The 69,462-nt window shown below is 57.4% G+C and overlaps 4 protein-coding genes and 1 long non-coding RNA gene across 8 annotated transcripts in view; 4 read left to right on the top strand and 1 right to left on the bottom strand.

Moving 5' to 3' along the window:
• Positions 1 to 1,996, top strand: part of LOC144727508 (uncharacterized) — a 21,741-nt gene extending 19,745 nt beyond the window's left edge. The window contains 1 exon segment of the mRNA XM_078606383.1: positions 1 to 1,996. This exon segment is cut by the window's left edge and continues 647 nt beyond it. The gene's annotated coding sequence lies outside the window, so the exon portion shown is untranslated.
• Positions 1,997 to 12,166: 10,170 nt separating this feature from the next.
• On the top strand, positions 12,167 to 16,787 carry NUDT14 (nudix hydrolase 14). Its single transcript, XM_078606062.1, has 5 exons — positions 12,167 to 12,372; positions 13,524 to 13,567; positions 14,328 to 14,392; positions 14,938 to 15,214; positions 15,598 to 16,787. Exons 1-5 carry the CDS (start codon positions 12,292 to 12,294, stop codon positions 15,878 to 15,880), a joined length of 750 nt encoding a protein of 249 aa, XP_078462188.1. The 5' UTR covers positions 12,167 to 12,291; the 3' UTR covers positions 15,881 to 16,787.
• Positions 16,788 to 17,070: 283 nt separating this feature from the next.
• Positions 17,071 to 47,274, top strand: LOC144727321 (protein jagged-1-like). Its single transcript, XM_078606061.1, has 26 exons — positions 17,071 to 18,172; positions 23,191 to 23,535; positions 26,000 to 26,054; positions 26,536 to 26,790; positions 28,260 to 28,320; positions 30,354 to 30,484; positions 31,015 to 31,134; positions 32,057 to 32,170; positions 33,163 to 33,276; positions 34,633 to 34,746; positions 35,466 to 35,512; positions 35,871 to 36,110; positions 36,645 to 36,813; positions 37,088 to 37,252; positions 39,325 to 39,438; positions 39,822 to 39,935; positions 40,710 to 40,823; positions 41,282 to 41,404; positions 42,069 to 42,096; positions 42,300 to 42,385; positions 42,766 to 42,879; positions 43,100 to 43,212; positions 43,570 to 43,803; positions 44,250 to 44,381; positions 44,776 to 44,956; positions 45,277 to 47,274. The coding sequence occupies exons 1-26, from the start codon at positions 18,086 to 18,088 to the stop codon at positions 45,972 to 45,974; spliced, it is 4,068 nt and encodes a 1,355-aa protein (XP_078462187.1). The 5' UTR covers positions 17,071 to 18,085; the 3' UTR covers positions 45,975 to 47,274.
• Positions 47,275 to 53,457: 6,183 nt separating this feature from the next.
• On the bottom strand, positions 53,458 to 62,565 carry LOC144727320 (potassium channel subfamily K member 18-like). 4 transcript variants are annotated; one of them, XM_078606057.1, is made up of 5 exons: positions 61,479 to 62,565; positions 56,854 to 57,202; positions 56,453 to 56,553; positions 56,096 to 56,248; positions 53,458 to 55,750 (listed from the first exon to the last, which is right to left on the bottom strand). In XM_078606057.1, the coding sequence occupies exons 1-5, from the start codon at positions 61,513 to 61,515 to the stop codon at positions 54,519 to 54,521; spliced, it is 1,872 nt and encodes a 623-aa protein (XP_078462183.1). In that variant the 5' UTR covers positions 61,516 to 62,565; the 3' UTR covers positions 53,458 to 54,518. The 4 variants fall into 4 exon arrangements, with proteins under 4 accessions (XP_078462183.1, XP_078462182.1, XP_078462186.1 ...); XM_078606056.1 differs by lacking the exon at positions 61,479 to 62,565 and adding an exon at positions 60,481 to 60,974; XM_078606060.1 differs by lacking the exon at positions 56,453 to 56,553 and having other exon boundaries at positions 61,479 to 62,561.
• A 5,197-nt stretch (positions 62,566 to 67,762) lies between these two features.
• Positions 67,763 to 68,719, top strand: LOC144727319 (uncharacterized). Its single transcript, XR_013587364.1, has 3 exons — positions 67,763 to 67,889; positions 68,168 to 68,268; positions 68,520 to 68,719. It is a non-coding gene; the product is annotated as an uncharacterized LOC144727319 (long non-coding RNA).
• The last annotated feature ends 743 nt before the right edge of the window (positions 68,720 to 69,462 follow it).

Genomic DNA, 69,462 nt, shown 5'->3' with positions numbered 1-69,462 from the left:
GAGGTCACGGGGTCGCCCCACACTGACCGCCCCACGGTGCCTCACTCACACGCAACGCGCGAAGCCACGGTGGAGCAGAGAGAGCGGGGGGGGGGGGGGGGGGGGGGGGGGGGCGGGGGGGGGGCAGTGAGCGATGTGTAATGTGCGTGCAGGATATAGAATGGGCAAAGGCGCTACCCAGCAATTGCTGGCTCACGCAACTGTTGGCCGAAGGGGCGTCCACTCGAGGCCACTCCCTCGAGAGGGCTATTTGGCCTACTCTTCCAAGCTAACCAGACGTCTGGAACGAGGCGGAATTATCCACGCTCTGCCCCAGCACACACACGCGAACCTGCCAACCGACTGTGTGACCCATGTCTATCACCGCTGGGTGGACCGCGGCGTTGCTGTATAAACCTCGATTGGGCCACAGCTGATGAGCGGTGTCGGAAGCCTGGCCACTATTATGAAATAATAATAATTATCAATGGGGATAATAATAATAGGCTGCATCCCATAACGCTGTTATTTGCCGCTTAGTTTACATAATTTAAGTCTCACTCGCAGCGGAGCCCCTGAGCAGCAGAGCCCCCTCCCCACGCCACCCCCCTTTTATGTTTATATTGTTCATATTAAAACGACAGACGAATAATCAGACTTTTTAAGTAAAAACTATATATTGTTCCCTGCGCCCCTCCGCAGTTTTGCTTCCTGAGAGAGATGTCCGGTTTCCCCAACCCCCTACCGCCCCCATCCAAACCCCGACTCCCTCCCCGCTAAATCCCCGGCATACGGCCCTGACCCCGGGGGCCCCCGTGGGAACTCGCGAGCGAAGAGGTGGGGACCGCGGTGCCCGCGTGAACTAGCGATGCGTGGTTCTGGTGCTACAGCCACCGCGTGGAGCCACTCGAACGTGAGAGCGGGTTGCTGCTGCTGCTGCTGCGTTCAGAAATGGTGCTCAAGCTCAGACTTGAAACTAAAACCTCGCGCCCCCCCCCCGCCGCACCCCTCCCAGCACCGCTGCCTCGTGCCCAGCCAGGGTCTGAATTCGGCCGGGTCTGTTCAGGTTCGGCGACAAGGGAAATTGTTTTACGGTTGTGCCGTGGAGTGAAACGTCGGACATGGTGCCGAACAACACGCGATCCAACCCCAAAAGCTCAAACTGTGCTGCACAACCGACGAAAACCCACGCACGAGCGTGGCCAGGTTAATTTTTAATTGCCACACCACTTCCAGTATATACCTTGGTTGTGGCCACTAGCCACTGGCGCCTACGACTATAGTCTAACAGCGACCCTGAAAATGTTCAGTGAGATATCACCCCAGCCCCCTCCCCCCCCCCCCCCCTCTTAGAACATTAGAAAATAAAACAAATCCCACTTATTTATCCAGAAGACGGCTCGCTGAGCCTCAAGATTAACGTCTGAAGGCGGGTGCTGCTACATTTGGATGTTTGGCGATGAATGCCACGTAGCACCGGGGGCAACCACCCTTGGCTGTGCTGCCATCTGGCCACCTCGCAGCCCAAGCCGAGGACACGTGGTGGTACCCCCTAGGCAGCCTCCTCTCGCCCAAACACCAAGCAGTCGCAAGATCCGCGCTTACCTTCCGAGATCCGACCGGGCGCGGGCCAGAGGTTGAATAGTTTGGCCGTGGGACGGTTACCCTGTGGAGGCCGAGGTAGGACCGCTGCCCGAAACGTCCACGTGGTGTCGTATTTGCTGCTGGGTGCGAGGCGGCGGGGTGCGGCGTGGTGGCCGTGGTGGGTGCTGTTGGGTGCTGTTGATTCGTGGGGTGATTGTCTCCGGGCCGGGAAGAGCACCCCAATGCCTCGGGTGGACGGGGCGCCCGGGAGCGAGGAGTCTGAGCGTCCCCGCTTGAAGGATGAAGCGCGATTCGCGTGGTGGTGATGATAAATGGTTTGGTGTTGTTGTTGTTTTTTAATATGAAATGTACAGTTCATTTACACGATGCAGTGAATATCTCCGTAAAGATAAAAGTTTGTTTTGTAAAACAACTCCAAGCTGTCGTGGTCTGTGTGGAGCGTCTTGTGCATCACCGCCGCCATCACCATTATCCACACTCCGCCCTGAGGGGCATTCCCCGTTATCCCCATGTTGGCCGATGGGGCAGTTCGTTTCCCTGCCATTCGTTTTCGTCCGTCCTTCCGTCCGTCCTTCCTACCCTTAAACTAAGATTGCTTTAACGCTTGAATTTAGCACGGCAGCGGCGCTGCAGCTCTCGCGGCGCGTTCGCCGTGGAGGTCGCCGCGATTTGGCACTCAGCCCCCGTGCTTGCCAGCGTGAATGTTGAAAAACAGATTACGGTCGTTGATTTGTAGGACGAGGATTGAATGGGGGAAGGGGGCAGTTTTCAATAGAGCTCTATCACCGGTGGTGATAGAGCGTCTCCCAGTGGTGAAATAGCGTCTCCCTGTGGTGATAGAGCGTCTCCCAGTGGTGATAGAGCGTCTCCCCAGTGGTGATAGAGCGTCTCCCCAGTGGTGATAGAGCGTATCCCTGTAGTGATAGAGCGTCTCTCAGTGGTGATAGAGCGTCTCCCTGTGGTGATAGAGCGTCTCCCAGTGGTGAAAGAGCGTCTCCCTGTGGTGATAGAGCGTCTCCCTGTAGTGATAGAGCGTCTCCCAGTGGTGATAGAGCGTCTCCCTGTGATGATAGAGCGTCTCCCTGTGGTGATAAAGCGTCTCCCTGTGGTGATAGAGCGTCTCCCTGTGGTGATAGAGCGTCTCCCAGTGGTGATAGAGCGTCTCCCCAGTGGTGATAGAGCGTCTCCCCAGTGGTGATAGAGCGTCTCCCAGTGGTGATAGAGCGTCTCCCCAGTGGTGATAGAGCGTCTCCCTGTAGTGATAGAGCGTCTCCCAGTGGTGATAGAGCGTCTCCCTGTGGTGATAGAGCGTCCCCCTGTAGTGATAGAGCGTCTCCCAGTAGTGATAGAGCGTCTCCCTGTGGTGATAGAGCGTCTCCCAGTGGTGATAGAGCGTCTCCCAGTGGTGATAGAGCGTCTCTCTGTAGTGATAGAGCGTCTCCCTGTGGTGATGGAGCGTCTCCCTGTGGTGATAGAGCGTCTCCCAGTGGTGATAGAGCGTCTCCCAGTAGTGATAGAGCGTCTCCCTGTGGTGATAGAGCGTCTCCCTGTAGTGATAGAGCGTCTCCCTGTAGTGATAGAGCGTCTCCCAGTGGTAATAGAGCGTCTCCCTGTCGTGATAGAGCGTCTCCCTGTGGTGATAGAGCGTCTCCCTGTAGTGATAGAGCGTCTCCCTGTGGTGATAGAGCGTCTCCCTGTAGTGATAGAGCGTCTCCCTGTAGTGATAGAGCGTCTCCCAGTGGTAATAGAGCGTCTCCCTGTAGTGATAGAGCGTCTCCCAGTGGTAATAGAGCGTCTCCCTGTAGTGATAGAGCGTCTCCCAGTGGTGATAGAGCGTCTCCCTGTCGTGATAGAGCGTCTCCCTGTGGTGATAGAGCGTCTCCCTGTAGTGATAGAGCGTCTCCCTGTGGTGATATAGCGTCTCCCTGTAGTGATAGAGCGTCTCCCAGTGGTGATAGAGCGTCTCCCTGTCGTGATAGAGCGTCTCCCAGTGGTGATAGAGCTCCCCCTAGTGACGCGAGACCGCCCCTTCTTCAAAAAGTTATTCGTGGGTTCCACACCCGGGTCCGCCTGCATCAGAGAGAACAAAATCAGCTCTTACGCTGCAAAGCCCTGGTGAAGACAGTGCATGACCCGGTTATTTAAACATTGTTTCGTCGGAATAACGCTGCTAAAAGTGTTTTTTAAAGTGTTCCGGCTTTATTTACATGTTTGTGCAAAACACAAATGATCGTACAAAAAGCTACCAGTTGAAGGATTCCAACCCAGGTCGCCTGTTGTCAAAGCCTACAAAGTTGCGTACTCAACTACAGCGCCCTCGAGGATTGAATGCTTGCTCTGGTTTACAAATCGTTGCCTTGTACTGCACCACGGGAAGGAGGTTCCTTGTCGGGGAAGAGCGAAGAGAAGGAATGGAAACTAACTATGCACCATGAAGTAACACCACTCTAGTCTGCGCTCCTCAACGAGGGAACAGGAAAACTACGCCAGCTTTTCTCTGCTGAAGCCCTCTCGTCGTGACCAGCAGACTTCGACATTGGCGTTTAGCTCTTGAACATATTGCTGCCACCATACTCAAGTACGCACAAAATAGCCGTGTAACTCTGTTATGGTGCCGGCACATTACTTAAGAGTTAAACGCAAAGCAATCATCGTCCCCTACGGCAAAATCTCTCGCAGGAGCGGGCGACAATAAAAAAAATGGTCGAGACTCAGTGAGTCTTTTCGGAGTCAACGAGTTTAACACTGATTCGATGCATGTATCGACAGCGTAATAATCGATGAATCATACTCTTTGGTTTTTTCGGTAAAGTCACGTAGGTAAAAAATAAATAAATGAAAAAGAACTAAATTAAATCACGACGTTTCGGAAGCAACACAAGCTTCGGTCTTCAGGTGGAACCGTTACAGCCAAAATCACTCACTAGAATGATTTTGAAACGTCGTGATTTAATTTAGTTGTTTTTCATTTATTTATTTTTTACCTACGTGACTTTACCGAAAAACCAAAGAGTATGAATCCTTGCAGTCACGAAAACTTCAAATCTAGAATCGATGAATCATCGGCACGTGCATACTACGCAGAGAGGGCACGTGTATTGTTCAGGACAATTATCAGCAGATTGACACTTATTACCCAGCAGGCAAAGACGCGCCGAGTCTCAACACGTGTGTTGTGTATGGAAGGAACCCGGGAAAAAAAACTTGACCTCGCATACGAACCTACTTGTTGCACTGCCATCTCGTGGTCACCTCGGAAGCTTTCTCACATGTTGATTGCTTGTGTTGCAATCGAAACGTCGTATGCTATTACCTAATTTATTTTCTTTCTACGTGACTTTACTGAAAGAACCAAAGAGTTATTCCTGCAGTCACGAAAGCTCCAAATCAAGTTTTCTCACATCTTTTAAACAAGAGTGCCTATACGCGCCGCTGGCGTGCGAAGGTTGCCATCACAAACCACTGCGTAGGCATTGACGGCGGCGCTGTGTAGCTCCCCCCCCCCCCTCCGATGTGGTCTCGGGTCGGTTTGCAAGTGGAGCAAATGCGTGGGACGTCGGAGAGTTGCCACCACGCGCACTTGAACGGGAGCAATGAGTCGACAGCACGGACGGCTGGGGAAAGGAGTTGCTCCAGAGCGTGGGGGAAGCAGCGGTGAACGAGCGACTCCTGCCCCCCCCCCTCCCACCGAACCGAGTGAAGGATAACTGAGACCTCGAAGTAGCGGAGCGTGTGGAGGAGAGTCGAGTGGGAGTTTTTTTTTTAAATCTGGTTTACTTCGTCCAATTTTAACCGTTTTCGCGAAAAGTTGGACAAATCGAATGCCCTGTGCTGGTCTACACGACGAACCAAAACACTCATTCGTGTTTCACCTAAAAAAAACCCTCGTGATGCTGCTGCTGCAGAGCACAAGCAGTGCTGCACAACAACAACAACCGCCATTCGCCACTAAGTGGCGGTGACATCATCTCGACGCTTGTGCCAGGCTACGTGCACTTCAAGGCCACGTGAAGTGTCGAACGCCCGCTGGAAGGTCACAGGACAGACCCAGGTGCCATGGGTTGACTGACTGAGATGACTGGCCGATGCACCACCTGTGCCCCCTACTAAGCCAACTTGCTGTGTTTTAGCCGCCCGGCGCTCCGCTCGTTGTGAGCGTCGCTCCTTTGCCTCCTGTTGTTGCCGGAGGGCGACTGCCTCTAAATGCCCAGTAGCAGCGTCCTTCACGAGCCTCCTCCACAGAGGCCGATCTTGACACCGCTGGTACCGGTCATCGGCAAGTCCACTCAGCTCCACATCCTCTTGTACCACATCACTCCATCTCTTCTTTAGTTCGTGCCGCGCCCGTTTAGCCTCCTCTATCCGGTCGAACAAAAGTTGTTTAGGCATGCGGTGGGATGGGCATGCGGGCTACATGACCCAGCCAACGCAGCCTTGCCTGCTGGAGGAGCTCACCGATGGTACTTTGTCCAGATATTTCGAGGATTTGTGAGCTCCTCACAATTCAGCCGGGTTAAACTCAGGATGGATCGTAGGCAGGCCAGCCTGAATGTTTCTAACCGGCGAAGATGTTCCATTTGTGCTGCAAAAGCACAGCCACACAAACGACTCAATAATGCCCCTTCTTCACAACGCATGAAGAGGCTGCACAGTTGGAGCAGTGTGCTGTGAAGAAGGGCCATTGCCCGAAACGTCGCCTATTATATATGTTTTTCTTTTAAGGCCACAGCGTAATTGAAGGATGTGTCGAGTATTCAAGTGAATTTGTTGCACCAGGGTGGTGAGAGCTCAAGAGACCAGGATAGCGAGTCTCGTTCGCGAGAGTGACCTGGGTCACGAACATTTTAAAAGCAAAACAACAAAAAGTACAACGACGACGCGAATAGAAACCAGCGCAAAAAAAGAACAGTATAACCATGAGACGTCGAAAATATTACACGAAACATTAATGAATGTTGAATAGTAACATTCCCTGCAGCGTAGCCGTGGCGGATTCTTTCTCGACCGATCGTGGTCACTAATATAATATATTGATGGAATTGGTCACATCCCAACGTAGGACCTTCCTGACAAAAGGGGTTCTGTGACTCGCCGAAGCTTGCCTTGGGTAACTCGCTCCGTATTAGCATCACCATTATTATTTCCCCCCAACGATTTGTATCGGGCTAATCTCAGGATTCGTGCGCTTTGTGCGTGCGTTTGTGTGCGCGCGCCTCTGTGTGTGAGCGAATGTATACATCATCAATTCACGCGCACAATGCCGCTAGGGACCATTCAAGGGCCATTTAATCTCCATTACGAATGTAAAGCCCCTCGCGGGCACAAAGGGGGTGCCTCCCGGACCCCCTTGTAATGAAGGGGATAATGAAGCGCACTGCATTCATGGCCGTGAAGCCATGGACCCGCGCGTCTCCATTCACGGCGATCGTTTCACACTCACTTATCCAATTATCCAATTAGCGGCAGATGGCCACAATGCGGGTGCAAGGCGCGGCGCCGCTTTCTCCTGTGAAGGCGTGACGAGGGGGAGGAGGGCAGAAGGGGGTGGTGGGGGGGTATCCCCATGTGTTCGCGCTTTGAATAGCATCAGTGGCCCCATCACAATGCGCGATTGTGCGCGCGGCGCGAGGGCGCACGCGACCTCCTTCATCCGCATCCTCACGCACCCAAAATCCCCCATCATCATCCTCATTCACCTTCCATCATACCTCGTCATCCCCCACCATCCTCATCCAACCTCCATCATCCTTATCTCATCTCCATCATCGTCCACCCATCATCTCCCTCCATCATCCTCATCAACCCTCCCCATGACCCTCATCCACCGCCCCCATCATAATTCTCATCCACTCCGGTCACTGCATCGCGCGCTTTCAGATGCGCTTTTGCGGCCGTCTGGAACGCTCTTCCTTCCGATATTAGGAAGCCACTGGAGCTGTGCACTTGTACATCTAGATTGGAAACTCATCTATTTAGAACTGCTGTTTGTGTTTAGTTTGTTGTCCTTTCCCCGCACCTCCGATTGGCATGGTTTCGGACGAACAGTGCTAAAGAAACTCAACACACATGCGTACACCCTCCATTATAACTCGAAGTTATTTCCTTCCTCAAATTAACATTTAGGCGGTGATGATCTGTTTACACCCCTGAGCCAGTGGTGGAAATGACACCTTCCTTTGTCGGAAACTAGTCTACCCATATAATTATCATCGACTTCCCCACGATGTGCGACGCACATTTAATCTGGCAAACACTCTGCCTCGCGCCCTCGGCCCTGAGTGCACCCCACGGCAGAGCGCACATTCCCAGCAGACACCGTCCGTAGCCTCAAGAGCCCGAGACCCGGTCTCCTCGAGTCTCACAACATTGAGTCTCAAGACTCTTACACCCAGTATCCCCAGATCTCACGGTCCTGAGTCTCAAGACCGAGTCTCAAGATACCCCCGAGTCTCAAGACTCATGAAACCGAGTTTCCCTAGGTCTCAAGACTCTGAGGCCGGGAGTCTGTGGATCTCAAGACCCTGAGACCCAGTCTCCCCGAGTCTCAATATCCTGAGACCCGGTCTCTCCCAGTGTCAAGATATTGAGTGAATTGCGCTCATCAACCACTCTCCACCACTCTCAATCCATCCTCTTGACATATTCCAACACTGACATCCACCCTCCACCGTTATTTTTATCCTCTCCATCGCCATCACCCACCCTCCGTCAACCTCCACCATCCCATCGTCCATCACCCTTCTCGCATCTTCTCAAGTGAAGACTCGTGCCGTCTCGTGGGTAACAGAAGTTGCCCCGCCTCCCTCCCTCCCCGCCCCCGCCCCAACTCCACCCGCCCGTCTCCCATCTGCTGCCCTCTAAGCTCCCGCGCCTTCGCTCCCTCCACTGCCATTGTCCACCCCCATGACCATTGTCCACCCCCCCACAGCCACTCGCTTCACAATTCGACGCAGTTTGACATTGGCTCCTGCGCCGGCACCTGTCCCTTGGGATTAACTCCCTGGGGGGGCGGGCAGAGATCAGCGGCAGCTAAAGAGAAATAAAATCAAATGAAAGTGAGATGAATGGATATTAATGGAGCTTAAGGAACTGTATCAAACCGCGTTTTTCAGCACACGCGGCCATTCGTGGGGGGGGGGGGCATTCTGCCGCAGAGGACAAGCGGGGGGGGGGGGAGGGGCGGGGCCCCCCAGGGACCGCAGAGCGAGAGGGTGCGAGAGATGATGGCGTTCGTGACACTGTCGCTGTTTTTGCTTCATAAACTAATGTGAGTGTACGCGTCGTCGGGGTTGTGTGTGTGCACGGGTGAGCGCTCTTGTGACTCGCGGGGTCACCAGGCTAATGATCGCACGGCACGAACACTCACAACTGCGTGTCGCGGCATCGCGGAAGAGCATCCAGCGGTGCAATGTTTGACGGCGCAGCAAGCCAAGGCCGGGCTGTAGATGCTATCGCTCCCGTGGCGGTCCGCGCCGCGGTCGTCAGCCCGGGTGTCTGCGAGCGCAACCCACAGCGGCCGCTTTTGGCCAACACTGGGGTGCAGATCTCAGGGTCGATGGTCAAAGGCGTTCGTTGAAAGCCACGGCGACTCGTCAAGCGTCACGCCAAGGTGGCGCGGCCTCGGACAATCGATTTACTGGAGTTCGGTCTCAGTCGCCTCTCTCGGAAGCCCTCCTACTCCAAGATGTTGAGGTGGACGAGTGACCTCCACCGCACCGAGGAGGCTGAGGGCTCGCGTAGGGCGGGGCGCGCACGAACGTGCATTGGGGGCCAGGGCAGGGATCCGAGTACTCGGACTCAGTCCGGCAGTGACAATTTGGGTCATCTGGAGTTTGGAGGCGTAGGGATGTGGGGAGGCCGGAGAGGAGAGAATTGCAGTGGTCGAGTCGGGATGCGATGAAGGGCATGGATGAGGGTCTCAATGGCAGCTCCTGCTCCACACCCCCCCACCTCAAGCCTCATTGAACAACGGAGGAGGCGGGGCCATGCATTTAGTGCCGCTGCTTTCAATGCTTTTGAGCAGCAGTGAAGCGGGCCCCGCTTAGAGGAAGACAAAGGCGGGCGGGCGTGGCGGCGAAAAGAGCAGCTGCCCGGGGCTGCACACCCCCCCCCCACCACCACCACCACTGCTGTTGCTGATATTGATAATACCGCTGTTGTTCACGATGCCGCTGTTGTTGCTGATGGCGAGGCTTTTGATGGAGACGATTCTTTTGCAGCTGAAGATGTTTTCGATGGCAATATTGACTGCTGTTGATTATTTTTTTTTTAATAATGCTGCTCTTGATGATGCGGATGATGTTGTTACTGATCTTGATGCTCATGGTTATGTTGTTGATAATGCTTCTGCTGATGATGATCACAATAATTAATTGAATACAAGAAATTCTCAGCGAATCTCAATAATATTTTTTTCAGCAAGGTCCTGCTATACTACTTTGGGATGTTTGGCCATGAACTCCATTGCTAATGGAAGTTTGGCTTCCTGTGGGAGGAGGAATCCATAGGACCCGAAGAAAGCCCAGCGCTGGGCTGTAGACGAGTGCATAACACTTAAACTGTACAGACGGCTCACGAACCCACTTGCTGTACTGCCATCCCGTGGCCCGGCAACCGAGGGACAACTCAAACGTTAAGGCGGTTCTTGTTGAGTGTTCCTGCCATGTGCATGACGACCGCCTGGGGTATCGGTGGGGTCCGCGTGACTTCTGCAGTAATCCTGAACAGTCTCAGACGTTGCAGGCGATTTGCCCGATTTTCCTTAGGGAGTGAACGCATACGAGGGAAACCCGCTGAAAGCTCTGCACAGATGGATTCAATCCATCGCCGTACTGATGATGACGCTGATGGTGCTGCTGCATTTGACTCATCGAACGTGGACGACGACGAAGTGGAATAACGGCTGAAAAGTGCGCAAAGAAGCAGGGAAGGGCGTTACGGAGTTACTCAGAGACAGCAGGAATGGGGGACACAGGGAATAGAGAGCACGTGCTGTAGGCACCGCGCTGGCTGCAAGAACGGATGATAGCGGACGGTCCAGACTGTCGAGGGAATGGCAGCCGAAGAGAGGAGCACACTCGCAGAGGGGGGGGGGGGGGGTCCGTCCCACCGCGGAGACGGAGCGGCGAGCCGAGTTCGTGCGTAGGAGCGAGATTGCTTGCGGCGTCGCAAGACCCATGGGGGATGTCACCGGTTCGGGGAGGCCTTCGTCCAGCAGTGGATAGCACGCGGCTCGTGCGACATAATTACCTCGATCATCCCATGAACCAAAGTGACAACAACAACGACGGCAACCACCACAGCCAAACCTTGAAACGTGAATTTCATGAGCTTCACATTCATTGCAATGCGCTGGAGCGGGTCACGCTGAATGCCCGTGGTAAAAGATGGAGGGGGGGGGGGTAACGTGGGGGGGGGGGGGCAGAGGCGGGGTAGGGAGACGGGACGGGGGCGGTGGGCGTTTAGAAGTGGCTTAATTAATTGTGCCATCACAAAAGACCCCTGGCTCATAAAGAAGTCGATTCACAACTCCGGCGCTCAATCGCCGTGCGGATGAAAAGGCGGCGCGTCCCGCCTGGGACAGCGGCTCAGCCACCGCCGCGCCGAGGGTTCGACACAAAGGCGTGGTGTGTCTCTTGGATGGACGGAGGGGCGGGCGGTGGGGAGGGGGGAGTGAAACTTTGTCGACAAAAGTTCTCTTTTTGCGGACGCTGGCGGAGCCCGAGGAGACCATCTGGGCCGCTTGCGCCGCGCGCCGTAATGAACCTGCGGGGCCGAGTTGAATGCGGGGCGCGGAGTCACTCACCGAGCCTCGACCCCCCTCACCCCAATTTGTGAGACAAAACGCGACGCGGTGGATCGGGGAGGGGGTGCTGTTATCCCGCAGCCCAAGAGAGAATTAAGAAAACGTTGTGACTCGCATTGCCACACATGTCGCCAGACCACCACACACCCCTCCGCACGTCGCACTCAGCACCACCGCACACAAGACCACCGCATTTATTACACCCCACTTCACACACCAAGCCCACACCATACCACCACGTTCCACACAATTAAATGCCCCGCACTGCACACCGTACTGAATACGCCTCCACAAGACCACGCCTGTGACACCATCCTTGGACCTCACCAGTGTCATATGTGCCTGACGTAAACCCCCTTCTGGTACAGCCATATCAATATTTTCACACTCCAGTATACGGTCACGTAATGTTATACTGGACAGTAGAGAGACCAGAGGACGTCCCCGTCGCACCCCACGGTGAACGGGGAACGGCTCCGACTCGCCCGAGCACGCAGCTTCACCCGGGTCTGCCCACCACTTTGAAATGCCTTCAATTACCACGAGTCATACTTTTTGGTTCTTTCGGTAAAGTCACGTAGTTAGAAATTAAATAAAATACGACTCAATTGGGATTACGCATAGAAGTATCACTCCATACTGCGAATACATTGCCAGGACCCTCCTGAAAAGGAGCCTTGAGACTCGGGGAGGCCTCCCTGGGAGGCACAATAAACAAAATTGTCCCCGTCCTGACCCACGCTGGGCGGCGCACATCCCTCTGCGCTCTGCGCCCTCTGCTCCGGAATCCGAAACTCGACCCCCCCGCTCCGCGGTTTCACTTCCTCCCGGAAGACAAACGGCGTCGAGGAGCCGGCTGGTTCCCTTGTGCGACCCAGGCGGAGTCGGAGGGAGTTGGGGAGATGGACGACGTGAGCGGGGTGTCGGTGGAGCCGTGCGCCGCCTCGCGATACCTGCGGCCCCATCGCATCTCCTACACGCAGGTAGCCGCCCAGAGGCTGATCTCCAGCCGGGCCCGCGAGCCGGTACACCACGACCAGGACGCCACGCGCTTTTGGCTGTGGTGACTGTAGTCGCGAGCCACTTCACTCCGGCCGAGCAGCGGTCAATGAGCATGCCGGAGCCACTCGCCAATCCCCCCATCGGCGTGGTCAATCAATGCCGCCGGGTGGTGCCTGCCGCGAACCCACGCGACCGCCTCTGCTTCACTCACAGTGACGAACCCCCATGGCGTCGTTCGCAAGAGGGGGCCATTGTGCCAGGGTACAAATTGACCCAATTTGAAAAATTACACCGCAAATTACTCAAAAGGGAATACACGCAGCAGCAGCAGTCACGCTCCCCTTATGGCAGACGGGTGCTCATAGGGCACTTTTGCAAATGCGACTGTATATATAAAAAAAATACTATACATTTTTCTTAGTTTATCAGGTAAGGCCCACAGAGCTATTCAGATCTTTTTAAAAGCGACCTGGCCACAAATGATAGCTCAACGAAGTGGCGTATAACGTGGAAATGTATAGCAGCCAAATACTCTAAACGCGTGTTGATATTAAATGTGGAGGGAAAAGCAAGAGGACACGGAGAAAAATCCACGCGACCACGGGGACAGAACATGCAAGCTCCAAATATACAGCAGGTGTCAGGGTCGGGATTGAACCCACAAAACCTCCTGTATACCAGGCGAGGTAATTAACATCTCGCTACCGAGGCACCCATACCTTGGGTCTCTCTCGACTTCTCACCAAGGTCAACGAAATCGACTTAAACTCACTCTCCGCACTGTGACGTGACACGTGGTCTATGATGGGGAGCAGGCGCGGTGCCAGGGTGCAATAAACAGGGGGGGCAGTGGCAGGCCCGGAGCGTCTCGGGTGGGAGTGGATGGAGGGGGGCCGTGCCCCCCCCCCCCTTGCTGACGGCACAGCCCCTCTCTTACAATCAAGTCAAACATGTTGGAACAAAATTATTATGCAGAGCTGAGTCGACCGTCAGCTGGGAGTTTAACGTTTCATGATGAGCTGAGTGGATGGTCAATATGCCTCTGGGATGGATTGCTGTCTGGTAACCTACTTGCTGTACTGACTTCATATCGACCACCTCCGTCTGTGCGATGGTTCTGGTTTTCCCACAGAACGGGGTGAGAAAGACGTGGGACTTCATGGAAACTCATGACAGGTGAGGCCAAGCGGTCCACGACAGAGAGAGAGAGCCTGCTGCCAAACCCCTACGCACACTCACTCTTCACCCCCACTCTTCACCCCCACTCTTTACCCCCACTCCTCACCCCCACTGCCTCCTCGCCCCCCTCCTTACCCCCACTCACTCCTAACCCTCAGCGTAATTGACACGAAAAAATCCACACAGTGTAACCGGTATCGGCCAAACTCTCCCAATGCATAAACAATTTTACCTGCAAATTACTCAATTGGGCTCACACACAGCTGCAACGAGTCCCGTGTGCATGCAGAAGTGTCTCCCAGGCGTGGTCACGGGGCAACTCCTGAGCAGTGAGCTCCAGGGTTGGGGTTGGAGGCCGCGTCAAGGCAGGGTTGAGACTCAGGGGTGAGTGTTAGTCTGAACGCTCATTCTCCTCCGCTGTCCCCAAGGCTTGTAGCTCACTTCCCCCAGCCGTCCGTGCTGTCGACTCCCTGCCCCTGTTCCCGTGCAAGTGCCAGACCTGTGACTGCCTGGGTTCGTGTTGGGGTCAGGGCTACATTCGGGTCACTCGCGGTCAGCGTGTTGTTGTCGGTGGTAAAGCAACGCCGTCGCCTGCTTTGCCGGCTCAGAGACCCCGTCTGCCGCAGGGGACCACCATCCTCTCTCGGGGATAGCTCCGCCGGCAAGGTGACCTCCGGGTGTGGCCCCCGTGGCGGGGGTCGAGGGGAGCGCTCCCGTATGAGTTCACCCCAGGGTCCGTGTGTCCGTGTTCCCCCAGCGTTGCCGTCCTCCTCTTCAACACCACGCGCCGCTGCTTTGTCTTCGTCAAGCAGTTCCGGCCAGGTAGGCGCGCCGTGGCTCCCAGCACCGACAACTCTCTCTCTCTCTCCCTGCGTTCCACACATAGTGCTAGGCTTCTACACAGGTATCAGCGTCCTGAGCAGGTATGGGGATTTGGAATTTACAGTGGCGCTCAAAGCGCCTTGGATCGGCATCGCACCTCCACCGTTGTAGCCTTGCGGCAGTCTAGCCTAGGGGACCCCCAGTGGCAGCCGTCTCCACGTGGTACAGGGTGTGTATACATCTCCTGCCTGCGAATGTAATTTTGTAATTTTCCCCAATTAAGGAATTTGCGTGTGATGTCGCAAATGGGTATTGGGGTTACCAAACAGACAACTGGGTTCTGAACAGAAACTGAAGTGTTGAACAGTAATGGAAGCTGTGTCTCTGCACGTGGCACTGAAAGATAACCCTCCTCTTACAACATACAGTTGAACGCGACAGCATCTGAGAGAGCACCAAGCAGAGACAGCGGGAGCCGTGCCACGGTGCCCTGTGGGACCTGTATCATGGTGAGAGTGCATTTCGCGGCAACTGTCGGTCCGCAGCCGTCTACGTGAACGAGCGCGAGTGGAGGCGGAAGCAGCGACTCATGGAGGCGACCGAGGCAGCGGGGACTCGGACGCTGCGTGGGGCCACAGGGGAGAGCGTTGGCGACGAGGGGGGCCCGGCCTTGCCCGGCTCGGCGGGGGTGACGTGCGAGCTGTGCGCGGGCATCCTAGACCACCCGGGGGTCTCGGCGGCGGAGACCGCGCGCCTCGAGCTCATGGAGGAGTGTGGCTATGAGGTGCCGCTCGAGGAGCTCCACTGCGTCACCTCCTACAGGTGCGTGGCGTTCGCTGCCCGTGTCGATGCTTTCTGGGCCCGGTTCTGCTTAGCTTGCCAGATGTGGCTGTGCGGCCGTAGCCGAGCACCCTGCAGGTGAAGGTGCACGGGCAGGGGGCGAGAGGTCGGCACGCCGTGACCGCACGGCGCAGAAGAGGGACTCAGGATTTGCCAACACGGGTGGCAAGGAGTAGAGGAGGCCAGGGGCGGGATGTGTAGAGATCCAAACCCGGAGCCAACTTAGACCTCTGAACCTCAGCCAGCGAGAATCACGTGCGATCCCTGTGTGTCCCCCGACGTGACCCCCATGTGCTCACAGTGTAACCCATATGCACCCATCGTGTGCCCCCCGTGTGCCCCCCCCCACCCCCCACCCCATACAGGACAGGCGTGGGGGTGTCCGGGGCAAGGCAGACCCTGTACTACGCGGCCGTGACCGACGCGATGCACACGGGGCCTGGCGGGGGCCGGTCCGACGAGGGGGAGCTCATCGAACTCATGGAGCTCCCGCTGGAGCACGCCGCTCAGTTCATGGAGGCCGCGGACATAGAGCGGCCCCTGGGCGTCCTCTACGGCCTCTTGTGGTTCCTGAGCAACGTGGCTCCCAGCCTGCCCAACACCAGCCCCGGGCCTGCCCCAGCCGTGGCCCCAACTTTAACCCAATAGCGATGTTCGTGTCCTTTACAATAAATATATTATATTCCAGTCATGCTGCTTAAGTTGCCCTTCAAGTTTTCCCTGAATTTCCCCCAGATTGTCCATGAGTTGCCCCGAGTTACCCCCGAGTTGCCCCGAGATGCTGCAGAGTTGCCCCAGAGTTGCTCCCACCTTTGTCATAGAGGATGCCTCCCCAGTTGGTATCGCAGTGGCACTGGCAGTGCTCGGAGCAGGAGCCGTACACACGCAGCCTGAGTAGGGGATACACTCCCCGCACAGCGCTCGCTGGGTGGGGGGGGAGTGAGTGGTGAGGGAGCCCGGTGAGTGATGCTTCAAGTTGCAGAGGCGACTTCTGAGCCCCTCACTCACCGATGGGTACTCGCTCTGTCGCTCCTCGTCTCACAATCGTCACGGAGCACCGGGTTAGCGGCCGGCCATGAGCCGGCACCACAGCCAAACGTTGGTGCATATTCCACGTTTTGTCTCCGAGACGGCCGCTACCGCGTGGTGAGCGGGGAGGGCTCGTGGAGCGATGCGCGTTCAGCGAGTCTGAAGGGTGATGGTGAAGGTGTTGATGGTATAGATCGCCATCATCGATGTACAGATTGTATATTGAACTTTCGCACCATGCGTAGCCAACCGTGCTAATCAGAGGTGCGGGGGAAGGACAGCAAACTAAATACGTTTCATTTGTGTCGATGGCGACAGTGGTACTAAGCCTCATGATGATGATCAATATGATGGTGGTTCTGATGTTGACAAAGATGAATATGATTTATGTCAGTTATCAGTGTGAAGGTGCCAGTGATCATAAAGATGGTGGCAATGACGGTGTCGATAAAGTTGTTGTTTATGATGATGGTAACGATGCTGGTCTCTGTGATAGTAATGATGATAAAGGGTGTGGTTATGTTGACACATGGTTGTTTTGAGATACACGACCGCTCCGACTGTTTGCTTTGGAGAAGGGCCATTGATCGAAACGTCGCTGAGTTTAAGTGGACAGAGCGAGCGAGTGCAAGAGAATGTGTGTGTGTGAGTGGGAGAGAGAAAGAATCAGCGTTAGAAATGCTTGAGGGACAATGAGTGAAGGAGACAGTAAGTGAGCGATCATGAAAAGTGCGAGACGGGAGAGTGAGTGTCCGATAATATATTGAGAGGGTGTGAGAGGGAGGAAGAGAGAGAGAGAGTGTGAGTGAGTGAATGAAGAAGAGGGAGAATGAGTGAGGGAGAGAGTGATAGAGCGATGGAGGGTGAGAATGAGCGACGCGAATTGAACGGCTGTTGTGTAAGTATATTGACATTCATTTCATCTCGGCAATACCCCAAACTCCAGCTTTAATTTTCGCTCAAAAGTCACCTCAAAAGTGTCACGCTGCTCCCAAGAGCGTGCGGGTCGTTGCAAATCGGCGTGAGCAGCTCTGAGTTTAGCGGTGGTAATTCCGCATTAGCATGGCCGGGGTCGGTCCACATCCATGAAAACAGCCATTGTTTACGTTTCACAAAGTGGCATTTAAACTCCCATGTGTGCGTGTTTGACACGAGGCCCCTCCCGCGTGTCACAAACCACGTGTTTGTCGCCAGCCACGCCTCCTTTGGGGGGGTTGGGGCAGGGCTCTCTTCACACCTGACCAATCGCATTTTGGCGTGGGCGTGGTCCGAGAGGGAGTGGGCGTGGTGCAGGCGGTGTGTCAACCAATGAGAGTTCGCGTGGGCGGGGGTTCGATATTGAGTTGAGGGCTCGCCTCGCGAACCCCGCGTCCTTATAAAGGGGCCCCCCGAGTACCGGGGGCTCGTGCACACGAGGAGCCTGCGGTGGGAGCACGGGGACGCCAGCAAAAGCCCCCGTCAAGTCCGCTTGCTCCACATAATTCGAGTGATCCAGAAACTCCAGTGAGAGTCAGTTTTCTCCGGCTCCTCTCAATACTTTTGCTGCTCCAGTAAAACAAAAAAAAATCTCTTTTACTCCACCCAAAATTTCTGCCGCTTCTTCAGCAACTCTTACCAACTCCAGCAACTTTAGTTGACCCAGCAATTGCTCATTCTTTGAACAAATCTGGCGGAAAGTCCCTGCTCCTCCAGCAACGTTCGTTGCTCGCTCTAGCAGCGTTGGTGAAGTCCTGCTCCTCCGGCTCCCCTCGCGGCGTCCTCTGTGCCCGCGGGATCGACTTCTCGGGACCTCACGGGACCCCTCCCGGACCCCGCGCGGAGGGGATGACGTCCCTCGGCGGTAGCGGAGCGACGCGCGTGGCGGTTGTCGTGTCGGCGGCTGTGCTCCTCTGCCTTCTCATCCCCGTGCGGGTGAGTGGTGGGTGCGCGCATGCGTCTCTCGGTGCCAGCCCTCGGCCACCGCGTCGTGGTGAGCCGAGGTGCCGGAGCCCCAGTGGTGTGGTTGCTGGAAACTTGGAATGTGGTTGACGAAGTTCCCTGTGTTGTCGCCGGAGATTCGGGTGCCCGTGCATGCTCGGCGTGGTTACCGCATCCAAGCGCCGGTGCCGGAGCTTGGTGAAGTTAATAAAGGCACGTGCGGTCGCTGATTAACTCGGCGAGATTGCTGGGTACTTGATGTTGTTCTAAATGCCCGTTGTGGTTGCTGTCGCTTGGTGTGGTCGCTATGATAAGTCGTGTGGCTGCTGCAATTTATCGGAGGCACGCGCGCAATTTACGCGTGCGCGCGCTGACAATGACGATGATGGGAGCCGCTGGTCACCCTTGATAGGATCACGGGGGATCCCAGGTACCCGTCGGGGTCCACCGAAGGCAGCGCGACTGTGGTGGTGCATGTGGCGCGGTTTTCGGCGGCGTGGTGTAGCCATGGCGCGCGCGTGCGTGTGCGTGTGTGCGTGCGTGTGTGTGCGTGTGTGTGAGTGTGTGTGCGTGTGTGTGTGTGCGTGTGTACGTGCGTGTGTGTGTGCGTGTGTGTGTGCGTGCGTGTGTGTGAGTGTGTGCGTGTGTGTGCGTGTGTGTGCGTGTGCGCGGTGCTCTGCGGACGCGACGGTTAACTGGGTACGCTGGCCCGGGGCTCACGGGTCCAGGTGAGGCGGGGCCCCTCCACGTCAAAGGTGCCGCCTATACCCCCCGCCTCCACCCCCTTAAAACGCGAGGGACGGGTAGAGGAGCGCGTTGGAGAGTGAGAACCCCGCGACCCCCGCTGCAAGGGGAATCGGGCACCGGGCCGAGAATGACATCGCAACCTGGCTCTTCCAAAACGCCGTCTTCCATAAATACGACAGCAAAAACAAAGATCCCCTGTATAGCCTTTAAACGACTTTTGGGGAAAGTGCTGTTAGCGAGCATCTATAAAGGCCGGAATGGCACACGAGGGGTGGTGTGGCTAGCACCATACCTAGCCGCCTTTGTCTCCCCGTTGCTAATGTTTATACACAGCAGTAGGCACTAGGAGATGCCTAGGGCCGATTCAGATAATCACCAATGATGTAAGTCAAGAACTTGTGGCACTGGACTTTCAGCGTAGTTTGCGGGCCACTACGCTGCTGCTCCCCACAATCACACACACGCACACTCAGACTGCCCATGCTTACGCGCGCACGCACACACACTTGTGTACATGCTCGTCTATACTCATTGACATTCGTTCACCATTCATTAATACGCACAGCGCACTCATTCACACACTCGCACACTCACCCTCGTACACACACAAACGCAAATTCAACAATACCCCGTGTAGTTTTGAAAAAAATATTTGGGCAAGTGTTTGAGCGAGCACCTATTACGGCCGGTAAAGCCGTAATAGTTGGGCAGCACCACGCCCGGCCGCCTTTGTCTCCCAGGTGCTGATGTTTACACAACAACACAAGGTACTATTTTAAGGCTGAGTCGACCTAGAGGAGGGCCAGGACCGGCTCAGATATTAGCGACCGATATTGGTCACGAGCTGGAATCGAAATCTTATCACCGATTTTGTAGCTCTAACCACTTCGCCACCGTCCCCCCACACACTCACACACACACACGCGCGCACTCGCGAGCCCTGGCCGCTATTTTAAGCGGAATTCCGCGCACGTTCCCTCTGGCGCGTGCTCTGGGGACAGTATACACCTACAGTATATACTATTCAAAGACAAAGATTCCCCGCGTAGCCCATACGGGCTGTTGGTGCAAGTGATGTTAGCGAGACCAGAATCATACCCACCCACGTTTGGCTCCACACCGCATCAAGCAATCCATAATTTAAGGCTGACTTGACCTAGAGGAGATCCATCACTGGCTTAAATATTCACCAATATGATAGAACTCGCGCAGGGCACTAACTACTATCGCTCCCCTCGGTAACACAGACACACAAACACACTCGCACTTAATCTGCGTCACGGACTCCCGCAGGCGGGGTCGCAGACCCCCGTTGTCGTGATGCATTTATTTATACACACGACGACGCAGCAGCCGCAGCGGTAGCATCATCCATCCACCGGGGGGTCAGAGCTCCGGGTTCGGAGGTCGACTGTCAATTTGTGCCACCAGCTCCTCTCGCAATCTCTCCACGTGCCTTAACATGCTGCTGGGGCAAGTGCTGTTCGCGAGTAACACCCGGCCGACTTTGTCTCCTCAGTGGCGATGGGTACACACTGCACCATGTACTCATTTGAGGCCGAGTCGACCTAGGGGAGGCCCAGGACTGGCGTAGATAAGCGTCACTGTTGTTGACCGTGAGCGGGATTCGAACTCGGGTCGTCCGGTTCATAGCGCAGCGCGCAAACCCCTACACTACCGCTACCCACACAGGGACACAGCACACACGTGCTCACCCACACACACATATAAAAGACAAACGGACGCATACACCCAGACAGAGACACGCACGCGCATACACGCGCGTGCACACGCGCGCACGGACACACGCTGGGCGAGTGGCGCGTCTGATGAATCAGAGACGGGGTCCACGCCTCCCCTCCCTCCCCCCCCGGCCTCCCCCGCGCTGCCCTCCACGGGCGCCGCGCGCTATTTTTAGGGACACGGGGCAGCGGACCTCATCCCGCGGCCGCGCGCTTAGGATTCACAATGGATGCGCCTGGCTCTCATCGAGCCACACCAGGGCATCGCCCGCCCCCTCTACCCCCCCCCCTTCTTCCAGCCGGCTCCACGAGTCTCGGCGTGGTGCCTCAGGTGCGCAGGTGCACGGTTGCCATGGTGCGAGGTCGTTGTGGTACCCAGGTGCGTGGTTGCTATGGAGCTGAGGAGCGTAAGTGCCCCGCTGTGTATAAGCAGCTCGCGCCCGGGTGGAAGCAGCGTGCCTCCTCCCCACCTCTCCTTAAACGTGCGCGATAATTTGTCAGCTCGGGCTGGTGGGGATTGTGGTAGTGGTGGTGGATCGTGGTGATGTATCGTGGTGGTGGTGGTGGCGTGTTGTGGACCGTAGTCGCGTGTGTTTTGTTTGTGGTGTGCGTCGGGTCCCCTTGCCTCGCTCTCGTCTCTCCTTTCCCTCTTCTGGTCGCGACTCACGTTTCAGAATCCGGAGAGGGTAAGTGGGGCTCATACACGTACACTCTCTCACTCATTCTCTCTCGCTCTCACTGCCTCACACACACTCACATGCTCACTCTCTCACTCATTCTCTCTCTTTCACTGCCTCACACACGTACACTCTCTCACTCATTCTCTCTCGCTCTCACTGCCTCACACACACTCACGCTCTCACTCTCTCACTGCCTCACGCTCTCTCACTCATTTTCACTCGCTGCCTCACACACTCTTTCCCTCACTCTCTCTCTCTCACTGCTTCACACACTCACGCTTTCACTACCTCACATACTCTCACTATCTCACTGCCTCACACACTCACTCTCACACCCATACGCACGCTATCACAAGACAGGTCGACGCTCCATCCGGCGTGGTGTGGTGTTGAATGGTGTGGCGTGGTCTCGGTCTGAATAACGTGGTGTTGAGTAGCGTGGTGTTGAGTGGTGTGGCGTTGAGTGGTATGGTGGTACGTGGTGTGCTGTTGAGTGAGGTGGTGTTGAGTGGGGTGGTGTTGAGTGGTGTGGCGTTGAGTGGTATGGTGGTACGTGGTGTGCTGTTGAGTGAGGTGGTGTTGAGTGGGGTGGTGTTGAGTGGTGTGGTGTTGAGTGGTGTGGTGTTGAGTGACCACCTGATTGAATGCTACGGTGAATATTCGTCTTACGAATTAAACAACATTTATAACCTCGCTTCACGAATGAGGGTTAAACACGACGTGGCTCGCTCGAGGGGCGCTGTGGCCGGGGGGCGCTGAGTGGAAGACGGTGCCGGGAAACCCGAGACGGAGACTCGGACCTGGCGCGTCCTGGGCGAGTGGAGCCGAAGGCGCCGCCTCGCGCTCCGTCCCCCCCCCGGCTACAGCTCCCCCCTTTACTCCGCCAGTTGACGCCACTGACCTATGGCCCTGGCAAGGATCAACTCCAGGCTCGAGACATTGATCTCCCTTTTCTCTCTCTCTCGAAGAAGAAGGGAAATGTGAATGAAGAAGCGTGTCGCGTCTTTATTCACACTCTCCCCGCCGCATTGCCAGCTCGCCTCCCTCTCTGCCCGGCGGGATTTCCACACCCGGGCTCTGCTTCACCCAGCCTCTAACGAGGACTCCCTTTTGAAGCTCCCGTGATGGGCGCCTCTCCCTTCCTCCTGCGAATAGAACGCAGCCCCGGGACGCCGTCGCGTTCGCAAGACACAAGTCGTGGTGTCGTTGCGTTGTTGAACGTTTCTCGCGTCGATGCAACTTGGAGGAGAGTTGCCCTTGGTTGCACGTGTTGCGCGCGTCACTCCACCCCCCCCTCCACCACCTCCCGTGACTAAATTTAGATAATCTCTGAAGCGGAGAGAATACAGATCGAGATGCCACGTAGAGATCCATCACTGTCACCATCGTCGCTGCTACCATCATTGTGATTACAAAAACATCGCTGGGTAGAAGGCGGGGGGGGGGGGGGGGTAAGCGAGGCGATGGTATCACTGACCAGCGGATGCACTAGTTCCTGCCATGGGAATGTGGAATTTTCACACATGACTCAGGGCCACTGACTGAGTTGACCACCGGCCAATTGCTGGCTCGAGCGGTGAGACGTCCAGTTAGTAGCTCTCAGAATAATCACGATTAGGCATCGCGATGACGACCATTACTACTTGGTGGTGATGAAGGAGGCAACGTATCTGTGTGTCGACAAAAACTTGCCTCAGTCTCAAGGCGACCTTCCAGGAGGGTCCTGCTCAGTGACATTCTTCCCGCTTATCTGGGTCACGGTGCAGTTGCACTGCCTGCACACTCAAAATCTACACCACTGATTCCACCTCCCCCCCCACCCACCAACCCCCTCCCCGACCAGGAGGGAGAGTGCTCGGGTCAGTTCGAGCTGGAGATCTCCTGGGTTCGCAACCCGGACGGTGAACTCCAGGACGGCGGCTGCTGCGACGGGGATCGGGGGGACCCCCCCGCCCCGGCTTCCCCTGGCCCCGCGCCGCCGGGCGGGGAGCCCCAGGGCCGCTGCTCGACGCGGGATGAGTGCGACACGTTCTTCCGCGGCTGCCTGCGCGAGTACCAGGCGCGCGTGCAGCCCGCTGGGGGCGCCTGCGCCTACGGGAGCGGCGCCACCTCCGTGCTGGGGGGGAACTCGTTCCGCCCGCGCGGAAGCGCCGCCAGGATGCTCGTCACCTTCCACTTCGCCTGGCCGGTGAGGAAGGGGGGGGGGGTAAGGGGAGGTGGGGGAGGGGTCCATCGTTATAAACGGGACAGAGGTGGGGGCGTGGGAGGGGCGGGAGTGGACCACGGAGTCAGAATATGTATTTGTAGTGAAGGAATCCGATGAGCTATGAAGCTCTTTTTCGCAGATGTCCGGTAGTGAGGGTCCCGGGTTTGGCACGGGAACCCATGAGGTCCAAATCGTTACTGCGCTTCACCAGGAACATCGGTAACACCATCGGCTGCCACAGTCTCGTCATCGTTAGCGAGCACCAGCATCATTGCCACCATCACCACCATAAGCAGCAGCAGCACCACCGTGTTCAGTCCCTGTGTCTGGAGCCGCGTTGTTTCCCCCGAGACCTATACATAGCCCCTCCCCCACCCCCTCCCCTCCCTCTCGCTCCTTCCACCCCCTTCCTCTCCCGACTCGCCCATCTCCCACCTATCCCCCCAGAAGCCCCCTCTCACAGCTATGCCGGACCGCGAGCGGCTCCACTCACACATTCTTGCGCACTGGTTTCCGATGCCGGGATAGGGGCAGGGATAGGGGAAGGGGATGAGATAGGGATAGGGGTAGGAATAGGGTAAGGGGATGAGATAGGGGAAGGGGGTGTGAGAGGGGCTCTGAGATGCCGGGATAGTGAGGGGGATGCGGAACTGCAGCTCCGTGGAGCTGCGTGTGGCTCTTTGGCAAGGAGCGCCGCAAATGCTGGCACGAGATAAATATCGCAGATTGCCTCCTCACACCTCGTCCTGTGGCAGGACGAGGTGCTACGCGGTTACCGGTTCACTTCTCTATCGCCACTGATAGTAGCCGTGACCTGGAATTCAACAAAGTCGCACCTCTGGGTACCAGTCCAGCGCGCTGAGCATTACACCGGGGTAATGACTAACTCACACAAAGCGTACTTGCACATGCTCCGAACTTTGTTTTTATAGCACATCATGCTCTCATAGTGTATTCGTAGTTTTTTTTCGATTCTCGTGGGCTTCGTTTACCACCGTCAGATACCTCGTTAGTCGGTTGTGCAATATTCCTTAAGGGCCCTGCACTCGTTTTCTGCGATATTGATTCAGGGTAACGTTTGGTTTTGGGGGGGAGGGAGGGGGGTGGTTAGGTCGCGTCAATGTGAATGTGTCGTACGCCCACCTCCACCCGGACACAGCCAATCGGCGAGGTTTGTCACGTGAACAGAAGGTGCCAAAGTAGGACTACTTCAGCGCACCGATTGTGTGTCGGAGAGAAAATCAAAACACACATTTGCGATTTGAGTGAACGACGTTTCGCTGGTGGTTACAAGCAGCATCATCGGGCGGGTGTGCGACACTTTACATTGACGCCACCTCACCCCAACAACACTTTATCACGAATCAAAATCGGAAGTGAACGCCTTCGAGTTCAACAGGCAACACTCCCTCGGTGTCTTTGTCCTCGTGTTCTTGAAAAATAGCCGGGCAAATGGTTAGACGGGCCCCTCACGCATGTACCAAATCAAATACACTGAAACATTACTCTCCCTCCTCCTCCCTCCTCCTCCTCGTCCTCCATCCTCCTCCTTCCTCCTCCTCCCTCGTCCTCCATCCTTCTCCTCCTCGTCATCCTCCTCCTCTTCGTCCCCCATCCTCCCTCCTCCTCCGTCCTTCTCGTCCTCCATCCTCGTCCTTCATCCTCGTTCTCCTCGTGCGGTCATCGATAGTGAACGGCGCCGCGTCCCGTGGGCGCGATTTCGCGAGAGCGGCCGCCGCCGGCGCCGTCGTCGTCTTCGCTGCGGCCTCGGCGCTGTTCTCGGGACCCGCGCCGCGTCCCGTGCACCGCACGGCTCGGGCTCACGGCCCGCTCGCCACCGTTATTATTAGTATTAATAGTAGCAGAGCTTCTCACCACCACCACCATTTGTTTATCCGTCTATTCTTGAATTACCGCCAGCATCTACCGCCTAACTATAGCGGGCGACATTATTTAATTATTTGAGAGAGGTTTGCTAGTTAATTATTTATTTTACCCCCGCCCCCTCCCCCCGGTCTCTTGGGAGCGGCGTGGGATTCCTATCATAGCAACCCCCCCTCCCTCATCCCCCCACCTCCCCCGCTCCCTCTCATCCCCCACTGCTCTCCCCACACCCCCCACACCCGCCCTTCGCGCGTGGAGCGCCGGGAGCGATGCGAGGAACGCGGCCCGAGACCCACAGTGAACAGCGATCCTCTACACGCGCGTGTACAAAGACAAAGATCCACCCTGTAGCCTGAACAGAATGTAGGGGCAAGTGCTGCTAGCGAGCAGCACCCATGAAGGCCGGCACGGCACACGGGGAGTTGGGTGGCCAGCTCCACACCGGGCCGCCTTTGTCTTTCCAGTGCTGACGTTCACACACCACACCAGGTATACTCTATACATGCGTGTGTGTGATAATGTATGTGTATATGTACCTGTATGTGTGTGTGTGTTTGCTTAGAGAGCCTTCACGCTCATCCTGGAGGCCTGGGACCAGGACAACGACACCACGGCCGGTGAGCGAGCCCTGGCGTTTTCCACCCTAGTTGATGTAGTCCACCTTGACGTGCTCCACCCTCGTGTACTCTTGTTCTATGCTCCACCCGTGTTGATGTACTCCACCTTGGTGTGCTCCACCCCTGCTGTACCTCCACATAACCGGGCGGCGGTGGTGGCCGCCGAGGAAGAGGAGCCCTACCTTGGCTCTGACTAATCGCCATCCGTTTATCCCATCTGTACGGGGATAGAGCGTTGTCCCCTCGCGCAAGGCGTGGGTTTACTCCGAGTGCTCCGGCTTCCTCCTCCCACGTGAATAATAAAATGAATTAACACGACGCATTATTAATTAGCTGAAAACATCTTATGAATACAAACCTTGATGTAGCAGCAGCAGCAGGACCCTCCTGGAGAAAAAAACGAGTCCTACGACTCGGTGTGCGTGGCTTTATAGGATAGATACAATACATTCATTATTATTGTGATGATCATATACCCCAGGCGGCAGCGAGTTGATCGAGCGTTCGGTGCACTCGGGGATGATGAACCCGGGCGAGGCGTGGCGCAGCCTGCAGCACCACGGCGCCACCGCGCACTTCCAGTACCGCGTGCGCGTGCGCTGCGACGAGCACTACTACGGCGCCGCGTGCAACAAACTGTGCCGTCCGCGCGACGACTTCTTCGGGCACTACACGTGCGACGCGCACGGCGACAAGGCGTGCGTGGACGGGTGGATGGGAGCCAGCTGCAACCAGGGTACGCGTGGGTGCGGGTCGGGGCGGGCGTGGGCGGGAAGGGGAGTGGTCTATTATGATGATGATGATCGGTAGGGATCATGATGGGTAGAGATGATGATGATGATAATTATTAGACGGGATCTTCATCGTCATGAGGTGTGTGTTGATGTGTGGATGTGACCCAGCTTTAACCAGGATTGAGTCATCCTCTGGAGTTTGGTTCAGCGATGATGATGGGCAGGGATGATGATGGGTAGGGATGATGGTGAGTAGGCATGATGATGGGTAGGGATGATGATGATGATGATTTGGGAAGCGAGACAGAGATGGGATAATTATTACGGCGATGTTGATGACTGATGAGACGCATTGATAACGAGATGGGTGATGATGCGTGCCGCAGATTAAAGTGCGTAATCCGCACTGCCGAGGGCGTCATAGTTGGACCGAATCCCTGGATGTCGCCGGACCCGGTTTAATTTGCTAGATTTTCTCACGGCCCCATCCGACGCCTGCGGTCACTCGTCGCTTGGCTCTGAACAACATCACGTGCCTGAGTACTGTCGACCCATTGGATCCCCCCCACCCTCCCTCCCCCGCCGTTCTCTTAGCACCGGCCGTCTATTCCCCTTGTAACCGTCACCGGCCATCACGGTGACCTCCCAGCCGTGCATTCATTCGTCCGTACGAGCCCCGGTCACTGTCACCAGCAGCGGCCCAGTGCGGCGGACACGGGGCCTGCTCTTTCCAATTCCCCTCCCCTCTTTGTAGCCCAGCGCCCGCGACCCTTCGGTCCGCGCAGTTACACCGCCTGCACACTCGAGAGCTACGCCACTGAATGTTACTGAGAGGGGGGGGGGGGGGCGATGGCAGGAGGAGACGGGGGGAGATGAGTTTGGTAGGTGCATGGATTTGGGGGGGGGGGTCCATCCACAAGTATCTCCCTGCGTCCTTACCATCCACCCACACTCTCCCTCACGGGCATCGCCTCGTTGGGGTCTCATCGGATGCATCAGTGCCACTTGGCAGGTGCAACAAAGGACTCGAAGCAGCCTGAGCCCCTGAGTTATGGACTGACAGGTTCAACCCGCAGCTGCAGCGAGGCCCCCGCGGGTGGTCGCTTCACACGCACGCGCGCGTGCCCGTGTGCGCGTGCGGGGAGCGGTAGTGTAGCGGTTAGCGCGCTGCGCTATGAACCTGGCGACCCGGGTTCGATTCCCGCTCACAGCCAACACCAGTGACGATTATCTGAACCGGTCCCGGGCCTCCCCTAGGTCGACTTAGCCTCAAATGAGTACCTGGTGCGGTGTGTAAACATCGTCACTAGGGAGACAAAGGCGGCCGGGCGTGGTGTTGTCCACCCACCTTCTTGTGCGCCGTGTCAGCCTTCATAGGTGTTCGCTTAACAGCACTTGGTCTTTGTGTGCACGTGTGTGTACTTACTTACGTGCGTGTGTGTGTGCTTATGTTCGTCTGTGTCTCCCACAGCGATCTGCAAGCAGGGCTGTGACGGGGTCCACGGCTACTGCAACGTGCCTGGGGAGTGCAGGTACAGACCGGGCCTCTGGAGCGCGCCCGTGTTGTGCTGCTGTGGCCGTGTTCACCTGTGCGCACCCATGTGTGCATGTGTGTTCACCTGTATTCTTGTACACGTGTGTGCTGTTTGTCGCTGGCCACTTGGAGTTTTGGGCCTTTGGGTCTGTGTTCAACAGCCTCACCTGCGTTCATCTGTATACACCCGTGTTCACGTGTAAATACGTGTTCACCTGTATAGACCTGTGGTCCCCTCTCTGCCTCTGTGTGTCACGTGCATTCATCTCATGCAATTCCAGCTCCCCTGGGCATGACTCACTAATGAGCCCTAGTGATCTATATCATATTACGCAGCCCTTGGCTGTCTATTCCTGGGCATTGGCTCACTGATGATTCCTAATACAGAGAGATATGTCTTTGTTTCCCACCCCATGCTGCGGGCTACACACCGCGCCTACCTGCTGCACCTGTGTGGCCAAAGACTCAACATGTCATTCAAGTTCTCGCCAATTCATCAGCATGCGCGCACACACGGGCGCGCCCCGTATGGCTGGAGCACTGGCGCAGTGGTTAGCGCGCTGCACTAGGAACCTGGCAACCCGGGTTCTTTCCCGTTCACGGCACCAGTGACGATTATTTGCACCTGGTTGCGATATGTAAACATCGTCACTGGGGTGACAAAGGCGGCCGGGCGTGGTGTTTCACCACTCGCCCCCTCGTGTGCTCCGTTCCGGCCTTCCTAGGTGCTCGCTAACAGCACTTGCCCCGACAGTCTGTTGACGCTATACGGGGAATCTTTGTCTTTGTGCGTGAGCAGGGCGATTGGCGCGAGTTATCGCAGCCCCGATAGCGCGCTCACGTGACCTCATCGCTCATCTGGGTGATTGTCGGGGGGATGAGGGGGGGGCAAGGAGGTGGTCTAGGATGTCCTTGGAGGGAGGGGGCAGGGTGGTCTGTGGAGGAGGAGGATGAGGAGGGTGATCTGGAGGGAGAGATTGGACCTCGAGGCTACAGGGTGGTCCACGGGAGGATAGTGGATTCGGGGGGGGGGGGGGTTTGGGGAAGCGGGCGTTGGGGGGGGTCAGGTTGTGTAGGGGTGAGCGGGGGGGGGGTGGTGATGCGGGGTGGGGGAGGGTCTCTCTGAGTTCCGCGCGTCCCGGAGTCCAGGGTCCACGTTGCCGCTGCGGCTCCACCCCCAGATAACGAGTCGTGGGAACCGATCCCCCGCGACTTTCACGGACGGGGGTGGGGATGGGGGGGCTGGCTTGGGAAGTCTAATTACCCCCTTTCCTTGTCGAGAGTTGGCCAACGTCACGTGCGAGTGACCGTCTCCACAGCGCGCCTCGCCCGTTGGGGCGAACTCGTGATGAAGTGTCGGAGTCCGAGCGAAAGGCGGCATTAGGGGGCGGGCATATCGGGGACGTTGGGGTGAAATGACGAGAGGGGGGGGGCTCCGTGGCGGGGGTCTGGGGGTCTGGGGGTCTGAGGGTGGGGAGGAGGCCCAGCAGAGCTGTCGGTCGCGGTCGTCATGAGATTGCGCAGATAAGGTGCGTGGGAAACTCAGGAGCCAGGGTCACCCCCCCACCCTTCCTCGGTTACCTCCCCCCCCCCAGGCGTGAGAACGAGCAGAGACCAGCGGGCGGGGGCGGGTGTGCGAGTTGGGGAGCGGCGGTGTAGTGGTTAGCGCCCTGTGCTACGAACTTGGCCCCTGAGTTCGACTCTCGGCCACCATAGGTGGTGCATATTTGAACCGGACCTGGGCCCCCCTTAGGTCGATTCAGCCTTAAGTGAGCTGTGGTGTGTGTGTGTCAAACATCAGCACTGGTCCTGGACACACCACCCCCTTGTGCGCCGTGCCGGCCTTTATAGGTGCTCGCTAACAGCACTTCCCCCAACAGTCCGTGTGGACTACACGGGGGATCTATTTGTGTGTCGTTGGCTTTGTGTTTAAGTGGTGGCGTCTGTGCGTGTGCGCTGCGGTGTGACTGTGAACTTGCGGCTCACCGGCACTCCCCACCCCCTCTCACCCCGCCCCGCCCCCCTTGCTAGGTGTCAGTACGGCTGGCAGGGAGCGCTGTGCGGGGAGTGCATCCCCTACCCGGGCTGCGTGCACGGCTCCTGCTCCGAGCCCTGGCAGTGCCACTGCGACACCAACTGGGGAGGTCTTCTCTGTGACAAAGGTGGGAGCAACTCTGGGGCAACTCGGGGCAACTCGGGTCAACTTGGGGGGAACACGGGGCAATTCAGGGGAAACTTGGGGTGCACGTTGAGCCAACACTACCACGGAGACCCGCGTCACCTTTATAAAGAAGCAGACGAACATAGGGCACTGCGGTAAAATTCAGTGTTGTACTGTACTCTGCTGCAATGTCAATGCTCCCCACCGTCATACACCTGCTCTAACCAGCATGGTAAAGTATGGTCAAATAACCCCCACGACCCGTACAAACAAGCGTTCGGGGGGGGGGCTCATCCAGTCTTAAACGCGTACTTGGTGCAGTGTGCGAAAACATCGACACTGGGGAGACAAAGGCGGCCGGGCGTAGTATTGTCCACCCACCTTCTTGTGCGCCGTGGCAGCCTTCATATGTGCTCGTGAAGACCACTTGCCATCAGCAGCCTGTTAAATGCTAGAGGGGCGATCTTGATCGTTGTGTGCGCGGTCAAACGGCCGGACCTCTCTGACCCTTAACCCCCATCTCAAACGCAGACCTCAACTACTGCGGGACGCACTCGCCCTGCCTCAACGGGGGGACCTGCATCAACCCCGAGCCGGACGAGTTCGAGTGCGTCTGTCCCGAGGGGTGGTCGGGCCGCAACTGCGAGATCGGTGAGACGTCAACTGATCAGTCTTGTCGATGCTGCAGCAATCAGTCAACTGATCAAGAAATTAATCAGCAACTAAATCGTTAAACTGGTTCATCATCCTGGTTAGCAGCCTGCCATTCAACGGGTCGGCTAAATTCCCGGAAATTTGATTAACCGTCGTTCCACCAATCGCTAAATCTATCAGTTAAGCTGGCAAACTGTCGATGAATCGATAACTAGATCAATTCCATGAAGCACTCAATCAGTCATTCCATCGATTGGCAAATCAAGCCGCCAGTCAGTCCGTCAGAAGTCGCCTCTATGTAATAATACAGAGCCAGGTGAGATGAGATGATGGGTCTCTCTTGTGAGGGAGACTCGTGGAGGGATTGATGGTTGATCGTTCAGCTGGGTCCTCACCTGAGCGATTAGTTTCACAACTCCTGGGCTCGCAATGACGGCGCTTATATGTGGAGGTCTCTGCAACCCGTTGCGAGCATTTAGCAATGAGTTTCACCACGTGCACATTTTATGCAATCCTGACCGAGCTGCATAATTTCATCATAGCGCAACTGCTTGCTCAGATGGAGACAAAGCAGTTGCCGGCGAGTGTGGAGTGCACCTGAGTTAGTGGGTGGGTGGATGAGTGAACAAGTTCGTCAGTGAGGATGTGAGTGAGCGAGTGAGTGGGAGGGTGGGTGACGGAGCGAGTGAGTGACAACTCATCGCACTCGTCTGGCCGATGATGATGACTGCTGGATTGTAACCCAACTAGCCGCGTGTGCAAACAGTTAACGCACAGCAACCAGCCGGGTCTGTCCCGTGACGCCCTCCTTCCAGAAGCGAGAATTCCACACTCCAAGTGCACCTAGCCTGGCGCGAATGCCGTGTTGACGTCACCGCCGCTTAGTGGTCACCGGCCGTTACTGTTGTTGCTGTTGCAGCGGAGCACGCCTGCCTCTCGGGGCCCTGCGCGCCCGGGGCCACGTGCGTGGAGACGCCGCACGGATTCGAGTGTCAGTGCGGGCCTGGGTGGAGCGGAGCCACTTGCGCCGACAGTGAGGACGCCACCTCACTCACCGCACTCACTCAATCACTCATACGCTCACTCACCTACTCGCTCACACTCACTCACACGCTAACTAATGCACCCACTCGCTCACACTCACTCACTTCACTCACATGCTCACTCACCCACTTACCCACTCAAACTCACCCCCCCCCCCATATTCTGTGCTCACTCACTCCGTCACCCACTCACCCACTCACCTGTGGAGCTCACTCACCCGCGATTACAAAGCAACAAGTCACCCCCCCCCCCACTCCCCTTACTCACCCCGCCCCCCTCGCTGGCGGGGTGTTGGGATCCCCCCCCCCGCTCGCTGCACCTGCCAGGGAATTATCGACTCATTAAGCCTCATCTCGTCTCCGCCGCGACCAGAGTTTACCCAACACCCCCTCCACCCCTCCCCTCACCCCCCGTCTCTACGCACAACACGTTTTCATAGCCGCTCACGTCTGAAATTACAGAGTTCGGATGCAGCCCTGCGCCTCGACCCCCCCACTGCGCCCCCCCCATTTCTCAACGACCCCCCTCCCTTCCCACCCACTGCCCCCCCCCCCTTCTCGCCCATATCGCACTAATTAGCTGCCAGACATGGGCTGTTACACGGTGGCGACATGAATGTTTTAGAGGCGCCTGAGTGATGAGGACAGAGCCCGTGGTGCCGCCTCTGGGCCCGCGGCCCCCATCTGCCTCCAGGTGCCGCTGATCCCCCTCCCCCCTCCCCCATCCATCCCTCCCAAAAGGATAGCGGAGGGGATCAGGTTAACGAGGGGGGGGGGGTGCAGCATTTTACCTGCGCTGCTGAGCGATGAAACGTCGATGAATAATGCAGGGGGCTTGGTGAGGGGTGCCAGGTGAGCTTGAGCCTGCAGGTAGGTGAGAGGGTGTTGGGTGAGAGGAGTCGGGTGAGTGAGGTGAGCCGCAGGTGACTGCGCCACGGTGCCCACTCACTTCGCGTCCTCTCGCCGCGTGTCTCCTTCCCAGACGTGGATGACTGCTCGCCGAACCCGTGCGGACGCGGCGCCACGTGCCGCGACCTCGTGGGCGGATTCGAGTGCCTGTGTCTCCCGCAGTGGCGGGGCCGCACGTGCCAGCTCGGTAAGCGACGGGGGCAGGGGCTGCTGCCGTTGTTGGGGGTTGGTGGGGGGGAGGGTGTGACGGGGATGATCGGGTTAGTGGGTGGGTTTTGGTGCGTTTGTGAGTCAGTGGGTGGGCGAGTTTGTGAATTGGTGGGAGTCGGTGGGTACATTTGTTGGTCATCGTGTGGGCACGTTGGTAAGTTGTGTGGGACGGGTTGTTCGTTGGTGGTTACATGGGCGAGGGGACCAATCACGAACACCACCACCAACCATCGGCCACAATTGTCACCACCGCGCCCACCGACCACCCTTTTCCGCTGCCGTGGCCGGGAGCGTTGATCGCGCCGCGATGTCTCGCTGTGGACACACGGCGCCCGTGATTTGTGGTCGCGCTCGCGGGTAATTTCACTGCGGCCGTGGCTCCGCTTTCCAGCCCCTATTTCCATCGGAGCGCGGCCGCCACCGGTGGCCCCAAAAATAACCACGTGGGAACGGCCGCTTGGGCCCCGCAGGGACGCGCAGTTATGCGGGGCCACGCGCTTCGTGCCGCCCCCCTGTTGCTGTTCCGTGACCCCTTCTGTGTCTGCCGTTGCCACCCCCTAGGGGGCGGTTTGGTGGAGTCGAGGAATCCACCCTGGGGGGTAACCCCTCCACCCACCCCCCCCCAGCTTCTTACCCCCGCCTTTGTCTCACCTATCTTCCCCATGCCCCCCCTACTTCCCGCAGCAGGCGTGGCGGATGCGCGGCGCCTCCGTAGAGACAAAAAATGCATTCGTCATAAACGCTGCGCTGACCTCATACATTCACAATAATAAATACGAGACGTTTCGGGCAATGGTCCTTTATAGCAGAAACCCGTCTCTTCAGAGTGACGGTTTTCAGGAATAAAAGCAATGTGATCCTCCTCGTCGGGTTGAAATTCCACATTCCTCGGGTGAGGAGCCAGTCTCTCCTTTTGCGGGACACCCACGGAATTCTCGCGAATGCGTGGCCTGTGAGTTGTGTCGTGCGTGTGGCGCAGCAGGTGCGTCTGTGCCTGATCAGCAACGTATGCCGTGGTGTCTCAGTTGAAGTGGGTGATTGGGTGGGTGGACGGGTAGGTGATTGATTGAGTGGCTGGACGAGTGAATGAGTAGGTGAGTGTCGGTGAGTGGTTGGGTTTTGGGTGGCTGGATGGGTGAATGATTGGGAAGTTGAGCTGGTGGGTGAGTGAGTGAATGATTTATTAGTAGAGTTGGTGGGTGGGTGAGTGAGGACGTGGGTGAGCAGCGCATGTGCTCAGGCCCCACTAACCCACGTGTGTCTGTGCATGTGTGTGCATGTGTGTGTGTCCGTGCATGTGCGTGCAAACGTGTGTGCATGGCCGCGTGTGCAGATGCTAACGAGTGTGAACGCAGCCCCTGTGTGAATGCTCACTCCTGCCGCAACCTCATTGGTGGATACTACTGCGACTGCCTCCCCGGCTGGACCGGGCACGACTGTGACACCAGTCAGTGCCCGCACTGCATGCCCGGCCCCTGTGGTCCACAACCCATTACGACCACCACGTGTCCCGTCGATTCGCCCGCATCCTCATCCAGTCAACACAATCCGCTGCCACTTCGCCACGGCGTGCCGATCTCTTCGCACCCGCAAACCCATCCACTCACTCGCCCACAGTCTCACCAGGTCACCCACCCTCTCATCCAACTGTCCAGTCACTCATTTGCTCGTCTGCTCACCCACTGGACCCTAACCCATTACCTTGCACCTAACCAACGGAACCATAGGCGCCCTGTGTGTCCAACCAATCTGCCTGCACTCTAACCAACACCACGATAAATAAGTCCCCCACACTGTCCCCCCAAAGTATGCGATGAATAGTCACGATCCTGAGTTACAAGTCGATCGAAGATTTGACTCGTTTTTGCAATGTCTAGTTTTCACTGCCTTGTTTTCTCGTATCATCCGTTCGGTTCCGTGGGCTTCGCTATTCTCAGGGTTCATCCGCGTCTCAACCGCATAGTTCCACGCACGCAGCGTGAGCGTAGCCGTAGATTCTGTTCTGGATAAATACACGCATCGGCGCTCCCGCCCACGGCTCACGCGCCCCTCCACTCCGACGAGGCCTCTGGCGGCCCGCGGTGCGAATTTCGTCGTCCGGTTGGTTTTGGTCGTCGGGGTGGGATGAGGTCGCTGATCGTTGCCCTCCCGTTTCTCCCCCCCCAGACATCGACGACTGCGTCGGGCAGTGCCGGAACGGTGGCTCCTGCACGGTACGGCCGCACCCCCCCCCCACCCACCTCTCTACAACCCCGCCTGCCCCCCATCAACATCACCGGAATCTCCCCTCCTGTGCCGTCTCCACTCCCGACGCCCACAGCCCCCCCCCCCTCTTATTTAGAGATCCCCAAAGTTATATTTGCCTCTGTCTTTGTGTCTGCATTTGGCTGCATTTGTCCACATCTGTCTCTGCGTCTCTCTCTTTGGCATTCTTTGTGTACATCTCTCTGTGTCTCGTTATTTATGTCCCTCTCTCTCGCACCGCGTTTCTCTTCGTCAATTATTCGCAATTCTGGCCACGGGTTCTGATCGGTCGGTGGGACTCGGAGCTCACGCGGTCTCTGCCCGCAGGACCTGGTGAACGGCTACCGCTGCGAGTGTCGCCCGGGATTCTCCGGGCCTCTCTGCCAAGTCGGACCGGGGGGCGTGGTGGCTTCGGGTGAGACCGGAGCCGTGGGGGGCCCGTCATCACCCGGGGGGCCCGAGCCGTGCCCCTCTGGCGCGTGCTTCCACGGGGGCCGCTGTGTGTCCGAAACTGGGGGGACCTCCCGCTGCGACTGCCCCCCGGGGTTCGCTGGAGACCGCTGCCAGGTGAGGGGGTCTCGGCTTCCGCTGCTGCTGCTGCTGCTTTGTACCTGGGGTCTCGCTCGGTTTGGTGCAGAGTGGGTGCGGAGTGGGTGCGGAGTGAGTGTGGAGTGGGTGCGGAGTGAGTGCGGAGTGAGTGCGGAGTGAGTGTGAAGTGAGTGTGCAGTGAGTGCGCAGTGGGTGCGGAGTGAGTGCGAAGTGAGTGTGGAGTGAGTGCGGAGTGAGTGCGGAGTGAATGCGAAGAGAGGAAAGTGCTCTCGAACTGTAGTCACGCCACGCACTCTCTGCCGCGCATTCACTGCAGTCACTGGCAGGAACACACAGCCCCTTTCTCAATCCACTGCTGGACGAATGCCTCACCACGCCATGCCAGTAATAGGGGAAATGTGACCATACTTCACCACCTTGGTCAGTGAAGGAAAAGGCAGATGGGGTTTGGAGGGGTCCAGGATGAGTTCGGGTATCACTCGCCACTGGCGTTAGCCGTGGTTGGGAATCGGACTCCCGCAATGAACACGTGTGTGCACGCGTTTCTCCCAGAATGCCGTGGGGGTGTCCACGGGGGGCGACCCCTGCTCATCGGCTCCGTGCCGGAACGGGGGGACTTGCACCGCGACTGGCACCGGATTCGAGTGCTCGTGCGGAGAGGACCACGAGGGCGCGGATTGCTCCAAGCTGCGCGACCACTGCCACACGGCTCCCTGCCAGGGTACGGTGTCATCATCCCCCCGCATCACCATCAGCTCCATCGTAATCACCATTACCTCCAGCCCCATCATCACCACCAGCCCCATCAGCCCCACCATCACCGCCAGTCCCATCATCACCACCAACCCCACCATTATTACCACCATATTACCAATAACATAATCAGACATCCCAATATAGGTTGCAGGTTCCAAGTAAAAACATAATCGGTCCTGACGACGCCACCCCCCCCCCCCCCCCATGTGGTCCACCCCCCCCACCCCGCCCCCACCAAGTGATTGACAGTTGCACGGTGGCCGTGGCCTCCAACACGACGGCGGGGGGCGTGCGCTTCGTGTCTTCGGGGGTGTGCGGCCCCCACGGGCGCTGCGCGAGTCTCCCGGGGGGGCGCTTCAGCTGCTCCTGCCTGCAGGGCTTCACCGGCACCTACTGCCACCAGAGTGAGTGGCCTCCACAACGACGGCAACGACAACAACAATGCCCCTCCAGGACCGGGTGCAAGTGGGGTGCTGATGATTGGTGATGCTGTTGCTGCGGTTGCTGATGATCATGCATTGTTTAAGGGCACTTTATAAACTTAAACTATTATTATTGCTGATGATGCTGATCAGGGCCAGTGCGCCAACCAATGTCCCTTTGGCCCGCTGATGATCCTGCATTATTTAAGAGGGCTTTATAAACTTTAATTATTATGATTGCTGATGATGCTGATCAGGGCCGGTTCACCAACAATGTCCCTTTGGCCCGCTGATGATCCTGCATTGTTTAAGAGAGCTTTATAAACTTTAATTATTATGATTGCTAATGATGCTGATCAGGGCCGGTTCACCAACCAATGTCCCTTTGGCCCACTCGAGTCCACTCTCCTTCGCGGGGGTCGATCACTCGTCCCACTTTGGGGTCGCGCTTCGAATCGAGAACCTCGAATTCTGTTGAAGTTGCGGTGAGGCGACAGCGCCTCTAGTGGCTGCAGGGTTTCACGTGAGACCTGCGACACGCGGCACCGCTCACGCATCGCGATATTGACCGGAGCCACTCGGCTCGGCGGACGTGTGGACGTGTGGTTGTGTGGACGTGTGGTTGTGTGGACGTGTGGTTTTGTGGACGTGGGGTTGTGGTGACGTGTGTGGATGTGTGGACGTGTGTGAATGTGTGGACGTGTGGTTGTGTGGACGTGTGGTTGTGTGGACGTGTGGTTGTGTGGACTTGTGGTTGTGTGGACGTGTGTGGACGTGTGGTCGTGTGGACGTGTGATTGTGTGGACCTGTGGTCGTGTGGACGTGTGATTGTGTGGACGTGTGGTTGTGTGGACGTGTGTGGGTGTGCGGACATGCTCTCTCCACTGCTGCTGTATTCGCGTGCGTGAACGTGAATCCCGACGTCCGGTGGCCGCGCCGTAAACCCCTCTCCGCTTTCTCTTCCGCTCTCGCATTCCCGCCCGATCAGGACGGACACGAGGTGACGACTTTTCTTTCCGATTTTTTTTAAAACCATCGTCCTCGTTCGTGGTCTCTCCACGCTTCTACATCTCTCACGGTCCTGCGGACACCGCGATCCGTCTCGCTTCCGAACTCATCTCATCGCTTCACCTCTGCCCTGGTCATTTTCTCAGTCGCATTGTCTCGCTTGGCTGCCTTTCCCGTCGCTAGTCTCGCCCGTCGGCCCTTCGTCCCTGACGGCCCGTCATCCCTGTCGGCCCTTCGTCCCTCTCGGCCAAACCCGCTCGGCGGCCAACGGGGGTTTTTTCCGAGTTGTTTCCATCATTCGTGTTCGGTGCTTCTGACTCTGGGCGCTGTTCCAAGCGCGCTGTCTCTGTACCCCGTCTGCCCCACCTCGTGGACTCCTTGCTCCGTGTTCGCTGGCGTCCCGGGTTCCCGTCCGTACATCGCAGCTGGAAATGTTCGCCGATTGAAAACGTTGTTTGCCCTTGACACGCATCGTGGGGTTCCGCTTGGCACGACCACGTGCTCTTATAGCCACGCGTTCTTGGATCGCGCACTGTAGACGTTTAATTTCATAGAAGCGTGGTGGTGGCAGATATGAAAACGAGACCTGGCTGGGTGTACGGATGGAGACAAAGACAATGAGCTCCCTATAACTTTAGCAGACTGTTTGGGCAAGTGCTGATAGCGAGCACCTGTGAAGGCCAGCACGGTAAACAAGCGGGTGGGTGGCCAGCACCACGCCACGGATGGAGAACACACACACACGTGGGTGCGTGGTAGGGGAAGGAGCAACGCACGGAAGGCTAGCACCAGGCTGAAGTTGTTTAGTCACACGAGGTGAGGATCTGGGGACTAAGACTCAGAGATGGGACAAGGGAGAGGTGGAGAGACGGTGTCGTGGGGGACACGGCAAAGGAAGGACAGAGCTGGAGAGCGAAGGAGATAGGGAAGATGGGAAGACAGCAAGGCACGGATAGAAGTTGTCCATCCACTGAATGACGATCGCGTTGACGACGCTGAGAGTGTGATGGCGCCCCCCCGGTTCTCTCGCCCGTGACCTTGCGCAGACATCAACGACTGCCAGCTCAACCCGTGCCACAACGGAGGCACGTGCATCGACGGCGTGAGCGCTTTCCAGTGCGTGTGTCCCGAGGGCTGGGAGGGCGACCTCTGTCAGACCGGTGCGTGGCACGCGCGCGCACACACGTACACAAAGAAAACACACGTACATACACACACTCCAAAGATCCACCGTATAGCCTTTAACAGACTGTTAGGAAAGTGATGTCAGCGAGCATCTATGAAGGCCGCCACGGTACACGAATACGCACGCGCACACACACAAACGTGCACACACACGTGCACATACACGTACACACGCACATACGCAAGAACTTGCCCACGACATTACAATCACGCATCCGCAGAGCGCACACTGCCCACACGCCCTGGCACACTCGCGTCGTGACGACTCTCGCGGGACACCCCCGCCACTCTTTATCCCAAAGCGCAATCACCAATGATCGTTCCCTCCCCCCCCACCACCACCACCACCCTCGGGCAGACATCAACGACTGCCACCCCAACCCGTGCCACAACGGCGGGCGCTGCCGCGACCTGGTCAACGACTTCCAGTGCCAGTGCCGCAACGGCTGGAAGGGGCGCACCTGCCACTCACGTGAGTACCCCCCCCCCCCCCCTCTCCCCCTGAAGCCCCTCCCCCCCCCCGGACCCTCGTCCAAACTCCACTGGTCCCAGCTCACCCATCCTGCCCCCCACACCTTCTAGCTGGGTTTCCTAGTACCAGCCCCCTCTCCCAGGGGTTGTGCCGACTCACCCATGTCTCATGTTCACCCCAGCCTCACTGCGTCAACCCTACGGGGGGTCTCTGTCGTGATGATGAGAGTGCGCGCGTGTGTGTGCGTGTGGATTTGTGTGTGTACGTGTGCGTCTTGAGTCTGTGCTATGAACCCGGCGACCCGAGTTCGATTCCCGCTCACGACCAATAACAGTGGCAAATATCTAAACTGGTTATGGGGAGAGAAAGGCTGCCGGGCGTGGTGCTGGCCACCCATCCCCTTGTGTGCCGTGCCGGCCTTCAAAGGTGGTACTGGCAAACAGCACTTGCCCCAACAGTCTGTTAAAGCTATACGGGGGAGCTGTGTGTGTGCGCTGTAGAGCAGTAGTCTGCGCACTGCGATTACCAGCCTCGATAAACATTTGCGGTGAATATCTGAACCGGTCCTGGGTCTTTACTAGGTCGACTCAGCTATAAATTGGTCACATGAACGGTGTGTGCACGTCAATGGTGGGGAGACAAAGGCGTGAAGCTGGCCACACTACTTCCTCGTGCGCCGTTCCAGCCTGCAACCCCCGGCCTGTGGGGGCAGACCGGAGCGGGGGATCTTTGCGTGTGCATGTGGACCAATGTACACGGCTGTGTGTGTGGCAGGTGAGAGCCAGTGCGATGAGACCGCGTGTCACAACGGCGGCACGTGCTACGACCACGGGGACTCGTTCGTGTGCCACTGCCCCCTGGGGTGGGAGGGCAGCACCTGCAGCGTGGGTGGGTACACGTTCACATGCACACTCACACACACGCACACACAAACTCACACGCTCATGCACTCACTCACTCACACGCTCACACACTCACTCACATGCTCACACACTCACACACACGCTTACACACTCACACACACGCTTACACACTCACACACACACGCTCACACACTGACTCACACGCTCACACAAACACGCTTACATACTCGCGCATTCGCTCACTCGCACCCTGCACACTCCCATGGTTACACTCTCACGTAATTGCACACTCGCATACACAACCACTCGTACACTCTCGCGCCCGCACACGTTCACTTCCACGCCAGCACGCCCCCGCCCCCCCCCCCCGTTCCCCCGCAAGTCGCTTGCCGACATGCGCACGCTTTTTTCCATTAAGGCACAAACATTGATTGTCTCACAAACGCGACGCGCCCCTCCCCCTTGCCCCCCCGCCCCCCCCAGCCAGGAACAGCAGCTGTGCGTCGAGCCCGTGCCAGAACGGGGGCACGTGCGTGGGGGGCGCCGACTCGTCCTCCTTCACCTGCGTGTGCCGCGACGGCTGGGAGGGCCCCACGTGTGCGCACAGTGAGGGCCCGCAGCGCACCACTCCACTCACGGGACACCGACACAGCCAGCAGGGACACTCCGCCCCAGTGACCCCCCCCCCCACCACCACAATCGCCAACACCTCCACCGAACAGCAGCGCAACCAGCGCGGACACTTTGCCCGATGACCACCACCGCACACTATGACCGACGGGGTTTTGTCTGTGGTCAGACTTAGGGGTCAGGGTAGGAAATGCTTAGGGTTAGGGGTTATAGTTAGGGTAGGATTAGCATTGGGATTAGGGTGGGGTCGGGTTCGTTTCGGGATGAGGGGTTAGGGTTTCGGGGTAGGGTAGAATTCGTGTTCGTATTAGAGGTTATGGTTATGTGTTAGGGTAGCGTCAGTGTTGGGATTAGGGGTTATGGGTTAGGGTCGAGTTAGGATTTGGAATGGGGTTCGTGTTGGGGTTCGGGTGGTGGTGTTTTTGATGAGCGTGAGGTTGGCGAGCCCGGCCCAGTGTGGCTGGGCTGGTGTTTTCCAGGCCTCCGGATCCCTTTGTCCGTCGCTCTGCCCCACCAAGTCGCTCCGCATTTAGCCGCCGTGTCGTGTTGCGCGCAGTGCCCGACGCTTTACGTTATGGAATATTAATCATTCATGTCTCTCCGCTCTCTCCTCTCCTTTCGCTCCCACGTCCTGCCAAAGACACCAACGACTGCAACCCCCACCCCTGGTGAGTTGGATGTGAGCCACACATTTTTTCCTCTTGTCTCCTTAAATAAACGCAACGGAGCCACGGAGCTCGGGGGCGCCCGGCGTCGTTGGGCGGCGGCGGCGCACGCGGTGACACGGGTTGACGAGAGCCAAGTCAGAACCTGGCGCCAGTGCGCGACGAGGTGCGTGACGAGTTTGTGCCCCTGTGCTCTCCTCCTGCAGCTACAACGGCGGCACGTGCGTGGACGGGGACAATTGGTACCGCTGCGAGTGCTCCCCGGGCTTCGCGGGGCCCGACTGCCGCATCAGTGAGTGGCCGATGCCTTTGCCTTTCCCGTAACGCGCGGAAACGCTGAGCCCGCAGTGCACATCATCCTCCTCTCCATTCTACTCGTGGGCTTTTCACCGTGGGCCGTGACCGTGTCCTTCACCGACGTCTCCTCACGTCGTTTCTCCACTCCTGTCCGTCCATTGCGACGTCTTTGAACCGAGACCGCTTCCGTCCCGTCCAGTGTTTTGACGTTCACTCAAATCGTGGTCCTCCTCATCTCCCCCAAACCGGGGTTGTAAGAGTTGCGCGCTCATGAATGCGCTTGCCTTCCGGTGGTGCCTCCGTGACTATCCCGATGCACGGCAAGCCGTCCCATGACGCCCAGCCTTGACTCTGCGCTGTGCCCGTGCCGTGCAGACATCGACGAGTGCCAGTCGAGCCCGTGCGCCGCTGGCTCCACGTGCATGGACGAGATCAACGCGTTCCGCTGCGTCTGTCCCCTCGGCCGCTCAGGAAGCCTCTGCCAGGAAGGTGAGTGACGCGACGGCGCCCATGGGCGGAGGCCGTGCCGCCCGTAACCCCCCCCCCCCCCCCCCCCCCCCCCGTGACCGGACCATCGGTGACCGTGCCGCCGTAAACCCACCGCCCATCCGCGCGTACGCCCGCGTCACCTGCGTCTCCTGCGTGCGGTGCATCAGCTGCGTCGGTCTCACCCATGTCTCCCCCCTTGTCCCCCCCCCTCCCCCGTTAGCCGCGCACGAGCGGCCGTGTTTCCACCACGGGCGGCTGCGGGCACACGGCTCGCGCTGGGACGACGAGTGCAACGCGTGCGAGTGCTCGGGCGGGCTCATCAACTGCACCAGGGTGAGTCAGTCCACCAGCGAGCCAGGTCAACGACTACGCCGCCGCCGTTGCCGCCGCGGGATTAAACGGAACATTGCTGGACGCGTATAATTGGGATGGTTAAAATGAGAGGGTTATTGTTAAGTGACTATTAATGGGTGTGATGGTTATGAATGAGATGGCTCTGAATTGCAGGCTGGTTATTATGAGATGGTTACTATGGGATGGCTATAACAGGATTGACATTGAAAAAAAAGAAAATGCAATGTATAACAGGCTGGTCATTGTGAGATAGGATGGTCGCTCTGAGAAAGCTGTACCACATATGTCCCCGTGCCCCCCCCCCCTCCCCTAACCGAACTCCTCTGCCCTGCCCAGGTGTGGTGTGGCGATCGCCCGTGCTCGCTGAGAGGGGGGGCGCGGTGCGGCTCGCACCAGACGTGCCGCCCCGTGGGGCCGCGGGGGTGCCTGGCACCACCTTGCGCTGACTGGGGGGAGTGCTGGCCCCCGAGGGAGCCCCCGAGGGACGCGTGCCTCCCGAGTGACCCCCCACACAGCGACGCCCGCTGTTCTCGCATCACGCTCTACTTCAACCCGGCACATATGCAGCCGGTACGCACACGCGCAGCATGGGTGTGTGTGTGTGCATACACACGCGTGTGGGTGTGTGCACATGTGGCTGTGTGCGGGTGTATATGTCTGTAAGAACCCGGCGAACCGAGTTCGATTCCCGTTAATGGTCAACATGGGTGACGATAATTATATGAACCGGTTCTGGGCCTCCCCTAGGTTGACTCAACCTCAAGTGTGAGTATCTGGTACTCGGGAGAAAAAGGCGGCCCGGCGTGGTGCCGGACCTTTATAGATGTTCATTAACAGCACTTGCCTCAACAGTCTGTTAAGGCTATACGGGGGGGAATCCTTTTCCTTTTGTTGAATTGGTTAATGTGGTTGCTCGTCCACTTGTGTGCGCTGTCCCGTCACAGTGAGTGTAGCCCCCCGTGTGACCTGTGATCCTGTCGCCCCCCCCCCCACCCCCATGCCCCCCACACTCGCAGGGCCTGATGGTGGAGCAGGTGTGCTCGGAGCTGCGCTTTTCGCCGGCGCTGCGGGACCTGTCCCCCGCCCGGCCCGTTGTGCTGCTTTGTGAGGCGGCCACACCGGGGCCCGGCCAGGTCACCGTCACCGTGGTGAGTGCAGCTCCACCGGCTCCACCGGTTCATGTTTACGCCACCGATGTTGGCCGTTGCCGGGACGCCACGGCCGACATCGATGGCGTGGGTGGAGGGGGAGGGTAGTGCCATGCGCCAACCACAGCACCGCCACTCCCCCACGCGGACAGACCCAAGCACATGCGCATGAACACCTTAAACACGCAGGGTCAATAGCGAAGTGCAGTACAACAATAGATTTGCTGCACTGCCCTCTGCTGTGTAGATATAAGGTCAAGGTAGAGGTACAGCCCTGTAATTGCTGGCTCACACCACTGCCGTCAGATGGGTCTCCACTGCAGGGATCAGCCCCCTGACCCTAACTGTGACCCTTTTCTCGACCCTTGCCTTCAACCCCAACCCTACCCCGCAGTCCGTGGGCAGCGTCCTGTCGGGATCCCGCGGGGGACCAGGCCCACAGGGCCCCGGGTCTCTGCGCGACGTCACGGGACAGCTTCTGGAGGCGATCCAGCAGCTGCAGGTGAACGGCACGGCACTCAGGGCGCTGGCCGAGGTCAAGGTGGAGATTCTGGACCGCGCACCCCGGGAACCAGGTGAGAGGGTGGTGTTGAGGACGTCTGCGATGGTGCTGATGCAGTGGGTGATGGTGCTGATGCAGTGGGTGATGGTGCTGATGAAGTGGGTGATGGTGCTGATGTAGTGAGTGATGGTGCTGATGCAGTGGGTGATGGTGCTGATGCAGTGGGTGATGGTATTGATGTAGTGAGTGATGGTGCTGATGTAGTGGGTGATGGTGCTGATGCAGTGGGTGATTGTGCTGATGCAGTAGGTGATAGTGCTGTGAGTGATGGTGCTGATGCAGTGTTGTAGCCGTGACCGTCCCGATGATTTTGCTGATGTTGCTGCCCTCCAGGCTTCCTGCTGCCGCTGCTCGCCGTGCTCATCGGGGTGCTGTGGCTCGCCTGCCTCCTCGCGCTCGGCCTGCTCTGGCTCTGCCGCCAGCGCCGCGCAAAGGAGCACAAGGCCTTTGTGTCCGTGCTGCCCGCCGAAGTGAGGCCTCCGGTGACCATCGCCCCCGGCGTCCCCCGTGCCACCGGCGTCGCCGCCGCCACCGACAGCGCCACCACCGCCACCGCCGCCGCCGCCACCTCCAACAACCAGCGACTGCCGCTCGACCGCATCAAGAACCTGATCGCTCGGGCCGACCCAGGGGCCGCAGAGAGGCCCGCGGGAGACGCGGGCCCTGAGAAGAGGGGCGTGGGTGACCACGACCACAACCACCACGATCACCGCCACGATCATAACCACGACCATCACGACCATCATCACCACCACGATGAGGAGGATGAGGATGAGGAGAAAGTGGCCCTGAGGCCCGGGGCCCGCGGCCTGCGGCCCGACGTTCTGGCGGCCGTGGACAGGAAGTCGCGACTCCCCGCGGCGGCCACCGCCGTGGAGTACAGGGCGTCGGGGCCCGGCGTGGGGCCCGGCGGGGAGGGGCCCGGAGGCCCAGCGGCCTCCATCATCGCCCTGCAGCCCAAGCAGCCCAACCGGCTCGCCAAGAGGGACAACCGCGTGTGGGGGGCGCAGCGCGCCGAGGACCTTGTGTGACCCCCACTCCCCACGTCTCTTGTAATTATGTCCTTGCTCATAGCGTCCCCGAGTAGATGATGATGATGATGAAGATTTAATTGACCCTGCTCCCTACCCCTGGACTGCGGAGAGGGGAGATGGAGTGGTAAAACACTGCAGCAAACTAATCAGAGCTGGCGTCGTGACTTGGAGGCATGGTGTGAGCACCAGATTGGAGGAGTGATCTTTGCCAGGACTGCACTGTCATGGGGATGAAGACGGCCAACAAAACTCGAGCCCCACCCACAACCAACTAGCCAACCACCCACGAGTACCAGCCCTCCCACTCACCCTAACCCTCCCTACCCTGGAGACCTAACTTCCTGTGCTTCGCCAGACCCTATTTACTTTTCGTTCCATTTTCAGGTTTGGTGTTAGCAGCGCAATATCCGTGCAGAGATGGATGTGGCTGGGGTTGGGGTTAAGGATAGAGCTGGGTCAGGGCTCCTGATTGGCTGCAGTGCTGTTATCCACAGCAAGGGGGAGCGCGTGTCCCACTGCAGCGCACGTGGCACGCGGGGTCCCCCTCTGGGGAGCGATGCCAGCGAGGCCAGCGACCCCGTGGCCAGGCTACTTGGGGTCGGGCCAGTGTCTGGTTCTGACTGTTATTTCTCTTTCCACTGCACAACCGAGCCAGCTCTGGCACGGCCCAGGAGGCGCCACGTTCATCCACTGCAGGAGCCCAGCCGTGTCCCACCGACATCACAAGGAATGAACGAGTCGCGAGTCGAGACTCGTGCAGATGACGCCGTGACGGTGGTTCTCCGCTGTGCGCCGACCGACTTCGCTCGCAACGACCGCGCCATTAGCTCCGCCCCTGGCCCTGCTTGGCCTCGAGCCAGATTCCGACGTCTTGTGACGGTCTGGTTCTGGCTGGGCACAGAAACGAGCCAGTGGAGAATCCGCCGGCACCGCGAGGGCCCTGCGTTGACTCGGCTCAGATGAGCCAGTGGAGGAGGGAGCAGTAGAGGGACCTGGGAGCCTGGGGTCGCGTTCTCAGAGTCGAATCCCCGTGGTCCCAGGTCGCCGCACTCGGTGGAACATTTTTCGCGCTTTTGTTTTTGCACCACGTGACTGATGTAGAAGAAAAAATGATTATGTATGGTTATTATTTAATTATTTAAATGCATTAGTGACATTAGTGCAGTTAACTGCGGCCTCTATTTAATGCGGTTTTTTTCTATTTAATTTAAGAAATGTTATTCTCTACACTGTTATTTGTAAAACGTTTTTATAAATTTTAAACTGATTAAAAAAAACACGTATTTTTCTTCCCAAATCGAGAGTATATTTAGGCGAAGCCGCCTGCTTTTGTCCGTGCTTTGTTGTTGTTGTGCAGAACCGAGCGACGTTGAGTGTCAGACTTAAAGAGGCCTCCCCCTGGTCACCGCGTAAAATCCCCGCGATCTCTTTCCATTCAGCGACCACCTCATGATGACACGTTTCAAAGAGTGCAACAAAAAACACCGAATAGCCATGACCACACGAGCTCCCCTGGAATGGTACGCTCTACATTTTCCCCACTTAGTGCACTGTGTAAAATCCCACTTGGGTGCACGGTATAAAGTAGACCCACTGGGGTGCACTGTGTAAAATAGACCCACTGGGGTGCACGGTGCAAAGTAGACCCACTGGGGTGCACTGTGTAAAATAGACCCACTGGGGTGCACGGTGTAAAGTAGACCCACTGGGGTGCACCGTGTAAAGTAGACCCACTGGGGTGCACGGTGTAAAGTAGACCCACTGGGGTGCACCGTGTAAAGTAGACCCACTGGGGTGCACTGTGTAAAATAGACCCACTGGGGTGCACTGTGTAAAATAGACCCACTGGGGTGCACTGTGTAAAATAGACCCACTGGGGTGCACGGTGTAAAGTAGACCCACTGGGGTGCACTGTGTAAAATAGACCCACTGGGGTGCACTGTGTAAAATAGACCCACTGGGGTGCACCGTGTAAAGTAGACTCACTGGGGTGCACCCGTGTAAAGTAGACCCACTGGGGTGCACCGTGTAAAGTAGACCCACTGGGGTGCACCCGTGTAAAGTAGACCCACTGGGGTGCACCGTGTAAAGTAGACCCACTGGGGTGCACCGTGTAAAGTAGACCCACTGGGGTGCACCGTGTAAAGTAGACCCACTGGGGTGCACCGTGTAAAGTAGACCCACTGGGGTGCACCGTGTAAAGTAGACCCACTGGGGTGCACCGTGTAAAGTAGACCCACTGGGGTGCACCGTGTAAAGTAGACCCACTGGGGTGCACCGTGTAAAGTAGACCCACTGGGGTGCACCGTGTAAAGTAGACCCACTGGGGTGCACCGTGTAAAGTAGACCCACTGGGGTGCACCCGTGTAAAGTAGACCCACTGGGCGCACCGTGTAAAGTAGACCCACTGGGGTGCACCGTGTAAAGTAGACCCACTGGGGCGCACCGTGTAAAGTAGACCCACTGGGGTGCACCGTGTAATGTAGACCCACTGGGGTGCACCCGTGTAAAGTAGACCCACTGGGGTGCACCGTGTAAAGTAGACCCACTGGGGTGCACCGTGTAAAGTAGACCCACTGGGGTGCACCCGTGTAAAGTAGACCCACTGGGTGCACTGTGTAAAGTAGACCCACTGGGGTGCACCCGTGTAAAGCAGACCCACTGGGGTGCACCGTGTAAAGTAGATCCACTGGGGTGCACCGTGTAAAGTAGACCCACTGGGGTGCACCCGTGTAAAGTAGACCCACTGGGGTGCACTGTGTAAAGTAGACCCACTGGGGTGCACTGTGTAAAGTAGACCCACTGGGGTGCACCCGTGTAAAGTAGATCCACTGGGGTGCACTGTGTAAAGTAGACCCACTGGGGTGCACCGTGTAAAGTAGACCCACTGGGGTGCACCGTGTAAAGTAGACCCACTGGGGTGCACCCGTGTAAAGTAGACCCACTGGGGTGCACCCGTGTAAAGTAGACCCACTGGGGTGCACTGTGTAAAGTAGACCCACTGGGGTGCACCCGTGTAAAGTAGACCCACTGGGGTGCACCGTGTAAAGTAGACCCACTGGGGTGCACCGTGTAAAGTAGACCCACTGGGGTGCACCGTGTAAAGTAGACCCACTGGGGTGCACCGTGTAAAGTAGACCCACTGGGGTGCACTGTGTAAAGTAGACCCACTGGGGTGCACTGTGTAAAGTAGACCCACTGGGGTGCACCGTGTAAAGTAGACCCACTGGGGTGCACTGTGTAAAGTAGACCCACTGGGGTGCACCGTGTAAAGTAGACCCACTGGGGTGCACCGTGTAAAGTAGACCCACTGGGGCGCACCGTGTACAGTAGACCCACTGGGGTGCACGGTGTAAAGTAGACCCACTTGGGTGCACGGTGTAAAGTAGACCCACTGGGGTGCACCGTGTAAAGTAGATCCACTGGGGTGCACCGTGTAAAGTAGACCCACTTGGGTGCACCGTGTAAAGTAGACCCACTGGGGTGCACCGTGTAAAGTAGACCCACTGGGGTGCACGGTGTACAGTAGACCCACTTGGGTGCACCGTGTAAAGTAGACACACTGGGGTGCACGGTGTAAAGTAGACCCACTGGGGTGCACGGTGTAAAGTAGACCCACTTGGGTACACCGTGTAAAGTAGATCCACTGGGGTGCACCGTGTAAAGTAGACCCACTGGGGTGCACCGTGTACAGTAGACCCACTGGGGTGCACCGTGTACAGTAGACCCACTGGGGTGCACCGTGTACAGTAGACCCACTTGGGTGCACCGTGTAAAGTAGACCCACTGGGGTGCACGGTGTACAGTAGACCCACTTGGGTGCACCGTGTAAAGTAGACCCGCTAGGGTGCACGGTGTAAAGTAGACCCACTTGGGTACACCGTGTAAAGTAGATCCACTGGGGTGCACCGTGTAAAGTAGACCCACTGGGGTGCACGGTGTAAAGTAGACCCACTGGGGTGCACCGTGTAAAGTAGACCCACTGGGGTGCACGGTGTAAAGTAGACCCACTGGGGTGCACCGTGTAAAGTAGACCCACTGGGGTGCACTGTGTAAAGTAGACCCACTGGGGTGCACTGTGTAAAGTAGACCCACTGGGGTGCACGGTGTAAAGTAGACCCACTTGGGTACACCGTGTAATGTAGATCCACTGGGGTGCACCGTGTAAAGTAGACCCACTGGGGTGCACCGTGTAAAGTAGACCCACTGGGGTGCACCGTGTAAAGTAGACCCACTGGGGTGCACGGTGTAAAGTAGACCCACTGGGGTGCACCGTGTAAAGTACACCCACTGGGGTGCACCGTGTAAAGTAGACCCACTGGGGTGCACCGTGTAAAGTAGACCCACTGGGGTGCACGGTGTAAAGTAGATCCACTGGGGTGCACCGTGTAAAGTAGACCCACTGGGGTGCACCGTGTAAAGTAGACCCACTGGGGTGCACTTCGTTTATGTCCGGCACTGAGTGGAGCGAGTTTAAAGTTCCGGATCGTGGCCAGGTTGTTGTCCACTGATGCTCCCAGCTCCGTCCCGTCCCTGAAAAAATCGTCTGCTGCTACAGCCGCTCGTCCACCGCGCATCTCGCTCGTGCCTCCGATGGTCAGGCGGGGAGACTCGATCCGCTCTAAAGAGGATCTCATCCAACCTCAGGCGACCTCGCGCCCGGCTCGGTCCTCCGACCTCGCGTCCACCCGGGTTCACGCAGAGTTCCACCAGGTCAACTCGAGCCTCGCTCGCACTCGACATGAACCCGGGGTTTCATTTTCTCGTGAAGTATTTTTTTTCCGGAGTTCAGCCCCGAACAGCTCTAGCTGAATATTCTCCCTGCACTGACCTGCAAGTCCCACCTCGGTGGAACTGACCGCCGTCGCGTGACCCTAACGCCAATGGGTCCCACGTTAGGGTGAGGGCTGAAACTGACACTTTATTGGTACCAGTTTGGTTATATTGTACTTCGTGCGTATGTGGATCATTACAAGCGAATTGTGCGATTCCCAACTCCCACGGTGTACGCTCCCCGCCTTCACCAACTCGCACCGACCAGCGTGGCCATGCACGGGCAGTGTGACCGCCCCCCACACAACCCACGAACCCGCACGGCGTGGGGGGAAGAGTCCTCGGTCCAGTAGTTGACGGGAGGGCTGTCCGTGCACACGCGGTAATCACGCGATTCACCTTTCGTGGCCATGTGGATTGGCACCACGAGAGTTTAGGCGCCCCGGGTGATACAGAAGAGCAGGGGGGGTTTGTTTGGTTTTGGGGGTGTTAGTACCCGCTGGGTAGAGATGGTCGCCGCGTAGAAGCCGAATGGGTAATCGATGTCAATGTCGGTGTCAGGCTCGGGATACTTGCGTCACACCGCGTGCGTTAATAACACTGTAACAAAACAAAATGTTCCTGGGTAGTAAGTGTAATTTCCTAATTGCTTATGCTTGAAAAGTCCAGATAATAGCTATTATTCCCCACAAACTTTGCTTTTGTGACCAGGACATTGATCTTTTGAAATGAACCTATTTTCAATGAGAAAACGTGGTGTGCATTTGTCTTTCGTTCACATAAAGTCCTGGTCACAAAAGCAAAAGTTTGTGGGGAACAATAGCCATGTTCTATACTTTTTAGGCATAAGCAATAAAAAAAAATAACACCGAGTACCCAGGAACAAATATTGTTCTACATAGTGTAATCAATACCTTTTGATTCATTTAAAATCGTTGCGTGAAATGGGTTCTCGCGCGATCCCTGTAAGCCACTAGAGGCGGCTATACTCACGTCAAAATAGCAACAATAATTAGGTACACTTAATGATATTCGGCGCCATTCATGCTGACAAGCGCGAGGCTGCCGTGTGAGTGGTGAAGTATGGTCAAAGCGCATCCCCGCAAAGCCCCGCAAAGCCAACGTGGCCCGGGTCTAAACGCAGCGCGCTCGATCGCTCCCTCCGTGGCGTGAGCACCGCGCCGGAGTCGTCGAGGTGAATCCGGACGAACCGACGCGGTCCGTGTGGTGCTGGTGGAGGAGGAGGTGAGGGAGGAGGAGGTGGGGGAGGAGGTCTTCGTGTCCATGCACTCACGCCGCACCATTCCCGCCATCGTCGGCACTTCGACTCGGCTCCACCCGTCGTTGTTTTAACGAGTTAATTGTTTTACGCGCCATGATCCTCGTTACTTTTGCAACAAGAAGAAAACGCGATTTGTGTTCGCAGCCGGATGCTGATTTTAATTTAAAGTCATAAATAAAAGATTAAATTAGTTCATTTTCTTTTAGGACAAACATTTCTAACGCTTTCACCGCAAGGTGGAGGCGATGGCGTGGGCTGATGAGGGAGGGAGGGAGAGGGGTGGTTCGAAAGGGGTTGATGATGATGGTGGGTGGATGAGGGATTGGAGGCGATGGGCTGGAGTGATGGCCATGTGGTAACGGGGCACAGAGGAGCTGTTTGTTGGCTGAGAGCGATGGGGTCTCGCGGGAGTCCACGTGCTGGGTTCCCAAATTGACGTGGAATGCCGCAAGCGCGCGACACCGGCCAGTTGGTGGCACCAGCGGCCACAAGGGGGCCCCCCATGCGGAGGACTCGCTCGTGGCGACGCCAGCGATGGGGGAGTGGTAGTGGAGGGAGTGGTGGGGGAGGGGGTGGAGGGAGTGGTGGGGGAGGGGGAGTGGTGGCGCAGCGGTTAGCGCGTCGTGCTGCGAATGCGGGCACGTTAGGTCGATTCCCGCTCACGGCCAACATCATTGACGATTATCTGAACGGGTCCTGGGCCTCCCCTAGGTCTACTTATCCTCAACTGAGGAGCCAGTTCGGTGCGAAACAAGTCCATCATGCATACAACACTGGGGAGACAAATGCGACTGGGCATGGTGCTGGCCACCCACCGCCTTGTGTACCGTGCCGGCCTTCATTGGTGCTCGCGAGCGGCACTCGTTCCAAAAGCATGTTAAAGCTACACGGGGGATCTTTGGGTGCTGGTGAAGGGGGGGGGGGTGTCTGAGTGGGGAGCGGTGGCGCAGTGGTTAGCGCACTACGTTACAAACCAATACTTGTGGGGTTGAATGGGCGGAGTGGGTCAGAATGGGGGAGGGGGAATGGGGGATGGGTGGTGGTGGTGGGGGGGCATTTATTGCCAAACTTGAGAGTTAAAGAGAATTGCGACAGACCTGGACTCTGAAGCATCTCCACTCATGAGCAACACAACAACAACATTCCCTCACGACTCACAGTTCACACTTCGCCTCACGTTCGACCACACAGAGACACAAACAACCCCCCCCCCACCACCACCATGTCTAACTTAGCCAGAATGTTGGGAGCGAGCGATCTTAGCGAGCAACTGTGAAGGTCAAAGCGGCACACGAGGGGGTTGGGTTGGGTTGCCAGCAACATACCCGGCCGCCTTTGTCTCCCGAGTGGCGATGTTTACACACCGCAGCAGCTCGACCTCACCCACGCAGCACGGAAAACAGCACACGGGGCCCACGCAGCACGAAAAGTAGAAATCGGAAGTTTTATAAATCGCCAGTACAAACGTTACACACGCACACGTGCGCTAACACTGAGACTCCCTCCGCTTTACTTTACCCCACCCCTCCTCCATCCTCTGTGCGCTTATGGCTATAACCCGTGCTATAATAATAATAATTATTAAATAGCGTTATCCTATTCCAATTAGGCGACCCGACAGTATCGCGGTCTGGGGGGGGGGGGCATCCCCCGCACACCCCCCCGCCCACCCCGCCCCGCACGGGGTCTCCCTGAGTGACGTCACCAGCAGCTGCGAATCATGACGAATCAAGAGGTTATTGCAGTCGCGTGCGGAGCTTAAATCATAACTACAATCGATTCATTAACTAGCTACTCACTCACAAGCTGGTTAGCAATGACGACACCGCACGAGATCTGACGTTGCTCAAGCCCCCCCCGTCCTCGGATCTAGCCCTCCCTCCCCCACAATAGGACTTGCACCATCACACCATGGACCGCTCGAATGGCTCACTAATCGCTGCAATCAATAACAACAATAACAGTGCCATGTATTTACCCAGGAGAGCCTCCTCACTGAAGAATGTTTTCAGGAGGGCCCTGCTAAATTGAGATGTCTCCCCACGCTGCCCCCCCCCCCACGCTGCCCCCCCCCCACTCCCCATGGGGTTATGAGGTTTGTTCGTTTGATGTTATTTTTAATTCGCCGCTATTTTCAACTGAGGCGGAAGAGGGCGGCACGTGGTGTGGGTCTCCGTCGCGCCCAAACACGACAAGCGCCGCGGGGCCCTCGCACAAGCGGCCGTGGGGGCCCAGCAAACGCTGCCACCGCTACTGCCACTACTGCCGGCGTCACCACCGGCTCACGTTCTACATCTGCATCACGAAAGCTTCAAATCAAGATCTGCATTACAGTTCCGTGAAAATATTCGCGCCTGGGTGCACTTTTTTAATCTGTCCGTTGCCACGTCTGTTCGTTTCTTCCACCCAAACCCCGCCCTGGCCCCACAGGGCTAACGGCAGGGGGGAACGGGGGTCGAGGTCGAACGCTGGAGTTCACGCGGGGGTCACCCCTCGGCCCCCGCGCCCGGGCCGCTCCCGCACGCCAGGCAACGGCGGCACAGGCGGTGCCGCGATGTGACGAGCCGGCGGTAGCACGCGAAGATGCGGTCCTGCGTGAGCTTGAAGGCGGCCGACATGACGGCCATGCCGAAGACGATGTAAATGGAGATGAGCAGGAAGTAGTTGGGGTGGCTGGGCACGATGTCGCCCAGGCCGATTGTGGTCATGGTCACGAAGCAGAAGTAGAAGGCGTCCAGGTAGCTCCACTCCTCCCAGAAGGGCATCATGAGGGCGCCCAGCGCCACGTACGCCGCCAGCGTCGCCAAGATGAGCCGTACCGGCACATCCAGCTGCTCGGCCAGCTCCCCGATCCAGCGGATCTTGGTGGCGGCGTCGGCCACGCCCGTCACGCCAGGCCACGAGCGGCTGCGCTCCAGCCGGGCTCCGGCCACGGGCCGAACGCCGCCGCCCTCTGACAGCCGGCGCTGCCCCACGCCGGCGCGGAGGAGCGTCGCGCCGTCCGACGCCGCCGGCGCCGCCCAGACGCCGGTGAACTCCTCCAACTCCACCACCACGGACCTCCCGCCCGGCGCCACCACCATTCCCACGGCGTCGCTCGGCGACCGATGGCGCACGCCCCGGAGCGCGCCGGTCGTCCCGAAGAGCGACGTCTCGTCCGGCGCCGCCGCTATGCTGTTCCTCAGCGACCTGAGCCGCCGCAGTGCCTGGAACTCGAGCAGGACGTGGTCGCCACTGCGCACGGACCCCGACCTCCGCACCGAGCCCGACCTCTGCTCCGAGCAGGGGTCCGGCGCGGTGTCCGAAGCGGGCGGCGCGCCGCCACCGCCATTGCTAGGTTTGGCCGACAGAAGCAGACCGTCCAGCTCGGTGAGGCCGTTCTCTCCCACGAGGGCTCCCGCGGGCCCGTCCGCGCCACGGAGCCCATCCGGCTCTCCCTCACCGCCGCCACGGCGGGAGCGGCGCTTCTGGGCCCACCACCACCGGCGCTGCTCCCGCGCACCCTTCTTGTCGACGCCGTGGCCTTTCTCCCGTCGTCTCCAACGCTCGAGGGTGGAGGAGCAGCGGTCGCGGCACGTGGTGTAGAGGCGCGTGAGTCCGGCGGCCAATAGGTCGCCCGCGTCGGCCACCACCAGTAGCATGATGGGGATGCCGAGCGTGGCGTAGGCCATGCACAGCACCTTACCGACGCTCGTCACTGGGGAGATGTTACCGTAACCTGCCGGGGGGTGGGGGGGGAGGGAGGGCAGGGCGAGAGGGAGGGTCGTCATCAATCGCCATCAGTGGTTGGTCAGTTGTCGTTATTGTCCATTTGGATTAATTATCGGAGCCATAATTCATGACCGTGGAATTTATGTATCATCTTAAATTTAAATATTTCATCTGAAACGTCTCGTTTGCAAGGGTGTCACTGTCCATCATCAACGGCGTTGACCACAATCAGTCCAATTAATAATTATCAATGTGGATCAGCAGCCACGACTTTGTTTCGCTTCGATATCAATAGTGAACATAAACAATGAGAGTTGTGGCCGAGGGCCGATTGGTCGGCGCCGGCATTCACCGATGGTGGTGAAGATGGTGCAGCAGAAGAAGAGCGCGCCCATGAAGCTCCACTTGGCCTGGTCAGGGGGCGTGGAGCCCACCCCAGCCCCCAGCAGGTGCAGGCGCAGCGTCTCCTCCAGAGCGCCGCTCATGCTGCTGTTCCACACCTCCCCTGCAAGGAAAGCCCCGGGTAGTGAGGCGAGAAGCCCCCCCCCTCCGTCCCTGCACGCCTCCCCCCTCCACATCCCTGCATGCTACCCCCCTCCCCCCGTTGCTGTGCACCACCCCTCCATCCCTGCACGCTACACCCCCCCCGTGTGCGCGTAGCCAAGCTGCTGCTGTCCAGCTCTCCCTCCGGCGAATGCTCTGGCTGTACCGCTGGGTGTCGTTCGGCACGATGTCCGACGTTTTGCTCTGCATGTTGGGAGTTTCTTCAGCGCTGGAAATAGCTTCTGAAGAAGCGCACAGCAGGTGCAGCTAAACGACGGACATGACACAAGGCGGTACAGCCCAGAAACACATTGAAGGGCGATGAGATAGTCACAATCTTTATAAATAATAACGTACAGCTCTTTGTCAATCCACTGCTGGATGAAGGCCTCTCCAAGTCATCACCTACGGGAGAGCACGAGACATGAAGCGGCACCAGAACTCTCCCGCATCATCGCGGTGTCACCACCCCAGACCCCTGATTAAGGTATCCCCTTGATAATCCCATCCAAGCCCCCCTTGGCAACTCCCCCCCACACCGCCCCGCCGCATCCTCCCGTGGCTGACCGGTGCAGCAGACGTTGGTGTGGACCGCGTCGATGATGTTCTTGACGAGGTGACGCAGCGTGCGCTGGGCCTCCTCGCTCGCGTTCTCGTGGGCCTCCTGCTCGGCGGGGCGCTCCAGGTAGCTGAAGGCGAGGGCCCCCGCCAGGGCGTACAGCACGAGAAGCGTCGTGAGCAGTGCGTGCGGGGCCAGGTGGTGCAGCAGCTGCCGCGCCCGGGTCCCCGGTCCGCAGCACGGGGGCCCACGGCGCACCCGTGATGGGGCCTCCTCCGCCCGCTCTCCCACGTCGGCGACCATCGTGGACGAAAGCGATCCCCGCTGACGATGCCAATGCCGATGCCGTCGCCGCTACTGCCGGGAGACACGGGTCAGCTCGGGTCAGCTCGGGGTGGGTGTCGGCTTCATCCAGGCTCAACCTACATAGGCCCGAGGTAGAGGGGCTCGTGCGAACCGCTTGGGGATATCAGAAATAAACCCATCACGCGTACGAGGGGATGCACGGATGTGTTTGTGATCCCACTTTGCCCCTCAAGCGCTCGATCGCCGGGCGTGTGCGTCACCATCGGGGTTGGTGGCTCACGCGAGTTTAGAATCGATGGGGAGGGAATTCCAAAAGTCGTTCAATACACGCTTTTCCTTGTCCTTACAACAATAAAACAACACCATTAAAGAAGGGCAATTGCCTAAAACGTTACCCCGCTGAGCGTTCCTCGAGCACGCGTTGGGGGAATTGTCTGTGGGAGGAAGGCTGTGGTGGTGAGTAAGTTTCTCTTGGGCGTGGTGCTGAATTCCACGCCACCGCGCTGCGGGCGGGGGTAGCATTCCGGGCGCGCTGACATCACCACTATCATTATCATCATCAATACCATCATCACCATCACCACCACCATCATCAATACCATCAACATCGCCATCATCAACATCACCATCATCAGTGCCACCATCACTGTCTGGTTCGCTCGCGCCCTGCAAGCGGTTTTGGTTTTTGTAACGAACTGCTACGAAGACACCTTGCGTGGGATGTGCTCTTCATTCTCGTCGTCACCATCACCCCACGCATCATAGTCATCCACATCATCAATATTCACTACATCAACATCAGTGCTCATCAAGGCCGTAGCCATTGAGTCAATATTGGGGGGGAACCAAATATTCCTGGGGGTCTCCCCCCCCCCCCCCCAAAAAAAAATCTCAATCTGAAAACTCATTTCTTGCCATTTCCTGGCTAAAATATTAAAAAAATCACTAACACATAGGATGGACTTTTCTTTATTTTTTTACAATAATGTCTAATAGTGTATTGTATTACATTGCTGTTTTTTTCTTTTTTTTCTTTTCTTGTTTCATTGTATGTAATGGCAGAGATTAGGGATTGATAAAGTACAACCATAACCACAATCATATAAACAGAAATCTATTTTATAGCAATATATTGGGGGGGGGGGGGGTGTGTGTGTGTGTGTGTCCCAATATATATTATAATTACGGCCTTGGTCGTCATCCGCATCAGGTATGGCAGTCACCCCCATAATTACCATCATCATCCGCTACGCCATCAGCATTGCGAGTTTTGCAATGTCCACGGGAAGCCCACGCCGTGCCTCCCCGCGACATCAGAACCGCGCACGGCACGCGCGGCCCGCGGTCTCCTTCCCGCAACTTCAATATAATTGGTATGCGCCATGAACAATGCCCGTTGCTCGAAACAAATGTCGCCTATAGGCTCGCGTGGTGCTTGTTTGTTTTAATCAGCAGCTGCGCATCTAAGGCCGAGCCCCATCACAGCCTCGGAGCCCAGCGCTACCCACAGCCCCCCCCCTCCTCTTGTGCCGGGCGCACGGGGAGATCCGAGGCGAGTTCGTATTTGTTCAGAATCGACCCCCGAGGCTACAGCTAGTAAATTATTTATCCAAACAACCGTGGCCTCTGTTCACTTCTCAGCGCATATTTTTTTTTAAACCCTCGTTATTTGCATCTCCCACGTGTATTCGGGCGTTCGGCATTTTGTCCGACGTTTCGCGTGCCGCTTCGGGAACTTCAGTTCGGAGATCGTGCTCGACAACGCGCGGGAGAGTTGCGCCACAGATCTCGCGGGGGAAAACCCCTGCGCACGAACAGACCCCGCTAGAGCCCATCGGCCTCTTGTCTTTCAACGCCAATCACCCAGTGGCATTATTATTCAGCACGCAGAGTGTCCGCCGGGTTTCCGCCTTCTGGGACTCATCAGCAGTCAGGTGCACCGACACACTGCCGGGTTCGCCAGATGTTATTGGCGAGAGCACCGTGACTACACACCAGGGCCCTGTTCAACGCAGCAGGCGGTTGGATGCTGCGATGAGTGACGGCGGGGCTATGTGCAGTGCTATACAGCTGTCTAAGATTCGCGACTGTGCCATGAATCCGGTCACGCGAGTTCGATTCACGGCCACCGGTAACTTCAACAGCGAAAGGCCTCTGAACCGGAGCCCCCCAACACCTCTCCCACCGCAATCACCAACCTGCATCGACTAGCGCGGTGAAGTATGGCTAGACAATCCCGTCGACCAATAGCGGCGGGGCGAGCCCTTCGTCCAGAAGGGTCTGGCACATGGCTGTACGTTCGAGGGCGATTACTGAGGGAGACAATCTGCGTGCTCGCCACTCGTTTCATCAGCATCTCCCTCGCCGTCTCTGTTATCGCCCCCCGCGCCTCCTCGCCCGGGAACGCGCCGCGCGACCTAACACGACCCCCTGTTTGCCGGCTCCAGCCTCAGGGCTGCGTGGCCCCACGATTTACTGTTGCCTTTATGTGTTTACGCGCGGGTGAAAAACCATTCAGCTGGAAGATGATTTACAGCAAGGTCCCGCGGATGGCCTCGGTGAGAAAGGTCCCCAACGGGGGAGAGAGAGGGTCCCCAACGGGAGAGAGAGGGTCCCCAACGGGAGAGAGAGGGTCCCCAACGGGAGAGAGAGGGTCCCCAACGGGAGAGAGGGTCCCCAACGGGAGAGAGAGGGTCCCCAACGGGAGAGAGAGGGTCCGCAACGGGAGAGAGGTCCCCAACGGGAGAGAGAGGGTCCGCAACGGGAGAGAGAGGGTCCCCAACGGGAGAGAGAGGGTCCCCAACGGGAGAGAGAGGGTCCCCAACGGGAGAGAGGGTCCCCAACGGGAGAGAGAGGGTCTCCAACGGGAGAGAGGGGGTCTCCAACGGGAGAGAGGGGGTCCCCAACGGGAGAGAGGGGGTCCCCAACGGGAGAGAGGGGGTCCCCAACGGGAGAGAGGTCTCGTGAATTTTGACGGAACCGGTCCCGCAAGCTCACACCGCGACGTGACGGCCGCTTTCGGTGAGCGGCTCCACTGCCCATGCTGCTGCGCACCGCCCCCCATTGAGAAGACTCCGCGAGACATGCGGGAGCGAGGGAGTGGCTCAGACCGAGCCAGAGTTCACTGCTACTAACTGGAGTTGTGGCACTGTACCAAGTTTGAAAGCTGAATCTCACGCTGGACTGTCTTGTTAAACGAGTCGCGGCGCTTGAAGGTGCGCCTGGTACGTGGAAAAAGAAAACTGGTGATGGTGGCACTGGCGGTTTGGCTGTTAAGTCATTTCGCTACTTTAGCCGGAGGTTCGGATCAAAGTGAGGGGTTCACTCACCGGGCGGATGCGCCGCTCTTTGCCCGCTCGGCCTCACGAACCTCCCCTGCAGGTCCCCGTGTCTTGCGAGTCCCAGGCAGCCCCTTCCGAACCCGAAGCGCTGCGAGCCCCCTCGCGGCGGGGGTTCCGCTGGACTCTGCGCGCCAAGTGGCACCCAAGGAGTGTTTACGCGACGGCAGAGGACCCCCGGGGGTAGCGGGGGGAGCTCGAGTCTCGTCCCAGCAGAGCGCGCCAAAGTCGAGTTCCCGCCGCGTCCCCGCCTGTCCCAAGTGAGCGCATGGAGCAGTGGCCAACTCGGGGGTCTTTTGTCCCGGTAGAGGGGGAGGGGCCCGAAGGGGGAGGGGAGTGTAGGGGGGGGCGAGAACCTCATGGTGAGTTTACAAGGCGAGGAAAGAGGACAGGCGACAAGCCCTCGCCGCTGCTTTCGATAGGGAGTGCGGGAGGAGTATGTGGGTGTGGGCAGGGGGAGGAGGAGCGGGGGAGGAGGAGGAGGTAGGAAGAGGAGGAGCTGGCACGCATTCCTGCCGCCTCTGTTTGCGCGCCACGGCTGCGCGAGCCGACGCTCCCAGTGGCTGCCCCCTTCCTGCCCCCCCCCACTCGCGCACGGGACTGGAACTCGCATTCGGGGGGGGGTAGGGGCACAGATGGGGGTAGGGGCTGTGCCCCCTCGAGGCACGTCGCGTGCGCGCTGGCCTCCCCTCCCCCGCGCGCTCCCATTGTGTTTACCGCTGTCCCGCGCTCGCCCGCCCGCACGTGGAGCGGTGACTGCAGCTGGCTGACGCTCCACCCCGCTGCTGCACGCGCAACTCATAAGCGGGGACTTGTTTACGAGACGATTAAAGAGCGGGTGTGCAGGGTTAAACCACAGGGGCAACTTCACCTTAACTTACGAGGAGGCAATGACTTAATAAGGATGTGAAACGTCAGCCCGTTGTGTGTTGAAGTGGTGAGTGTTGTTGTTTTGTACTTGCTTGCCATGTCGGGTCTCCGCGTCTCACCTGCTGCTCCGATCGTCTCTTCACGCAGCCGCGTCATCTCCGGCTGAGCTGTGGATCGGCTACGGGCAGCAGCGGCGGCAGTGAGAGCTCCGTCTCGCGTCCGCGAACCTCGCCAGCGACCCGACCCCTCCCGCTCTCGTGTGTTTATTAATTAAAATATTTAGAAGGTAAAGCCCACTGAGCTATGAGCTCGTTTTCAGAGGCGACTTGGCCACACATGGCATATATCATCATCGCACGTGGGCATTTATAGTAGCGGCCAAATAATTTGAACGCGTGTTGTTTCTAAATGTGGAGGGCAAAACCGGAGCAGGGACCCCCGAGAAACATCCTCGAGACCTCCACGGGGAGAGAGATCACGCGGACTCGAAATGCAGAGCAGGCATCGTCAGGGTCCAGCATCGAACCCACGTCCCGCTGCGAACCAGGCGAGGGAGGTGACATTTCGTCACCATCGCGGCGCCCAGTTCCGCAAATCGGCGACTCAGTCTGAGTTATTACGTACAGCAGCAGCAGCTGCGACTGACCAAAGTATTTCACAAATAGTCACCGCAAAGTATTCGGGGAGTGCATTTGCACCGAGTCGAGCAGCAGCAGCAGTGGTGTTATCGTTTGCAGGACGCGGCGTGGTCCTCACACCGCCTCTAAGCTCAGTTCGCGGACGCGACGTGCTACAACGCCGTCCGTCTTGCGCCACAGCCGCAGTTCAAATTCACTGCGCAGAGCCGCACCTCGTCGGCAGGCTCCGCTGCGCCCTCCCACGAGCCCTTGGCCGGTGCGGAACTCTGTCGAGCAGAGGTCCGGTCACGGCGCGTCGTTTCACAGCGGGGGTTGCCCCGATGACAGCCGGGCAGCGGGCGGGCTCAAGAGATGGGCGACCAGCGGCAGACTTGGCTCGGCGCGAATCTTCTCCAGCCGCTCGCCAGTCGTAGCCTCGCCACGGCGATGTGGGTAGAGCGAGGTTGCTCCGAGTCGGCAGCGAAGGGAAGGGTTCGCGTCAACGAAGTCGCTGTGCGAAAGCCGGACCCCGCACGGGCGGCAGGGGACTGCCGGCGAGAGCGCGAGTGTCCACACCCGTCTAGCAGGACCACCCCCCCCCACACACACACACGCCGGTGTCGAGCCAGCGAACTCGCCAGACAAGGACCACTCGTCCCCTCCCTCCGTTCCACGGATCACAACAATAAACCCCCAGAGAGCCCGACCCCCACCCCCCCCCCCCAATACCCCGAGACCCCGACATCAGAAAGCGAGACCCTAGAGGCCAGAAGGCGCGACATTTCTCACTAACGCGACAACTCTCACTCACGCGGCATCTGCAACTCTCCTGTAACTCAAGGTGGAGGCGAAGGCCTGGCATCACACGTGGTGGATTGGAAGTCTTCTCCCAAAGAGACTTGGTTCTGTTGGGTGTTCATTATTCTTGGACCATGGGTCACGGCGCGTAGCCCGCCGCCATCTACAACCCAGAGATTTTGGGGTAGATGATAATGATGCTGTTGACAGTGATGACCCCCCCCCCGCCCTACCCAGAAACGAGTCCGATCGGCGCTGACCCCAATTGGAACTCGGTGTTCCCCCCTCCCCTCCTCCTACTCACTAACCGCACCCCAACCCAGAACAGCGCTATCGCTCCTCGACAGACTCCACGTTCCCACAGATTCCACACTCTCACAGACTCCATACTCCCACACAGACACCACTCCCACATACTCTACACAATGTACAAATGCACACGCCCTGAAACTCCTCCATACATTCGGGATGTTAGATGGCTAGCCCGGTTGTAGGCCACGTGCCGGCGAGTCACCCTCTGCCCCAGGAACAGCTGCCACAGGGGGTGCCCCTTTCAAATGTGGTTGAGATGAGATGTGAGATTGTAGCTCCCTCCGAGACGCCCCACGCGCTCTTAACATTAAGGAGGGTGGCGCTCTCAAAAAATAAAAACTGTCATCACAATTACCCCCGAGACTGCACTCACAGTAGGCTACCAAACTCTACGCCCAAGGCCAATAAACCAGCCGCTATTCTAGGACATAGTAAACAGAGGCCTTCAAGTGGTGGCTGTGTGGGGGGGGGCATCATCTATTATTGGATTGTGGAGTGGGGGGGGGGTGATCGTCCAATATGTGATGCACCCATAGCCAGTACAACATCTATCGCTACCTGCCAAACGAGTCTAACCCGGTGTGAAGAGACGGACATGCGTACAAAGGAGACATCGTCTGCTTAATTTTTTGGTTAAACACGAGAAACACGAGGAGTGAGGGCGACTGCTCAGGATAAGCCAGGCACGAGAACATTCTTATACTGTAATTATATATTATGATATCATATTTTTGTATTAAATATAATTATAGTATTATAATAATTATAGGTATTATTAGCATTGGATTTGATAATTACTCGGGGGACTTTGCCTCTCTCCCTTATGAATCCATCCCACACAATCACCACTCACTCGCTCCCCGAGTGAGCGGATGGGTGGAATGAGTGGGTGAGTTATTCGTGATGAAGAAAGGACAAGTGAGGATTAGTTAAAGGGTGGGTGTGCTGTTGTCGGTGGATAAATGAAGACCTATGTCCAGGGTAAATACATATTCTGATTATGAGTGGGTGAGCTGTCATTGATGATGAATGAATCAATGAGTCGTGATGGTGGATGAAAGGGTGCATGGGTGAGTGGCTGAGCGAGCCGCTACGATACTCACCGTCAGTCGCCTAACCCAAATCTGCGGGCACGGAGTGCCTTGCCTCAAGGAGACGCCTCGATATTACTCGAGACTCCGATAGCACTCGACACTCCGATGCCACTCGAGACTCCTACGCTGCTTGAGTGACCGCGGCTGAAGTCCGCATGTGAGTTTGGTAGTAATGAAAGTGAAGCTGTCACGGGTGAAGCTGTCACGGGTGAGGCTGTCACGGGTGAAGCTGTCACGGGTGAAGCTATCACAGGTGAGGCTATCACGGGTGAGGCTGTCACGGGTGAGGCTGGCACGGGTGAGGCTGGCACGGGTGAAGCTGGCACGGGTGAAGCTGTCACGGGTGAGGCTGTCACGAGTGATTATGTCACGGATGAGGATGTCGAGCTTTCACTCTGATTCTCACCACAGGAAACGATCACGTGGCTGCAACTCGAAGTCTCAGCTGTGCTGAAATAATCCATGATGATTTAAAGAGCGGTGGGGGGGTATCCTGTCTCCTCTTTCTCACCACTGTCCCCTCGTCCACACCCAGGATTAATTACTACTCCAGATGATCAATACTCACCGACCAATAGACTCATCACGGCAAAACCACTACACACATCAATGCAACGACGAAGACAGGGCTACCACATGTAGCCTTTAACGAGCTGTTGTGGCAAGTGCTGTTAGCCAGCATCTATTAAGGCCGGAACGGCACGACGCCCGGCCGATTTCGTCTCCCGAATGCGGGTATTTCCACATCGCACCGGGTACTAATTTAAGGCTGAGTCGACCTACGGGCGACCCAAGATCGTCTCAGATATTCGTCACCGATGTTGGAAGTGAGTGGGAATCTAACTCGGGTAGCCGGGTCTGGAGCACAGTCCGCTCCCCAAGCTGCATTCGCACACCCACAGCAACACACAGCAACACACACCAACCCATCAATCTCAGGTGATGAGGCGTGTGGGTGGAACTCATTGATAATTATCAATAATTGGCACACGACGATGAAGGCGCCAAGCTTCTCAGTGGATATCTATGCGTTAAATGATTGTTCTCTCTGTCAGTCTATGGGTCTGTGGGTGTCTACGTAACAAAGCGCCCGCCGGGGATGAGGAACTGCCAGCGCATTGTCGTTTCTCATTGAATCCACCTGCTCGCCAGAGAACAACTCACCAATACACATCACACAATACACTCCTACGCACCAAGAAAGACCGGGACAGTTGCACGCCTACACACACACACACACACTAATTACCGCCTACACACACACACACACACTAATTACCGCCTACACCCCACACACTAATAACCGCCTACACACACACACTAATTACCGCCTACACACACACACACAGTAATTACCGCCTACACCCCACACACTAATTACCGCCTACACCCCACACACTAATAACCGCCTACACACACACACTAATTACCGCCTACACACACACACTAATTACCGCCTACACACACACACTAATTACCGCCTACACCCCACACACTAATAACCGCCTACACACACACACAGTAATTACCGCCTACACACACACACTAATTACCGCCTACACACACACACTAATTACCGCCTACACACACACACTAATTACCGCCTACACCCCACACACTAATTACCGCCTACACACACACACACACTAATTACCGCCTACACCCCACACACTAATTACCGCCTACACCCCACACACTAATAACCGCCTACACACACACACTAATTACCGCCTACACACACACACACAGTAATTACCGCCTACACACACACACACAGTAATTACCGCCTACACACACACACACACACTAATTACCGCCTACACACACACACACTAATAACCGCCTACACACACACACTAATTACCGCCTACACACACACACTAATTACCGCCTACACACACACACACAGTAATTACCGCCTACACACACACACACAGTAATTACCGCCTACACACACACACACACACTAATTACCGCCTACACACACACACACTAATTACCGCCTACACACACACACTAATTACCGCCTACACCCCACACACTAATAACCGCCTACACACACACACAGTAATTACCGCCTACACACACACACTAATTACCGCCTACACACACACACACAGTAATTACCGCCTACACACACACACACACTAATTACCGCCTACACACACACACACACACTAATTACCGCCTACACACACACACTAATTACCGCCTACACACACACACACAGTAATTACCGCCTACACACACACACTAATTACCGCCTACACACACACACACAGTAATTACCGCCTACACACACACACACAGTAATTATCGCCTACACACACACACACAGTAATTACCGCCTACACACACACACTAATTACCGCCTACACACACACACACAGTAATTACCGCCTACACACACACACACAGTAATTACCGCCTACACACACACACACACTAATAACCGCCTACACACACACACTAATTACCGCCTACACACACACACACACTAATTACCGCCTACACACACACACACAGTAATTACCGCCTACACACACACACACACTAATAACCGCCTACACACACACACTAATTACCGCCTACACACACACACACAGTAATTACCGCCTACACACACACACACAGTAATTACCGCCTACACACACACACACAGTAATTACCGCCTACACACACACACTAATTACCGCCTACACACACACACTAATTACCGCCTACACACACACACACAGTAATTACCGCCTACACACACACACACAGTAATTACCGCCTACACACACACACTAATTACCGCCTACACACACACACAGTAATTACCGCCTACACACACACACACACTAATTACCGCCTACACACACATACACTAATTACCGCGCCGACACACACACCGATTACCGCCGACACGCACACACCAATTACCGCCGACACACACACACACACCAATTACCATCATGCACCGGCACAGGAAGCGATGATGATGGCCAGCGATCAAGAAGAGTGACCAAAGTGGCAGCCAACGAATGGAACACGTCCACAATTCCGTCGAGCAGAGGGTGCAATGAGATCAACTCCCGTGGAAGGCGCGAGCTGCGTGCATCGTGAGAGGCGACGAGGCTGGGATACGTTCAACCAGCAGTGGATTGATCAATATCCGATGATGATTATGACGACACCAATACACGTCGCCGCCCCCCACCCACCAATGTGAGTTTCCCTTCGAGAAGTCACTTCGCCGCTTCCTCTCTGGAGGGGGTGGGAGAGGGGGGGCGGAGGTGGAGATGGGTGGTTGGTGGAGGTGGGCATGGGTAGGGGGGTGGTGGAGGTGGGGATGATTTCTGAACCATCAGAGTTGCCGAGTGAATGAGCCCCACCTGAGCAAGTGCCTCCCGCGACACTCATTGAGGCGCTCGACTCGTTGGTCGCGCCATTAAGCACGACGATGCACGCACCGGGATGGTCGCGCGCCCCACTGCGCCACTCACTCCTCACGCTCATTGGCCGCGAGTTTATTGGGCACGTGGCTCCAATCACCCCCACCCCAAAAGCCCGCACCTCGCTGGGTATAAAACAGAGATGTAGCGAGGAGGTGTGAAGGACGCAGGTTCACTTTTTCCAAGCCTCATCGCTAGTAATACTACGAAAAGATGCTAGTCATCGGCGAGTTTCATGCTGGTGGGCGCGGTGCTGATGACGCTGGGAGGCTGTGAGTACTCGCGCTGCTGCCAGGCACCCAGGAATCGATTTGGATTGAAGGGGGCTCGAAGCTACGATGGTTTTTAGAGACCCATTTTGGTTATTTTACTTTCTCCCCTTTTACTGTTCACCACCAACCGTCCCCGATGCCGACTCCATTACCATTGTTCTACAGTGGCTACTTGCGTGCTTTTGTGCCATTTCTCCTACCAACAACGAATGTGGTCGTACTAGTTCGCGAATCCATGGGCTTTGATTTACCATCGCCCATTCCCACCCCGATCCCAGGGACCACGAGGGGCTGCGTGGACGCCGCGACGATTCGTGGTGACCCAGGAGCGTGGCGGCAGGCGGCTCAGTCCGGAGAGATCTCGAAACTGAACCTGGCTGTGAGTAACGCATCGTGTGACAACCGATTCGGAAACTTCGGTGTGGAATTCTGTGGTGCATCTGCCGGTCGCTGTGGTCTTAACTACAATCTTGTTATGAGTGCAAGCGAATCTTTCTGCCAGGACTGGCCTGAATGTGCATCTGACATGCCACGGGTGAGTGCAGCTAAATTAGTAGGGAATGGCAGTGTTGTGGGAAACTGCGTCTGTACTGCTGATGGCCTGCGGCCTGTCTCCTGACCCTATGCCAGGTCCGGAACCACTTTCACAACGCAGGTGCCGACTTGCTAACTGGAGACGAAACTGCGGCGCCGGCCACGGAGGAGCCCAAGACGCTGTAGCCGGCCACGGAGGAGCTCAAGACGCTGGAGCCGGCCACGGAGGAGCCCAAGACGCTGGAGCCGGCCACGGAGGAGCCCAAGACGCTGGAGCCGGCCACGGAGGAGCCCAAGACGCTGGAGCCGGCCACGGAGGAGCCCAAGACGCTGGAGCCGGCCACGGAGGAGCCCAAGACGCTGGAGCCGGCCACGGAGGAGCCCAAGACGCTGGAGCCGGCCACGGAGGAGCCCAAGACGCTGGAGCCGGCCACGGAGGAGCCCAAGACGCTGGAGCCGGCCACGGAGGAGCCCAAGACGCTGGAGCCGGCCACGGAGGAGCCCAAGACGCTGGAGCCGGCCACGGAGGAGCCCAAGACGCTGGAGCCGGCCACGGAGGAGCCCAAGACGCTGGAGCCGGCCACGGAGGAGCCCAAGACGCTGGAGCCGGCCACGGAGGAGCCCAAGACGCTGGAGCCGGCCACGGAGGAGCCCAAGACGCTGGAGCCGGCCACGGAGGAGCCCAAGACGCTGGAGCCGGCCACGGAGGAGCCCAAGACGCTGGAGCCGGCCACGGAGGAGCCCAAGACGCTGGAGCCGGCCACGGAGGAGCCCAAGTAACGCCATTGCAGCTTTTCTGACGCCGGCAGTTGTTGGAGGCTCCTGCTCCGGGTCGCACGTGGGGCTAAAGATCCCTTTTGGAGCCGCTTCAGCCGCTCGTTAATTCCGACGCTCTGGGCATCCCTAATCCCGCTCCTTTGTCCCAATTGCTCAATAAAGATGATCTTGACTTGATGCTGCGTCCCGGTTCGTGGTTTAACTTGCGTGCGTTGCACCACCCCTGCCCTCCAACGTTCAAGGTTGTATTGTGAAGCGATTG

The sequence above is a fragment of the Lampetra planeri genome, chromosome 25 (genome assembly GCF_965212315.1).
Source record: "Lampetra planeri chromosome 25, kcLamPlan1.2.h2, whole genome shotgun sequence".
NCBI classification, from domain to species: domain Eukaryota; kingdom Metazoa; phylum Chordata; class Hyperoartia; order Petromyzontiformes; family Petromyzontidae; genus Lampetra; species Lampetra planeri.
Note: the sequence above shows the minus strand (reverse complement) of the source record. Positions and strands in the feature narration are given on the sequence as shown.

Excerpts from the sequence above, each read along its gene's own strand:
- NUDT14 (XM_078606062.1), top strand. The coding sequence starts at position 12,292 with ATGGACGACGTGAGCGGGGTGTCGGTGGAGCCGTGCGCCGCCTCGCGA. Across the intron at positions 12,373-13,523 it reads ATCGCATCTCCTACACGCAG|AACGGGGTGAGAAAGACGTG; the intron begins GTAGCCGCCCAG and ends GTTTTCCCACAG. Across the intron at positions 15,215-15,597 it reads CACTGCGTCACCTCCTACAG|GACAGGCGTGGGGGTGTCCG; the intron begins GTGCGTGGCGTT and ends CACCCCATACAG.
- LOC144727321 (XM_078606061.1), top strand. The coding sequence starts at position 18,086 with ATGACGTCCCTCGGCGGTAGCGGAGCGACGCGCGTGGCGGTTGTCGTG. Across the intron at positions 32,171-33,162 it reads CGGAGCCACTTGCGCCGACA|ACGTGGATGACTGCTCGCCG; the intron begins GTGAGGACGCCA and ends TCTCCTTCCCAG. Across the intron at positions 33,277-34,632 it reads GGGCCGCACGTGCCAGCTCG|ATGCTAACGAGTGTGAACGC; the intron begins GTAAGCGACGGG and ends CCGCGTGTGCAG.
- LOC144727320 (XM_078606056.1), bottom strand. The coding sequence starts at position 60,850 with ATGAGGTTCTCGCCCCCCCCTACACTCCCCTCCCCCTTCGGGCCCCTC. Across the intron at positions 56,554-56,853 it reads CACCAACGTCTGCTGCACCG|CTGCACCTGCTGTGCGCTTC; the intron begins GTCAGCCACGGG and ends TCCGTCGTTTAG. Across the intron at positions 56,249-56,452 it reads GTGCCGAACGACACCCAGCG|GGGAGGTGTGGAACAGCAGC; the intron begins GTACAGCCAGAG and ends CTTTCCTTGCAG.